Genomic DNA, 72,089 nt, shown 5'->3' on the forward strand with positions numbered 1-72,089 from the left:
ATTCACTTTGTTATATGGCAGAAACTAACACACCATTGTAAAGCAATTATACTCCAATAAAGATGTTTAAGGAAAAAAAGTGGTATGCTATCATACAATTAGAAATATATTTCTAAAGTACTGTGTAATAATATTTTAATTGCCAGCTTACAGTAGCGTACTTAATTACACAAATAATTGAATTCACAGAATTTAAATGGGCATAAATTGTGACTTCACTGTAGTCAGTACTCAGTAAGTGTCAAACTTGACTGTCTCCCTTTGATAAAATAATAGAGCATAGAGTTTGGTGGTTAAGAGTGAAGATTCTGCAGCCAGGCTAGCCAGGTTTGAATCAGCTCTACCACTTCCTAGCTGGGTGATCGCAGCCAAGTTATTTAACTTTTCTAGGCCTCAGTTTCCTCATGTGTAAACTGGGAGTAATTACAGTACCTATGCATAGGGTTGTGAGGATTAAATGGGGTGATACATGTACAGTGGCATGTAGTAAGTGCTTAATGTTACATGCTCACCAGCACTGAAAAAGCCCATAAATCAAACACTTTCTCTGTGACACTGAATCAAAGGCTTAGGTTAAAGGGTACCCTAACATCATTTCAGATTACTTTTTTCAGCTTTGCTTTTTTATTTATTTAACTCTATTTTACTCTTTCATTCTTCTTCCTCAGTGTAGAAAATATAGAAAGTAAAGTACAAAACAGTGGGGACAGAGGGTATATAATTCTACTGCCAAACTATCTCTGCTTACATTTTGCTGTATTTCCATCCAGTCTTTTCTATTTGTCTTTCCATAGCTAATTTTATATTTTATTTTCTCATTTTCTTCTTAGTAATAGAGGTTATCTCCCATGTCAATAAAGTTTGTGATATTTAGTGAGTTTGTGAATTTAGATTGTGAGTTACTTAGGGGAAGGGACACTGTTGTCATCTTTGACATCTATCCGGTGCCTTGGCTTTGCATGTAATAGTAGTTTACTGATTTGATTTGGACAGTTTTCGGCTGTGATTCATAAAGAGCAGCATGGTTATTCCTAGTGACCAAATACATTAATGAACCCTACATTTATTGAGAACTGTTTCTGGTTAAGGTTACCTTCTAAACTTCTGAGACCTTGTTCTCAAGAAATTTATAGTCACATAAGCATATAAATAAAAGAATTTTTAGAAAATCAGAGAGAATTATTCAGTTCCTTTTTTTCCCTCTTATTCTTAGGGTAAGAATTTAGAATCCATCTTTTCATTGGATTCCACATTTGGAGCAGAGTGAAATTATTTTTTAAGTTTTATAACAGACTGCACAAAGAGAGTCAAAGATTTGATCAAACTTAAACTATAAAAAGAACAATGCAACTTCAAGCTCAAAAATTCTTTTTATTTACAGAGTGACTAAAGAAAAATATGCTAATTACATTTTATTTGTCTTTCTCAGGCTGTCTTGATTGACATGGAGGAAGGGGTAGTAAATGAAATTCTTCAGGGACCATTGAGAGATGTATTTGATAGTAAGCAGCTCATCACTGATATTTCTGGCTCAGGGAATAATTGGTGAGAATATGCTGGATGTAAAAATTAAATGTCATCTGAAAAAAATGAGGAATCTTTCCTTTATTCTGATAGGTCCTGCTGACATGAAAGTAAGATACTTGCCATACCTAACTCTAGGCCTTTCAGCCCATCATCTTTTCCTTGATACATGATGGTGTTCACAATGCTTGGAAGCCATCTGTATCCTAGTTGTTTCTCTTTTTTTTGAAAAAGATGAATCATGAAAAATTGATTTACTAAATTTCTCGTAATTTGATTCTTGCATAACTGCTAAGTAGTGACAAAAGTTGTATTTTTTTTGATATGTAGTTCCACATTTATATATTCTATAGAATTCTTCACTTGTCCATAAAGATACAAATGAAAGATTGTTCACTGAAACATTGTTTTTAACATCAGATAATACTCAACAGGGGCTTGTTTAAATCAATTATAGTATATCCATACAATGGAAAATCATGCAACTCTTATAAAATGTAACAAATCTGTGGGCTTCCCTGGTGGCACAGTGGTTGAGAGTCCGCCTGGCGATGCAGGGGACACGGGTTCGCGCCCCGGTCCGGGAAGGTCCCACATGCCGCGGAGTGGCTGGGCCCGTGAGCCATGGCCGCTGAGCCTGCGCGTCCGGAGCAACGGGAGAGGCCACAACAGTGAGAGGCCCGCATACTGAAAAAACAAAACAAAACAAAACAAAAAATGTAACAAATCTGTATGGAAATTTTCTAACATTTTAAAAATCAGAAGTATTAAGGCACGGAACAATGTGGCTAGCATACTAATTTGTATATGAAAACCCTTACCTTTTTCTTTTTAACATCTTTATTGGAATATAATTGCTTTACATTGTTGTGTTTCTGCCGTATAACAAAGTGAATCAGCTATACGTATACATATATCCCCATATCTCCTCCCTCTTGTGTCTCCCTCCCATCCTCCCTATCCCACCCCTCTAGTTGGTCACAAAGCACCAAGCTGATCTCCCTGTGCTATGCAGCTGCTTCCCACTAGCTGGCTGTTTTACATTTGGTAGTGTATGTATGTCCATGCCACTCTCTCACTTCGTCCCAGCTTACCCTTCCCCCTCCCCGTGTCCTCAAGTCCATTCTCTATGTCTGCGTCTTTATTCCCGTCCTGCCGCTAGGTTCCTCAGAACCTTTTTTTTTGTTTTTTAGATTCCATATATATGTGTTAGCATACGGTATTTGTTTTTCTCTTTCTGACTTACTTCACTCTGTATGACAGACTCTCGGTCCATCCACCTCACTACAAATAACTCAATTTCGTTTCTTTTTATAGCTGAGTAATATTCCATTGTATATATGTGCCACATCTTCTTTATCCATTCATCTGTTGATGGACACTTAGGTTGCTTCCATGTCCTAGCTATTGTAAATAGTGCTGCAGTGAACATTGTGGTACGTGAGGCTTTTTGAATTATGGTTTTCTCAGGGTATATGCCCAGTAGTGGGATTGCTGGGTCACATGGTGGTTCTATTTTAGTTTTTTAAGGAACCTCCATACTGTTCTTCATAGTGGCTGTATCAAATTAAAAGTTGTAAGTATTTTTATAAACTGTTCTCTTACCTATAGTATTTGACTCTGTCAAAGTTTTCCCATCAGTCAGATTTAATAGAATTGATAGAGATGCAAGCCAGACCAGTGTCCCAGCATTCAAGGTCAGTCTGAGGCTATATTTGGCCCTTAAATATATAATGGTCTCTTCTCCTTAATGGGAAAAAAGCTCCAACAGTGATCATTTTAAAGTTTACATTGACACTGGTTTTGCTGTTTTTTAAAAAGTAGGTAGGTTCTTGTTTGCCAATCTAATATTTGTTATTTAAATTATTTGCAGTTAGTCCCTCAGGTTTATAATGTGTAATATTGTGTAATTTTACTAAAGCATGAATTTGAGTCTTGTGTTCTGGGAGACTTATTTGGGGAGAACCAGTCACTAAAATAAGTGAGTCCACCTAACCATCCAACCAGCTTTCTCTAATTGTCGTATAACTTATTCTGCAACTTTTGAGTTACACCTGACTACATGTTGTGTGGAAATCATTCTTACATTTCAATTCATCATAATAATACTTGCAAATTTGGGCAACCAAAAAGGCTTGCAGAGCCTCATGAATATCAGTTTTCTACTGTGTGGCATTTCATCTAGTAATAACATGATATGACCAATATTTTTTTCATGTTTTAAACCAAAGTAGGTCAGTTTAAAATTTTTTATTTTTATGTCTTTCTAGTTGACCACATTCTGCTTTTTAATACATGAAAGACAGTGCAATCAGTTTACTTTCAATGAAGATGAGAAAAAACTAACTAAAAACTTGTTTTGTTGTAATTATACCTTAAGAGCAGATAAATTTTAAAAACCATAGTTTAGGGCTTCCCTGGTGGCACAGTGGTGGAGAGTCCGCCTGCCAATGCAGGGGACACAGGTTTGTGCCCTGGTCCGGGAAGATCCCACGTGCCGCAGAGCGGCTGGGCCCGTGAGCCATGGCCACTGAGCCTGCACGTCTGGAGCCTGTGCTCCGCAACGGGAGAGGCCACAGCTGTGAGAGGCCCGTGTACTGCAAAAAAAAAAAAAAACATTTTAATATCCATTGATAATGAACTATTTTATCAGGATATTTGAGGATTATAGGTATATATATTTGTTAAATTATCTTCCTATATCCTTGAGATATCATAATATGATTTATTGATGTTAAACAGGAATAGAATTTACTTACTACAGTAAAAATACTTTTTGAAGCTTATCTATAGTCTTTTCATTTAGTTCAGAAATAATAAAATCTTGAAATAATAAATGCAAGGATTTTTTTTAATCTATATTCTTTTTTTCCAGGGCTGTGGGTCACAAAGTGTTTGGCAGTCTTTATCAGGAACAGATTTTAGAGAAACTCAGAAAGTCAGCAGAGCACTGTGATTGTTTGCAGTGTTTTTTTATAATACATTCCATGGGAGGAGGTAAAATTATTTATTCATTTGTCTATAACAATGTGAAAATGCAAGTGAGAATTCATGTTGCCAACATGTCTTGTTTTCAGACCTTTGCTTAATAAATACAGAACTATTAAGAATTAAGAGTATGAATGTATGTACATAACAGCTTTTTATCTTAAATTTTTGTCAAATTGTGTCACTCTGACCATTTTTTAAAATTTAAACCCTTTTAAACAGTCAGTAGAAATGAATCTGAAAAAATTTTTTCTTTTATCTTTAGTAGAAGGTAGATTTCAATATAAGCTTTTTGGGAATGCTGCCTTTCTCCTAAGAGCTTGCTTGTGCAGTATCATATGCTGACTAGAACTAAGTATTTGTGGCATATTCATAGATACGTTTGCAAAAGAATATCAGTACCCTTTCTTTAACCACCTTCAATACTTTCTTGTGTCCAATAAGAGAAATAAGTAAAAGAAATCCTCTTAGTCAACTCCCTTAAATCATTCCTTACATGGTAATTAATCACCTTGACCTAGAATAAATGATCTGCATTGCTTTCTTTCCCAGGGAAGCCTGTACCTTGCAAGTGAAGTATTTTGCTCCCCTGTTCCATGAAGTAGAAACATATCATAATTTGATAATTTCAAAAGAGAATTAGCCTATTTTAAAAGAAAACTTTGCCATGCTTTTTTCCTCCAAGCTGAGATTGCATTTTTATAGTCAGCAGGTTATGTACAGTTGACTTTCTTATACATATCTGTTATTCATTATGATAGCATTTGAAAATTAAAGTTAAAATTGCTATGAAACCATGCCTTTAGAAGACCATCATAATCATTAATTAAGAAACTAATTTTCAGGGCCTCCCTGGTGGCGCAGTGGTTGAGAGTCCGCCTGCCAGTGCAGGGGACGCGGGTTCGTGCCCCAGTCCGGGAAGATCCCACATGCCGTGGAACTGGTAGGCCCGTGAGCCATGGCCGCTGAGCCTGCGCTCTGCAACGGGAGAGGCCACAACAAGTGAGAGGCCACGTACCGCTAAAAAAAAAAAAAAAAAAAAAAAAAAGAAACTAATTTTCTTTATACTGGTATAATTAACCTGCAGATTTTGAGTAAGTTTTCGAAAAAAACCAATTTGATTTATAGTTCATTATGGTGCTTTTTATATATCCCTCCATTACTCAGAATCTCAGTAGACTGTACTTTATTCATAATGCACTGAAAATGGCAAAAATACTTTAAATAATAATGAAGGCTAAAAATGAAGTCTTTTCCCACATCTAATCCCTAATCTCTCTCCTCACAGATAATCAAGTTTGCCAGTGTCTGTCCTTCCAGATATTTCCTGTGCCCATTGTGTGTGTTTTTACATAAACAAGATCATGAAATACATACTATCCTGTAATGTTTTCACTTTAAATCTTTCCTGAACATCTTTCATCAGCTCTGTCCAATTGTGAGAATATGTAATAATTTTTAAAGTCAGTTCCTCATTGATGGATGTCGAGTTATTTATGGTTTTTAGCTACTACATAAAATTCCCAGCGAACATCTGGTACCTATATCTTTGTTCATTTGTGCCACAATAGCTGTAGGCAGTATTCCTAGAAATGAAAGTGGAACCAAAGAAAATGTACATTTTAAGTTTGGGTTGATATTACTAAATAACCTTCCTACATTATTGCATCAATCCGTATGATTAGCAGCAATTTATAAGAGTTTATTTCTGGGCTTCCCTGGTGGCACAGTGGTTGGGAGTCCGCCTGCCAATGCAGGGGACGTGGGTTTGTGCCCCGGTCCCGGAGGATCCCACGTGCCGCGGAGCGGCTGGGCCTGCGCGTCCAGAACCTGTGCTCCGCAACGGGAGAGGCCACAGCGGTGAGGGGCCTGCGTACCGCAAAAAAAAAAAAAAGTTTATTTCCCGACACTGTCACCAACGCTGAGTATTATGAGACAAAATCTGTCTAATACAATATGTTCAAAATTATATTGCTTTAATTTGCATTTTTTAATTAGAGAAAAGGTTGAGCATCTTTACATCTTTTTGCCATTTGATTTATTTTGAGTTACAATTTATATCCTTTGCTCATTTTTCCATTGCATTATTCATATTTTTTTGTTGTTGATTTGTGACCCTCTTTATTAAAGAAATTTAGTCCTCCATCATGTTTGAAGATTTTTTCTCAGTTTGCCTTTTTATTTTGTTTGTTTTTATATATACATAGAGAGAGGGGAGTTTTGTTTATTTTTAATGGAATCAAAACTATCTTCTATAATGGCTCTGGTTTTTTATAATACTTAGAAAGTCCTCATTAAAGATTAACCCAAAAAATCTCCCTCGTTTTTTTTTTTTTTTTTTTTTTTTTTGCGTTACGCGGGCCTCTCACCGTTGCAGCCTCTCCCGTTGCGGAGCGCAGGCTCAGCGGCCATGGCTCACGGGCCTAGCCGCTCCGCTGCATGTGGGATCTTCCCGGACCGGAGCACAAACCCGTCATCATAGCCTTTTAATATTTATCCAAATGGGGTTAGAGCATTATTGGCTTATAAACGTTTTCTCATCTGGACAGCAAGAAATACGTTTTATATTACAAACCAACACACACACAAACATACCCAAACTAAAACAAAAGATTATTTACCCACACTATATGTGACATACTAATATTTCTGCGTTTCATTTAAGAAGAGAAAATACTGGTCCTAACCTTATAAATTAGTTTCATAGCCCACTGATGGTTTACAAGCCATAGTTTGAAAAGCACCAGGGTAAAGGATTCCAGTTTTCTCTCTTTCAGTTCTTAAAAATATCTGAATTTATATATATGTAACTGTGTGTCAGAAAATTACCTTAATGAAATTCTTAGAGTTTCTGCTTTTAGATAGATAGTAAAAAGGTTTCCTCTTTGAAACTTTTGTAAATTCAAGTTGCATTTTTTACTCTTCAGTCAGTTCTTTTGACATCATAGAGATATAACTTGAATGTAAAAAAGTGTAAAATATAGAAAGGCCTCTCATCATCACAGTCAGACCCAGAGGTTGAATTCATGACTTTAAGTCTCACTACCTATATTGTCTTCATTTCTTTATCTGAAATTAATTAGTTAATATATAATCACAGGAATAAGTTGAAAATTGTATGTCTTTAATACATAGGTTTTTAACACAAAAACAGAATTCCGTTATATTCTGAACCATTTATGCTGTTTTCTTTTTGAAATCTTAATCTTCAGGAACAGGATCTGGACTTGGCACATTTCTTTTAAAGGTGCTTGAGGATGAATTCCCAGAAGTATACAGATTCGTGACTTCAATTTATCCTTCTGGTGAAGATGATGTCATAACCTCGCCTTATAATAGCATGTTGGCAATGAAGGAACTTAACGAGCATGCAGACTGTGTGTTGCCCATTGACAACCAAGTAAGAAATGGCATTGTAATATGTATACATTCAATCCTGTGTTATGCTTATGTGTGTACGTGAAACAGTCTCTTCACTTTTCAGCCTTCCCATCTAAGAGAAAAAATAAGTTTAAATTGCTTTTTTTTGTCTTTTTCTTCCTGGTAGAATGTCATTTATATCCTCTCTTCTTAATCGCTTCTCTCCCAATATTTTTCCCTTAAAAGTCTTTATTTGACATCATTAGCAAAATTGACCTCATGGTGAATTCTGGAAAGTTGGGTACAGCTATAAAGCCAAAGAGTCTGGTTACTTCAAGTGCTGGAGCTTTTAAAAAGCGGCAGGAGAAACCATTTGATGCAATGAACAACATTGTGGCAAATTTGCTGCTCAACCTAACAAGGTAATCCGTTTGACAGTGTACTTAAGGGCAGTTAAAAAATTTCCCTTGCTTTTGATAATGTTTTGCAGTAGCATTTTTTAGTTATTCTGAGTTGTAGAAGCTTTTTTAAAAACTTTATTTAAAATAAAGATTTTAGTTTGTCTAGTGTTTTCAGATCTTGGAGTAATAGGCCAGAATTTTATTTTCTCTGACTCCAGAGGAGCATATTTTTTTCCCCAGGTACGTTCCATGGAATATTAACAGATGTTAAATGGTAAAGGGTTTTGAAGGAGATACACTTGAGAAACACTTGGTTAGACAAAAACAAACTTGGTTGTTTTTTTTTTTTGCTGCGAAATGTCTTAACCTTTTAAACCAGCTAATCTATACCTCTTTATTAGCTGGTCCAAAATATTTCTTCGACTTTGATCTAAAAAATTGCTTTGGCATTATTATATTCCAAATTGTAGAGCATGTAAGCAAATCCCAGGAGAATTTAGTAAGGTTTATAGAATAAATAACTGTTGAACTGTATGTATTTAATTCAATCTAAAGTCTGTTTTAAGTAAGATTTTTATGTAGGTAATTAGCAACTGTAGAGTAGTTACACTTCAGATAATCCTGAAATAAGAATTGCTGTAGATGTTATGTTATATTTTGATTATCTTTATACACGATGTTCATGATACTAAATTTCACTAATACAGAAAAAAAGAGCATATATTCTCTAATGGAGTACAGCATACGAAAAGATGTAGGAAAGTGCCTGCTGACTAAATCAAGCTACATTAAGTTAAATATTTTTCATGCTTTAATGTTAATTTTTTAGCTCTGCAAGGTTTGAAGGATCCCTTAATATGGACCTTAATGAAATCAGCATGAATTTAGTTCCTTTTCCTCAACTGCATTATCTTGTGTCAAGCCTAACACCTCTGTATACACTGGCAGATGTTAACATTCCTTCTCGAAGGTAAGATGTAGTAACTTTATTCCAATTACTTGAGGGCTCAAATTACTTTAAAAACAAACACATTTTTAAGAGAAAAGTTTATAATAACTAGTTATTTCTTCATACCATTTTCTTTGTGAGAATTATATAAAATATAGGTGATGACAGCCATTTTTCCATTAAGTGAATGGTTCCTTGTTTAGAAGTCATTGTTTAAAAATGTCAGTATTAAACTATTTGAAATTAAATCTAATAACTAAATTTTTAAGCTTATGAAAATTAATAAAGATATAATTTTTATTGAAAAAGATTTAAAGGCTTTGAAGTCTGATGTACTTAAATATGAATGCTAATTCTATCATTTACTAGCTACAGAACCTTGGGCAGGTGACGAACTTTTAGTTTTTCTCATCTTTAAAAATGAGAGTCAGAGTACCTACCTCATAAGCTTGTTGGTATATTAAATAAGAGTATCTTTTAAAGCTCTTACCCCAGTCTAGCACCATAGAGGGTTTACAGATATTACTCTATTATAGCTATTATGTATCACTTCCAGGACACCTTGTTTTATAACTGTGTCATTTTTAAGCATAAAACTTACATCAATTTACTTAACAAAAATGTAGTTGAAACATACTCTTATCATATACAGTGATGATGAGCTTGAACAGGTCACACTGACATTCACAGTTGACTGAGGGAAAAGGTCTTGTCAAACTCTGCTAGAGGAAATTATGTAAATGATAAAGTAAAAACTAGATTACAGATCTTTTTAATAGTTTAAATTTTGGCAACATAATTCTATACTGTGGGAATGTCACAGTAATACTGATTAACTCCTATTTGAGCAAGTAACAAGTAACTGACTATGCCAACTAATAGGTGCGGTCTCTTTGTGGGATGCTGATGAGCTTAACAAGTTAAGTGACTTGCATAGTTTATTGAACATGGAAATCAATCATTAAATGACTGCTTTTATTATCAGCCCAGCATATTAAAAATGAGTATATTTAGTAAAAGGTACACCTTTAATGTGAACACATAGAATGTAACTTGGTGCTAAACTATTTACTGTACAGTAGTGATTATCCAGACATTTAAAGTTACTCCTTAAAAAAATAAAGACATGTAATTTCTAATTAAATTCAGCATAATTCTGCTTGGTGTGTGTGTGTGTGTGTGTATACATTTTTTTTTTCTTTTTGGTTGTGCTGGGTCTTAGTTGTGGCAGGTGGGCTCCTTAGTTGCAGCTTACCAGCTCCTTAGTTGTGGCATGCAAACTCTTAGTTGCAGCATGCATATGGCATTTAGTTCCCCGAACAGGGATTGAAACCAGGCCCCCTGCATTGGATGCGCGGAGTCTTAAGCACGGTGCCGCCAGGGAAGTCCCGTGCTTGGTATATTTTGATAAAAATAATAGTGTCAACATTTAAAATGTTTATTTATATATTTATAGCTTGTTGCAGGTTTGTTCTGTAAGGAAACTTAAGAATGTTAGACTCTTAAGGAACTTATCACAGTGTTCTTTCTAGCTTTGTGGGGGTTTTCCTTTTTTATTTTCTTTTTGCTTCTACTGTACTATAGGTATTTCAAAGGCTGCCATATCCACATATGGACACGTTTATCCTTGAGCAAATAGTAAATTGTTTTTAAATTGTACTATTAAAAGGCACAGTTTTAAGACTAATTTCTTATTAGTAGTTTACAAACAACTGAGAATGGTTTTTGGATGTGCTTCATATTAATAAACGTCATCTAGTCCATTTTTATCCATGAAAATGACAAAGCACATATTAGAGTGTGTATATTAAATTCCTTGTTTGTAATGTAAAGAGAAATATCCCCATAACTATAAATAGCTCCTTGCTAGTTTTTATTTTTTTTTTGACAAAAGAATGAGTGTGCCTACTTGTTGTATAGTGGTTCTTAACCTTTTCTGGGTTTCCTTGACTTCATAAAAATGCCCAAAAACACATCCCCCCCAGAAAAAATCCCCCAAAGCTCACCATCCACTAAGAGAGTCCTCTATCCTTCTTACTGTAGAAGAATCAGGATAGAATGTAAGCTCCATTAGAGTCGGAAATTGTTGTTGTTGTTCACTGCTGGGTCTCTTGCACCTAGAATAGTGTCTGGCACATAATAGGCGTTTAGTAAATATCTCCTGAATGAATAGGCAGCATAGTGTAATGCATCTAATATGACCCCACACTGGGGTCATATTAAAGGCCTAGGAGCCTGCGTATTATTAGATATATCTTCCTCTCTTTAGAGGAATGATAAAAGAATGAAGTTAAAAGACTTCATTCACTTAAAAGCCTCCCTTTTCAGGAATAGTAGTATAGAGTAGTGTCTTTTTTGGAGAGCCTAACATTGTCCTTTGATAGCTTCCTCATTATTCCTAAGTAATTTATGATATATTTTATAGACAAAGTAATCTTAATGTAGTAGGTTTTTAATTAGTTTTGATAGTTCTGATACTACGAAGTAGATAAGCATACTGAACTAAGTAAAAATGACACAATTTTCAGAAATTAGTACTACATAGAGCTCACTAATGATGTAGTCAATATTTTGTAGCTACCTGAAATCAGGTATATATAAAATATATTGCAGAAGCTTTTTATTCCCCTAAAAAAAAATATTGCGTGATTTTCTCTCATATTTATCCAGATTGCTTTGAGGAAATGATAGCTGAGATTCAGAATGTATTTGTGTGTGAAGTTTATTTACCTGTAGATGACTGTCTTTTCATTTTATAGTTACACATAGAAGAAAGATGTAGTACAGTATTTTGTATAAACAGTGACTGTCTCATTGTTTTAGGTTGGATCAGATGTTTTCAGATGCCTTCAGTAAAGATCACCAGCTAATTCGAGCTGACCCCAAACATAGTCTCTACCTCGCCTGTGCCCTCATGGTTAGAGGAAATGTACAGATTTCTGATCTTCGCAGAAATATTGAAAGGTTCAATTTTATATTTTTCAAGATAATATTATGTGTACTGTTTGTTACAGTGTAGCATGTAGTTAAGAAGCACTGTGAACTTAATTGAACTGTGACTTTGAGCAAGCTACTTAGCCTCTCTGAGCCTATTTTCCTCAAATGTAGAATAAGAATAATAATAGTACAGAGTTGTTATTTATGTTAATTATGTTATGCACATTAAATGATGAGATGTTATTTTCTGAAAATGTTCAGGAAATTTAGCTATTGTTATTGTTTTTATTGCCACCGCTACTACCACTACACTGCTTCTAAGTTTGTTTTACTATTTGACAGTCTTATTTTTTAGGAAAACTGCTCTATTGAATTACAAAGTAAGGAAAATTATAATACCTTCATTTCTTTTCATCCCCAGACTTCTAACGTTAAGGAATGTGTTTCTAGCTTCTTGAATCACCATTACGGCCAATTTAATGTCCCTTAGTTCACTGTTAGACTGTACCATAATACTGCTAGTATTAAAAAATAGGTAACTTACATTATATACTAAGCACTTAGAATGGTACCATTAGTAATGTCCCAGTTTAACTAATGTGAGCTGCCATAATATGGCAGATATTTTAGTACCTTAATTCTTACCTTTGAGTTTTTGCATCTCAGATTAAAACCTTCTCTACGGTTTGTCTCCTGGAATCAAGAAGGCTGGAAGACCAGCCTGTGCTCAGTACCTCCTGTGGGCCATTCCCATTCATTATTAGCTTTAGCAAACAACACATGCGTGAAGCCTACCTTCACAGAACTGAGAGAGAGATTCACGAGGCTCTACAGAAAAAGGGTAATTATCAGTACACCTTTTTAACTACATGTGTTTATTTTGGCTATTTAAGATGTGTGCTCAAGAATTAAAGTAACACAAATCAGGTGTGATCCTGCCTGCTATATCTTATACCTGTGTATTGATTATAACTGAAGAGGAGAGGCTTACTCAGACTCCAAATGAGAAATCTCATGGGTTTATAGGATTTAGATTCTCATTTTTCTTGTAAAGCTGAGTGTGAACTATCATTTTAATATGAATATTTACATTATAGTTGTATTAAATTTCCTGAAAATGGTCAAGATCATTCAGTTTTTTTATTTATAGGCTCATCTTCATCACTATCTACAAATTGAAGGGATGGAGGAAAGCTGTTTCACAGAAGCCCTGTCATCTTTATCAGCACTCATACAGGAGTATAACCAACTGGATGCCACAAAAAGCATGCCTGCAGAGGAGTTACCTAGACTAAGCGTAGCTGTGTGAAAAAGAAACCCCAAAGATACAATTTCTTTTTCTTAATTTCACATTTTTTGTCCCCTTACCTTTCTATTTTAGAATTTTTGTGATTCAGAAAGGCTGATTTGTGTTTTTCATATTGGGAAGTTTTTGTCTTTGGAGTAGTTTCCATTTAATCACAGTTTGTTGATGATCCCACTGTGTGAAATTAGCCAAGTCCTAGTGCCTTGACTTTAAACATCTGTCTTCCAAAAAGTCGTGTTTTCTAAAATTGAGAGAACAGAGTTCTTCAACATTTTATTTTATTTATAGTCTCATATGTAGGCATTTATACAGAGATAATGTCTTCAATAAGTCTTGTACAGATATATTTTTTATATTTATTTATAATTTATGTCTTCACATTCTGTTTAAATTCTCCTAACTCTTTAAAAGTAAATACGGGAGTAGAAGAACACAGTATAAATATTTCTATGTAATACCCACTAACTTCAGGAATAGATTTTATTACATTTCTTCTTTGGGTAACCACTTGTTTGCACTCAAAAGAATCACAATTTACAATTATTTTAACTTGTATTAAATTATTTTTAAATATAATAGTTTTTTTATCAAACCAGTTAATTTTGTAACAATAAATGTCCATGTTTTTAAACCATGCTACTTATCAGTTTTGCTTGTCCCTTTTTTTTTTTTTGGGCCATGCCACATTGCATGTGGGATCTTAGTTCCCCAGCCAGGGATCAGACCTGCACCCCTTGCATTGGGAGTGCGGAGTCTTAACCAACCACTGAACTGCCAAAGAAGGCCCACTTGTTACTATTTATACAAGCAAACAGAACATTACTAAGCTTGATATCCTCTTTGAAACTTTGCAGTAAATGACTAATAGTCTAGTGAAAGTGTTCCAGTTACTATAAATCTCCAGTTTTAGTCTTCAACATTAATTTATCTTTAATCACAATTTATATTTAAAATTCGTAGGTGATTTATCATTTAAGGAAGTAATTTTGAGCAACAATTTATTTTCAAGCCAGAAAAATCTGTTGGGTGCTTGCTTTAATGTTATTTTTTTAATTTCTTTCCTTTTCAGAGTAAGGATACTGCTCTTGGTCTTTATCTTGGAAATTAAGTTTTTTACAGTATTTGGTATAAAAATTTAGATTACAGTTGTCAACAGTGGCCAAAGAAGTTCCATTTTTTTCCTTCCAAAAGAAATCTTAGTAAACTGATATTCAGGATAGGGCAATGGAAATAATAAATATATTTACAGCTTAGTCTTATTCCTAGTTAAGATTTAATCTAGAAAATCTTGCTCACCCTATAATGATTATGTGATTGGAGCCTAGGCTGTATTGTCAAAGTACAGTTTTAAAACTTTAATATGCTTTTTATATAGCTTCAACAGATTATTTTCTAGAATAAAATGTTCTCTTGTAAATTGTATAACGTTTCATTATGGAATATGTAGATGGAACCAAATACTTTTGTATTACATAATTATACACTTTAAGAGCTCAATTTTAAGGTTTTCATATTTTACATATATTTTTAGGAGAACCTTTTTTAAAGCTTCTAATGCCTTAAATACAGTTACCTGAGAATAGCTAGGCATTCTTACTGTTTTAAACCAATAAGGCAGATTTGCCACCCTTTTAAAACCATTTTAAATTTTGATGTGATGACATGATTGACCTTAACTTTTTCCCCATGTGCTTGGCTTTATAGGATCTTGAGCTCAGAAAATATATCTCCTGGATCTCTGCAGTTTCTCTGACATACACAAGATGTAATCCACAGCATCTTCCATTTAAATGACCCTTCATTTGGGCAATCAAATTGAATGGTAATCATTTTAGACTTGTTAGGGACACAGCATCTTTTATCCAAGCATATCCCACAGAAAGTGGGTTTATAACTCTGAGTGCTTGAACATCCGGAAAAGACAAATTTTTCAGCTTTGACGGGTTGGAAAGTAGGTTGGCATGTTTTTCCTTTGGGGATCTGAAAAGATATATAACGTTAAGAAGTCACTCTTTAAACTTGATTACGGTAGTCCAGAAAAGCGATACTTTGTGGACTATTACATAAATACACAGATATAATTATTTTCAGGACATTAATAGTTGCCATTTAGTGACATCCAGCCCTTTCTTTTCTGCCTTTAAAATCCCCTCTCACCAAAGGACCTTGGAAGTCCTCCCTGTGCTTCCTCCATCATATTATAGGACCCACTCCCCAATGTTTTTCTGCTATCTACCCTTGACTAAGTTCCACAATAAATGAAAATTTCTGTTTTATTTAATATTAAGGGCCAAGACTTAAATTCTCTAACATGGCTCAGTTTTAAGTAGATGGATAGATGAACATCTTAATCCCTTTGAAATTGTCAGCTTTCTAATAAATAGGATAGGGAATAACTTAGGGATAAGATTGGTTTTGCAGCATTTCTAAAAATTACTCGAGACAGTCACAGAAGCAGGACCAGCTCTAGTTATACCAAGCAATCTTAGAGTATGTATTATTGTATCATAGTCCTTTGGCAAGTAGTAGCTAAGCAAAGCATTTTGGAAATAGTGTGGTTCCCTCTCCAAGTTGGTGATACATAAGATCAGAACTTCTCTGATGTTCCTAATGTTTTTATAATTATGATGTAGCAACCAAAATCTTTTATCAATTGCTCTGATTCCACTACATAAAATTAATATAGGAAAAAGAAGGTAGAATCTGAAAAGGATCCTCTCTGAAAAAACAATATACATGGTGGGGTGCCCCAACAAATCAGGCTGAACAAGACCCACGCTAGTAAGCTGTTAACCTGTTGATTCTAGATACCCTAACATTACCTCTCTGCTTGGTGAAATTTTTTCCACAAAGTGCAGTTAATAATCTGCTTTCCTCCAAGACAGTTTGACTTTAAGAGTTATAATGAAGTGGTTTTATTAATAAACACTTCCAAAACACACACATACATAGACACACATACTTTTCAGGCGTCTCAGTATTGAATTATCATGAAGTTAAATCTACTTAAACTTTACCTTTACTGTCTTTGATATATTACTGTCACAAGGCTGAATGTAGCACAGTCTTTTCTCATTTCTCATTTCACAGTTGCTGTTTTCATTGGTTACCCTATTAGATATGCCCATCCCACATGTTCTGGAGCAAGGGGTCCACTTTGTTGCTTGCACAAGACATTTTCTTTTCCAAATAAGTGGGAGATTCCTATAAGCTAAAATAAAGGAGGAGGGAGTGCATGTGTATAAATATGTATTCATGTAGGTAGATAATTTTTAATCATTATTTTTAAGCTAATAGTTAATAGATCTGAACTTTATATAAAGTAATTCAGAATAAAATAAGCTCATGGTCTAATTATTCTTTTTCCCACTCCCCAAATTATCTTTCAGTCAAGTGTTACAGTGCAGTATCTTAGGAGGAATAAAAATACTTTATCTTTGAAAAACTGAGTAAAGTACCCATTTGCTTCTTTCTGCGTAGCCCGTCCTCTGAGCACTAAACAGGCTTATGCTTTGATGGATATCTGCCTTTTCCCTGGTTCTTGCCTCACGCTTGATGTTATTTTCAACAGAGGTTGAAACAGACATCAGTAGGATTAGGGAATTCAAGATATTAATCAGAACAAGGTGGTCTTACTGTTAAATTTCGTGATGTTAAAATCTAAAATACAAAAGTTACATTTGAGAATTCAGCTATCCATGAGACCAGTTATTTTCTTCTCCGCTTTTTAAAATCTAGTCTTTTAGAACACTCTCTACGTTACACTGAACTAACCTAAATACGTACACTAAGTCATGAAAGATGCGCAGTCCATTTTCCTCACTCAGCTTAACTACTACATTCCCTGTGGTATCAGGCCTACGGTGTTCCCTCTGTTGTCTAGACATTTCATCTCACTTCGGAGTGCGTGGACGGATCTGTGGGTGAGTGGGTTGGATAGACAGAGCCCCCCTCCACTGCCTGCAGCTTAGGAGAAACAAGGGAGGGGACGGGGTGAATAATGAAGATATAAAGAGTGCATAATAATTCTTCCATCTTCTTGTAAATCCATGGGGAGCTTCCCTCTTGTTCTGCTCATGAATGAATCAGGCACTTGGTTCATTTTAAGCAAACTACTAATTGGTTCATTGTCTCAAAGCATTTCCTTCAGGTTAATATGCATCCTAAAGTGGGTGCTTTGGGAGTAAGGTGGAGATTTGAGTCTGCAATTAACACAGCAAAATTCAGGCTACATTACTTGAAAATGTCAATTTAAAAAGGAACCACCCACCCCCCCTCAAAAAAATGCCTTCTTGATAGGGAAGAGTCACTTTGAAGTATGTGCTATCTTTGAATAAAGTGATACTTTTTGTTACTGTTGTCAGTGTTATTACAGTAGGATCTTGCCATTGCACACAGAACTGAGGGAGAGGAAGCAGAGAAATGGAGATACCTGGAAGGTAGACAACAGTTTAAAGACCTCAGCGCAGGAAGCAGGTTAAAAGCTTGGCATGCATCTGCAATAAACAAAGGTAGGTTAGATTATCATATTACCAAGAACCCCCTTAGAGTTAAGCCAAGAGCTGCATTCAGGAATTGCTTAACATTCATTAAAGGGCAAGAAAACTAGAAGAAATTTTCAAAGTACAAGTTCAGTGTTTGGTGAGCAGTGAGAAAAGCATAGGGGCATTATGTCATTGCATGCTTCCTGCTGACCAAGCAAAAGCTAGATTCCAACTGTAGACTGTCTGGAATTAATTAAGTATATAAATTACTATCACAAATATATCTTAAAGTATGCGTGTGTCATTGTGCTCAACTTTGAAAGCAAACTCCTGTCTGGGCCCGTAAGTACAGTTTCAAAGTTAAGCAGAGGAGAGACATTAAACTGAACATATACTTCCTTTTAAACATATCTAGGCCTATATTTTAATTACCAGGGAACACTTGGGAGATTTTCTCATTTTTTGTAGCAAAGTACGGACCACTAAGAATGACCATCTGACGCCTCCTCCAACCAGGTTCCAAGTGAATCCACTGAAACTGCTCTGACTTCACAAATGAGACCAACTTGACCTAGACCCAAAGGCCTGGCCTTGGGGACAACTGCTGTTCTACGGTGGTCTCACCAGGGAGGTTCACGCATGGGTTCTAAGAACTTAACCCTGAGTCACCAAGATCCAATGCAGAAAATCAACTGTTCTTGTACATTTGTTAAAAAAAAAAATTTGGCTTATATTTTCAAAACTTTTAGAGCATTAGCAGTATCACGCGGTTAGCTGAAAACCGCGGATGGTGAATGCCGATTTGCTGTAACCTGTTAAAGTTTTATGAATTGGCATAATTGGAATCCCAGAGGATGTTCCTTTAAGAATTCGTTTTTACAGATCTAAGACTCATTTCTCTGATTATAGTTGCTTTTATTAACTATCCACATAAGTGAATTTAGGAGTCTTTAGCATACATAAGTATTCCATATTTCCATGGCACCTTTCATTTACTAAGCTCCAAATTTCAAGAAAAAGGCATTCTTAATTTCTGGATGAAAGCACAGATGTGAATAATAACCAGGCATCAATATTGCCCCTTTTTGAGTCCTTCCTCACCTGTGCTTCATTTGCTGGCATTTTTGAAACTCCTGTCCCCCAAAAACCCTGGCACCTAAATAAGATGCTAGCTTAGAGCAGACCAAACTATAAGGTTTGTGAATATACTGAGGCCAACTGTAAATGGCCAGGTGCTCCAGATGAGTAATAAGGATTCTCATTACAAGTTTCTGACTACACACATACCTGGGTAACCTACTTAAAAATGCCTGTGTGCACATTTATTTAGAGAAGTTGGTCATTGTTAAGCTTCATTTTCAGTGAATGAAAGGGTAATTTTATATTAGTTTTTTCTGTTTTTAGAAACGTTTACAAGTCAACGTACCCTCAAATATTTTTGATCATAGCCTTCCATTTCTGCTTTTACCATATGGAAAAGTTGCCTTTGGAAATTTTTGGAACTGGATGGTTCATACTTCTTGCCCATAATAGAACAATACAGATAAAAGTTTTTCCAGGCCAGGGAACATGTGGATAATATTTGGTCAGTTTGCCTGAGATGAGGTTAAATGGAAATAAGTAGAGGTAGTTAGAAGAGTTTTCCTGACCTAGCAGAGCTTTCAAAAACTGGAATATTTGGAGAGTTCCCTAGTGATCTAGTGGTTAGGATTCAGTGATCTCTCTGACGTCGCGTGGGTTCAATCCCTGGTCAGGGAACTGAAATCCCATGAGCTGCGTGGCCAAAAAAAAAAAAGGAAAAAATCGAAAACATTATAAAGTTCCCTTTACAGATACTCAGAGCATACCTGCCTGAGGTAGAGACCGAGTATGATGGCACACTCAAACTAAATCTCACACTGATCACCAATCAGTAAGTACCTACTTAGTTCCTATGGTACGTAAAAGGAACATGAAAGAAAACCAGGCGAAGTCATACATGAGAGACAGTTGTACTTATCAGTACCTGGCATTGTTTTGTAGCTTGTTGACAGCTGCTGTTGTGATGACCTCAGGCCACATTTTGACTGATCAGTCTTCTTTCCACCTTTAGCCCTAGAGCAGTGCCTGTCAGCCGGCTTTGGTATGAACAGAGGTGTGCATCCAATGGCCCCACTCACACAGAGGCAGCTAAACAGGGGATTGGGCTGAAACACTTGGCCATTATGATAATGTACCCTGTTGAACTCACATCCCACAGCTACAAGGTCTGAAAAGAGAAAAGAGCAAAATCACCAAAGAAGCCATAACTGATAGTCTAGACTTCCAGTTATAAACCATAGAGGAAATTGCTATCTCCTTTATGAAATATAGTTCTCAATTTTTTAGGCCACATCTGAAACCTCCTTCACAGAACATCTGTAAAAAGTGAAAATGAGGGCTTCCCTGGTGGCGCAGTGGTTGAGAGTCCGCCTGCCGATGCAGGGGACATGGGTTCGTGCCCCGGTCCGGGAAGATCCCACATGCCGCGGAGCGGCTAGGCCAGTGAGCCATGGCCGCTGAGCCTGCGCGTCCAGAGCCTGTGCTCCGCAACGGGAGAGGCCACAGCATTGAGAGGCCCGCGTACCGCAAAAAAGAAAAGTGAAAATGAGACATTTTCATTATATCGTAGATTATCAGCCCTGAGTAGTCACCTTCAAAATTAAGACCCTGTTCCCTGTTCTTGAGTAAAGTTAATAAAAAATCACTATGAGTATAGCACTGGGATAATGACTGTAAACCTCAGAGCTGGGTTGATGGCTGGTGAGACAGACATCCCCAGATGCCCAACAACAGGCTGGGATATATTCCTAGGGAGTTAGGATAAGTGAATGGGTGAAGAAATCATAATTTGTTTACAGTACTGCACAGTAGCTGATGACCTTTCACAGAACTGGAAGGTCAAAACCTTTTCAGAATACTAAGATGTGACTGACTGCACTGTGTTGACATTTGTGCTGATAGTGCAAAAGCAGCAGTGGCTAAAACTGCTGCCGGCACTTCAGCGTGAATCAAACTCTACAGGTTCGTCACTATTTTTCCTTGCCATACACTTGTACATAAATGTACTGTTTTTTAAAGTTCTTAGTTCTACCTAAGAATGTCCTTGATGACACAGTAAAAATTACTAATTTTATTAAATCTGAGTGATCAAATATACATGTCTTTTTAATATTCTGTGTGACAAAACAGGAAGTTACATAGAGCCTTTCTCTAGATATTGTACCAAAGTACAATAGTTATCGCGAGGAAAAGCACCTATGTTATTGTTTGGGTTGTGGGCCGAAGTAACCACTTTTTTAGTGGTAATTTCCCCTGAAGAAATGATTGACAGATACCTCATGGTTATTCAGACTTGGGTATTTGGCAGACATTTTCTTGAAAATCAATGAAACGGGCCTGTCACTTCAAGGAAAACAACTGACAGTACTTGTTGCCAGTGACAGAATTTAAGCTTTTGAGCAAAAATTAGAATTTTGGAAAACTTGTGTACACCACTGAGATCTTTATAGCTACCCAATATGTAGACTTTTCTGATAATTTTGGTACTAACTAATGTGATATTTTAAAATATCCATATAACCCATTGCTCCAAACTGGTATTTTCCAAATAACCAATGCATGGTATTACAAAATTATACTTGAGGAAAAGCCCCATTCCAAGTGGGCCTTTGAATAGAGGAAAGTATTTTAATGTCACAGAGTCTGAAAAGTTCACTGATTTGGTTTCCGATTCCACACGATTAGCAGTGATGCAGCTAATTTTTAAGAAACTCCACTTCTCAAGTTTTAATATAATATGAAAAAAGAATATTCACAATTATCTGAAAAGTCTGTTAAAATATTCCTTCCTTTTCCAACAACGTATCTGTGTGAGGCTGGAATCCCTTCATATATCCCAAACTAAAACAACATATAGCAATATATTGAATGCAGAAGCAGATGTAAGAATCTATCTTCTGTTAGAGAGATTTGCAAAAATGTAAAACAATTCCACTTCCACTCTTCTCTAATTTCTTTGTTTTTAAAGTAAAATTTTTTCACAAAGAATATATTATTCTTATTAATTTGCAATGGGTTTGTTATTTTTAAATGTATCAGTAAATATTTTTAAATTTCTAATCCATTAAATACCAAGAGGTAACTCACATAAACAAAAGCTCTTTGGGTCCTCATTAATTTCTAAGACTAAAGGGATCCTCAGACCAAAAAAAAGTTTAAAAAACATTGTTCTATAATGATGAATCAGCACATTCTCTGTAAAGTTATATCTTAAGCCTTTATAGATCATTCGGTCTCTGTTGCAACTACTAGACCCTGCTATTGTAAAGCAGCCACAGACTATATGTAACTGAACTGGTGTGGCTGTTCTCTGATAAAACATTATTTACAGAAACAGACTGTGGAGCGGATTTGGTCCCTGAGCCATAGTTTGTGACCCCAGTTATAGACCGTCCCCACCCCCATCCTCATGGCTGTGCTCTGTTACAATACTCATCACATTGTACATAAAATTACTTGTGGAAAGATCCGTCTGACACAATAAACTTTGACTCCGCGAGGGCAGGACCTGTATCTCTTTTTTCCCTGTTGTGTCCCCACCTGCTGGTCACAGTGTCTAGCTCAGTAGTGAATGCTCACTAAGTGTTAGGTTAATGAAATACCTTGCCTGGCACTGTTTGGGAGAAAGGGGTATCCTGAATGCCAGAGTCTGATAGATCACGTTTTTCCTGTTGAATTTCCGTAAGTAATAGCTAACATTTTTGAGAATTTACTACATACCAGATATTGTGTTAGGTGTTTTGGGTTTTGTGTCTTCATTTCATTTGATCCTCCTAACAACTCTATAAAATAGGAAGTACATATAACTGAGGCACAGAGAGGTTAAGCAACTTGATCAAGGTCACTCAGCAGACAGAACTCAGAATTTGAACCCAGACCCTATATTCTTAACCAATATACAATAGTCAAGTGCTGACAGGGGCATCAGGCTATCAACTTGAACTGTTCCACACATTCAGTCCAACTCCAGACATGTGTTCTCATTCCATACTTACAACCAAACTTCTGCTAGTAGTTTTCCTTCCCACTTAGACTTTTCTACAGTGTAACTTAACCACCCAGCTGACATGAGTATTTCTCTTCCCTTAGAAATTTTTTTTTAATCCTCAATAAATCAGTATCCTGAATGATTGTCAAGGCATAGGTTTAGATGGTTCAAGCAGTCTCCGGAGCTGAGGCCCATAAAGCTGAGGATCCTGTTGTGATGTGGGGTGCCCCTACCTTCTTTTTTACAAATGTGCCTCAGTAAAAAGTACAGTAACTTGGGCTTCTCTGGTGATGCACTGGTTAAGAATCCATCTGCCAAAGCAGGCGACATGGGTTCGAGCCCTGGTCCGGGAAGATCCCACAAGCTGTGGAGCAACTAAGCCCATGCGCCACAGCCACTGAGCCTGCCCGCTAGAGCCTGCGAGCTCTAGGCCATGCTCCGCAGCAAGAGAAGCCACCGCAGTGAGAAGCCCGCGCACCACGACGAAGAGTAGCCCCCGCTCGCTGCAACTAGAGAAAGCCCGTGTGCAGCAACGAAGACCCAACGCAGCCAAAAATAAAATAAAATAAATTTTAAAAGTACAGTAACTTGACGGTTAGTTGGAAAGGCCGAGATTAAAGCTGTATGTCTGAATACTAGATATACATCCTTACATTTTAAAAAAGATTATTTTTTAGTCACAGAAAAGGTTGAATTCAGATTGCTTCTGACAGTAGTAACGAAAGCTGTCATTTGTGGCACTTTAATGAGTCAGGCCGTTTACATAATTTCTCCTATTTTTATCATTAAAAGCAATTACCTGAGAAGAACTGCAAGATCATTTCAATGCAATAAAAGTAACAGGTTTCTGAATGTGTGTGTAACATCTGCTCATTTCACATGGTGTCCAAGATGAGAAGGCTAGTCTCACTGGTGCATGGACACTAAACCCACCTCTTATTTAGTCACATTCAGCTGATTATTCCAAAGTAACAATTGCAGGCAAAAATCCTGTCTAGACTCCACATTCGCCAGCCAGTGCAGAAGGAAACACTTACATGCACACACTCCAGTCTCGTACGTAGGCCCGTCTGCTGAGTAGTCACAGTACAGCCCTTTGTGGGGGTCGCAGAGGTCAGCTTCGTTGCAGGTGTCCCCTGGTTGCCTGGCACAGATTTTACAGCATCCACAGCCATCCCTCACCAGGCTCACTCCAGGAGGGCAGCTGGGCTTCTGGTGAGCGCACTGACAGGGCCAGTGACAAAACTGTTGACGATGGTGCACTTCTGCTACCTCACCAGGCCTTCCTTCGGGCGCTGTGTCTAACAGCCCAGTGCCCTGGGCCCTGCAGTAGAACTTCATTTGACAACAAAGGTGATGTTAGAAATAGCTCCTCAAACTAATTTCAGAGGTTTTCTGGAAATAGATTTCCCCCAGAGTACGAGAATACAGTGTGGTGAATTGTAACAATAATAGTATCTCTCAGTATTTGACATGATCACTTGCTCCTTAAACTTTTCTGCACTCAGCTTCCAACACATGACTCTTTCTCCTCCTTTCTCACTGATGGCTCCTTCTCAGTCTCCTCTGCTAGCTTCTTCTCATCATCTTCATCTCTAAACACTGAAACCCCCTGTGGGTAAAGACCTCTGAAGTAACTTCCTTCACTGCATCTCACATCTCCACCCAGGCCTCTCTTCTGAACTCAAACTGCCTACTTAATAGATCTCCACTTAGATATTTGACAGGCATAGCAAACTTCACATGACCAAAAACAAACTCCCAATTCTCCCCTCCAATCTACTCTTCCTTACAAGGAAAGGAGAGAGGGAGGTGTGTCAGAGAAGATGTGATGCTAGAAGCAGAGGTAACACGATGCTGCTGCTGAAGGGGGGCGTCACAAGCCAAGGAATGCAGGCAGCTTATAAAGGCTGGAAAAGGCAAAGGACAGGCTCTCCCCTAGACTCCCCCGAAGGAACACAGCCCTGCCTTGATTTTAGCTCTGTTTCCAGACTACAGATGCCAGAACTGTAAGATAATATATCTGTGCTGTTTGAAGACCTTAGCAATTTATTCAGTAGCAATAGGAAACAATATACCCCATTTTACAAGGGAGGACTATGGGGCTCTGATTGCTTAACCTACTCCAGGTCACATATCAAGTAAGTGGAAGAAGAGGGACTTACGCCACGCAGGCAGCTTCCAGAGCCTGAGCTCTCAATCCTTACCTTCCTCCCTTCCCCAGGCCAGATCTTGCCACCAACCAGCTTTGATATTGAACAGATCACTGAATCTCTGCATCTGTTTTTCCTCTCTAGCCCAGACTCTCCCCCTGAGCTCACAACTAACTCATTCATCTCTTCGGGGTATATCCCACTTTGATGTCCCACAAGCACCTCACTTTCTCCCTCCCCACAAGAAACTGCTCTCAGCTAGTGCCCATTTTAGTGAATGGTGGCATCATCCCCTGAGTTCCCCAAGCCAGGAAGCTGAGATCAACCTCACCTGTTCCATCTCCTTCATCCCTCACACCCGAAGGTCAGCGACCTGCAGGGAAGTCCAAGCTCCTGAGCACAACGTTCAGGGCCCTCCTCGTCTCTTGCGTTCCTTAGATTCCTTAGCTTCTAGCGAGTGAAAGTGCCTGCCGTTCCCTGCATATCTGAGGCTGTTCCTTCCACCTGTAACCTTCTTCACCTGCCCCCACTCCTTCCCTGAGTTACCACCTTCTCCAGAAGACTTTCTATAACCTCTCCATGCTCCCTTTTACCTGTCGGTGTACTAAAGTTAGTGTATAAGTGCCTGTCTTCTCCACTCACCCTACAGCTACCCAACCACAGGGACCTGAGGTTCCCTTGCTGGTGTACAAGTGGCACTTAGCACAGTGCCTGGCAAGTAATTTCTGTAATTAACTCTCAATTTTTATCTGATGGAACTGAAGGCAGTTGGACTGATTCAGACATCCTAAACCTCTTTCCAACTCAAAAACCCTACATTTAAGGGACACCAAGTGGGGAAAGCGGTTGGGGGGGATGAATTGGGGGATTGGGATTGACATATATACACTAATATGTATAAAACAGATAGCTAATATAAAAAAAGAAAAAGTTTGGACAATGAAAAAGAAAGTCAGAATCAGAAAAAAAACCAAAAACAACCCTACATTTAAAAGTATCTGTTTGAAATTCCACCATTAAATCTTAAGCCTTTTGTTTTTGCGCAGGCTCAGCGGCCATGGCTCATGAGCCCAGCCGCTCCGCGGCATGTGGGATCCTCCCGGACCGGGGCATGAACCCGTGTCTCCTGCATCGGCAGGAGGACTCTCAACCACTGCGCCACCAGGGAAGCCCAGCCTCTTTTCTTACCACTGATGAGACATGTATTCCCCAGAGTAACACTTTCAGCTACTATTTGAGTTGAATATACCATGTGAGAATAGACTTTGAGGATACAGTGCTGGGCTTCTGAAGGACGAGGAGGAACAATGGAAATCCCGAATGTAGAGGGGCAGAATATCAAGGCTACACATAGCGAGCGCCTGCTTCGCATTCTTGCCCAGGTTCAGACGTGGTTACCAGGGACCCTTTGCCGGGTTCGGTGGCCTCTCAGCTGGGCTCATGTTCATGAACTTTCCATCCTCCCCTCTCTAACGTGTTGGACTCTCAATTCTTGGCTTTCATTACACCAGCCCCACACCCCTGCCCAGTTCTACCCCTACCTCTGGACATACTTTCTCAATCTCCTTTGCAGGCTCCTGTTACGCTGCATTTGACTTAGATCTAAGCTCACTGGTGTTTCGTGACCTTAATGTATTGCTGTTCTCACCCTGCACACTGTCTCTTGACCATCTCATCAACACCCTTGCCGTCATTTTCGACCCTATGCAGCTTCAGATATAAATTTCCATCCAGGACTGCCCCGCTGAGTGCAGACCCATATAGCTGGCTGCCTACTGGACGTCTCCACTAGAACGTCCGACAGGAAAAACTCACGTCCCAAACTCAACATTGCCCCACCCACCCGAGACAGCTTCTCCATACCCTGGAGATAGGAAGCTAGGAGTCGTCCAGGTCACCTTCCTCTCCCTCACCTCCCATAGTCATTTAACAACTAATCCTGCTTATCATCCTTATAGCCCTAAAACTAGTCACTCTTCCCTCATTTTCACTGCTACCAAGTACTACTGCAGTTCCTAACTGGTCTCCCTCCCTCAAGAATGACTTCAACAAATCTACCACGTCACTGCTTTAAGGAGCTCTTAAAAAACATACCTGTCGGTCCCCAGCATCTCCACACACAAACAAAACAAAACAAAACAAAAAACACTGTATCTAGTTCTGTAAAAAATGCCATTGGTAATTTGACAGGGATTGCATTGAATCTGTAGATTGCTTTGGGTAGTATAGTCATTTTCACAATATTGACTCTTCCAATCCAAGAACATGGTATATCTCTCCATCTGTTGGTATCATCTTTAATTTCTTTCATCAGTGTCTTATAGTTTTCTGCATACAGATCTTTTGTCTCCCTAGGTAGGTTTATTCCTAGGTATTTTATTCTTTTTGTTGCAATGGTAAAGGGGAGTGTTTCCTTAGTTTCTCTTTCAGATTTTTCATCATTAGTGTATAGGAATGCAAGAGATTTCTGTGCATTAATTTTGCATCCTGCAACTTTACCAAATTCATTGATTAGCTCTAGTAGTTTTCTGGTGGCATTTTTATGATTCTCTATGTATAGTATCATGTCATCTGCAAACAATGACAGTTTTACTTCTTCTTTTCTAATTTGCATTCCTTTTATTTCTTTTTCTTCTCTGATTGCCATGGCTAGGACTTCCAAAACTATGTTGAATAATAGTGGTGAGAGTGGACATCCTTGTCTTGTTCCTGATCTTACAGGAAATCCTTTCAGTATTTCACCATTGCGAATGATATTTGCTGTGAGTTTGTTGTAAATGGCCTTTATTATGTTGAGGTAGGTTCTCTCTATGCCCACTTTCTGGAGAGTTTTTATCATAAATGGGTGTTGAATTTTGTCGAAAGCCTTTTCTGCATCTATTGAGATGATCATATGGTGTCTATTCTTCAGTTTGTTACTATGGTGTATCACATTGATTGATTTGTGTATATTGAAGAATCCTTGCATCCCTGGTATAAATCCCACTCGATCATTGTGTATGATCCTTTTAATGTGTTGTTGGATTCTGTTTGCTAGTATTTTGTTGAGGATTTTTGCATCTATATTCATCAATGATATTGGTCTGTAATTTTCATTTTTGTAGTATCTTTGTCTGGTTTTGGTATCAGGGTGATGGTGGCCTCATAGAATGAGTTTGGGAGTGTTCCTTCCTCTTCAGTTTTTTGGAAGAGCTTGAGAAGGATGGGAGTTACCTCTTCTTTAAATGTTTGATAGAATTCACAAATAAAATTTGTATGGACACACAAAAGATCCCAAATAGCCAAAGCAGTCTTGAGGGAAAAAAAAAAAGAGCTGGAAGAATCAGACTCCCTAACTTCACACTGTACTACAAAGCTACAGTAATCAATACAATATGGTACTGGCACAAAAACAGAAAGATAGATCAATGGAACAGGATAGAAAGCCCAGAGATAAACCCACGCACATATGGTCAACTAATTGATGACAAAGGAGGCAAGGATATACAATGGAGAAAAGACAGTCTCTTCAATAAGTGGTGCTAAGAAAACTGGACAGCTACATGTAAAAGAATGAAATTAGAACACTCCCTAACACCATACACAAAAATAAACTCAAAATGGATTAGAGACCTAAATGTAAGACTGGACACTATAAAACTCTCAGAGGAAAACATATGAAGAACACTCTTTGACATAAATCACAGCAAGATCTTTTTTGATCCACCTCCTACAGTAATGGAAATAAAAACAAAAATAAACAAATGGGACCTAATGAAACTTCAAACCTTTTGCAAAGCAAAGGAAACTACAAACAAGACGAAAAGACAACCCTCAGAATGGGAGAAAATATTTGCAAACGAATCAATGCACAAAGAATTAACCTTGATCACTTCCGGGAAGATGGCGGAAGAGTAAGACACGGAGATCATCTTCCTCCCCACAGATACACCAGAAATACATCTACACGTGGAACAACTCCTACAGAACACCTACTGAATGCTGGCAGAAGACATCAGACCTCTCAAAAGGCAAGAAACCCCCCACGTACCTGGGTAGGGAAAAAGAAAAAAGAATAAACAGAGACAAAAACATAGGGACGGGACCTGCACCAGTGGGAGGGAGCTGTGAAGGAGGTAAGGTTTCCACACACTAGGAAGCCCCTTCGCGGGTGGAGACTGCAGGTGGCGGAGGGGGAAGCTTCGGAGCCGCGGAGGAGAGCACAGCAACAGGGGTGCGTGGGGCAAAGCGGAGAGATTCCCGCACAGAGGATCAGTGCTGACCGGCACTCACCAGCCCGAGAGGCTTGTCTGCTCCCCCGCCGGGGCGGGCGGGGCTGGGAGCTGAGGCTCAGGCTTCGGTCGGATCCCAGGGAGAGGACTGGGGTTGGCGGCATGAACACAGCCTGCAGGTGGTTAGCGCACCACGGCTGGCCCGGAGGGAGTCCGGGGAAAAGTCGGGACCTGCCGAAGAGGCAAGAGACTTTTTCTTACCTCTTTGTTTCCTGGTGCGCGAGGTGAGGGGATTAAGAGCGCTGCTTAAAGGAGTTCCACAGACGGGCGCGAGCCGCGGCTAAAAGCGCGGACCCCCAGAGACAGGCATGAGACACTAAGGCTGCTGCTGCCACCACCAAGAAGCCTGTGTGCGAGCACAGGTCACTATCCACACCCCTCTTCCGGGGAGCCTGTGCAGCCTGCCACTGCCAGGGTCCCGGGATGCAGGGACAACTCCCCCGGGAGAACGCACTGCGTGCCTCAGGCTGGTGCAACGTCACTACGGCCTCTGCCGCCGCAGGCTCGCCCCGCACTCCGTGCCCCTCCCTCCTCCCAGCCTGAGTGAGCCAGAGCCCCCGCATCAGCGGCTCCTTTAACCCCGTCCTGTCTGAGCGAAGAACAGACGCCCTCCGGCGACCTACACGCAGAGGCGGGGCCAAATCCAAAGCTGAGCCCTTGGGAGCTGTGAGAACAAAGAAAAGAAAGGGAAATCTCTCCTAGCAGCCTCAGAAGCAGCGGATTAAAGCTCCACAATCAACTTGATGTACCCTGCATCTGTGGAATACATGAATAGACAACGAATCATCCCAAATTAAGGAGGTGGACTTTGAGAGCAAGATTTATGATTTTTTCCCCTTTTCCTCTGTTTGTGAGTGTATATGCATATGCTTCTCTGTGAGATTTTGTCTGTATAGCTTTGCTTCCACCATTTGTCCCAGAGTTCTATCCGTCCGTTCTTTTGTGTTTTTCTCCTAATAATTTTTTAAATAACTTTATTATATTTTATCTTACTATATTTTATTTTACTTTATCTTTTTTTTCTTCCTTCCCTTCCTTCCTTCCTCCCTCCCTCCCTCCTTCCTTCCTTGCTTTCTTTCTTTCTACTAACTCTTTCTACTTTTTCTCCCTTTTCTTCTGAGCCGTGTGGATGAAAGGCTCTTGGTGCTGCAATCAGGAGTTAGTGCTGTACCTCTGAGGTGGGAGAGCCAAATTCAGGACACTGGTCCACAAGAGACCTCCCAGCTCCACATAATATCAAACGGTGAAAATCTCCCAGAGAACTCCATCTCAACACCAGCACCCAGCTTCACTCAACGACCAGCAAGCTACAGTGCGGGACATCCTATGCCAAACAACTAGCAAGACAGGAACACAACCCCCACCCATTAGCAGAGAGGATGTCCCAAATCATAATAAGTCCACAGACACCCCAAAACACACCACCAGACGTGGACCTGCCCACCAGAAAGACAAGATCCAGCCTCATCCACCAGAACACAGGCACTAGTCTCCTCCACCAGGAAGCCTACACAACCCACTGAACCAACTTTAGCCACTGGTGACAGACACGAAAAACAATGGGAACTATGAACCTGCAGCCTGCAAAAAAGAGACCCCAAACACAGTAAGATAAGCAAAATGAGAAGACAGAAAAACACACAGCAGATGAAGGAGCAAGACAAAAACCCACCAGACCTAACAAATGAAGAGGAAATAGGCAGTCTACCTGAAAAACAATTCAGAATAATGATAGTAAAGATAATCCAAAATCTTGGAAATAGAATAGAGAAAATGCAAGAAACATTTAACAAGGACCTAGAAGAACTAAAGATGAAACAAACAATGATGAACAACACAATAAATGAAATGAAAAATACTCTAGAAGGGATCAATAGCAAAATAACTGAGGCAGAATAATGGATAAGTGACCTGGAGGATAAAATAGTGGAAATAACTACTGCAGAGCAGAATAAAGAAAAAAGAATAAAAAGAACTGAGGACAGTCTCAGAGACCTCTGGGACAACATTAAATGCACCAACATTCGAATTATAGGGGTTCCAGAAGAAGAAGAGAAAAAGAAAGGGACTGAGAAAATATTTGAAGAGATTATAGTTGAAAACTTCCCTAATATGGGAAAGGAAATAGTTAATCAAGTCCAGGAAGCACAGAGTGTCCCATACAGGATAAATCCAAGGAGAAATATGCCAAGACACATATTAATCAAACTGTGAAAAATTAAATACAAAGAAAGCATATCAAAAGCAGCATGGGAAAAACAACAAATAACACACAAGGGAATCCCCATAAGGTTAACAGCTAACCTTTCAGCAGAAACTCTGCAAGCCAGAAGGGACTGGCAGGACATATTTAAACTGATGAAGGAGAAAAACCTGCAACCAAGATTACTCTACCCAGCAAGGATCTCCTTCAGATTTGATGGAGAAATTAAAACCTTTACAGACAAGCAAAAGCTGAGAGAGTTCAGCACCACCAAACCAGCTCTACAACAACTGCTAAAGGAACTTCTCTAGGCAAGAAACACAAGAGAAGGAAAAGACCTACAATAACGAACCCAAAACAATTAAGAAAAGGGTAATAGGAACATACATATCGATAATTACCTTAAATGTAAATGGACTAAACGCTTCCACCAAAAGACATATACTGGCTGAATGGATACAAAAACAAGACCCATATATTTGCTGTCTACAAGAGACCCACTTCAGACCTAGAGACACATACAGACTGAAAGTAAGGGGATGGAAAAAGATATTTCATGAAAATGGAAACCAAAAGAAAGCTGGAGTAGCAATTCTCATATCAGATAAAATAGACTTTAAAATAAAGACTATTAGAAGAGACAAAGAAGGACACTACATAATGATCAAGGGATTGATCCAAGAAGAAGATATAACAATTGTAAGTATTTATGCACCCAACATAGGAGCACCTCAATACATAAGGCAAATACTAACAGCCATAAAAGGGGAAATTGACAGTAACACATTCATAGTAGGGGACTTTAACACCCCATTTTCACCAAAGGACAGATCATCCAAAATGAAAATAAATAAGGAAACACAAGCTTTAAATGATACATTAAACAAGATGGACTTAATTGATATTTATAGGACATTCCATCCAAAAACAACAGAATACACATTTTTCTCTAGTGCTCATGGAACATTCTCCAGGATAGCTCATATCTTGGGTCACAAATCAAGCCTTGGTAAATTTAAGAAAATTGAAATTGTATCAAGTATCTTTTCTGACCACAATGCTATGAGACTAGATATCAATTACAGGAAAAGATCCATAAAAAATACAAACACATGGAGGCTAAACAATACACTACTTAATAACGAAGTGATCACTGAAGAAATCAAAGCAGAAATAAAAAAATACCTAGAAACAAATGACAATGGAGACACGACAACCCAAAATCTATGGGATGCAGCAAAAGCAGTTCTAAGAGGCAAGTTTATAGCAATACAATCCGACCTTAAGAAACAGGAAACATCTCGAATAAACAACGTAACCTTGCACCTAAAGCAATTAGAGAAAGAAGAACAAAAAAAACCCCAAAGTTAGCAGAAGGAAAGAAATCATAAAAATCAGATCAGAAATAAATGAAAAAGAAATGAAGGAAATGATAGCAAAGATCAATAAAACTAAAAGCTGGTTCCAAGAGAAGATAAACAAAATTGATAAACCATTAGCCAGACTCATCAAGAAAAAAAGGAAGAAGACTCAAATCAATAGAATTAGAAATGAAAAAGGAGAAGTAACAACTGACACTACAGAAATACAAAGGATCGTGAGAGATTACTCCAGGCAACTATATGCCAACAAAATGGACAACCTGGAAGCAGTGGACAAGTTCTTAGAAAAGCACAACCTGCCAAGACTGAATCAGGAAGAAATAGAAAATATGAACAGACCAATCACAAGCACTGAAATTGAAACTGTGATTAAAAATCTTCCAACAAACAAAAGCCCAGGACCAGATGGCTACACAGGCGAATTCTATCAAACATCTAGAGAAGAGCTAACATCTATCCTTCTCAAACTCTTCCAAACTATAGCAGAAGGAGGAACACTCCCAAACTCATTCTACGAGGTCACCATCACCCTGATACCAAAACCAGACAAGGATGTCACAAAGAAAGAAAACTACAGGCCAATATCACTGATGAACATAGATGCAAAAATCCTGAACAAAATACTAGCAAACAGAATCCGACAGCACATTAAATGGATCATACACCATGATCAAGTGGGGTTTATTCCAGGAATGCAAGGATTCTTCAATATATGCAAATCAATCAACGTGATACACCACATTAAAAAACTGAAGGAGAAAAACCATATGATCATCTCAATAGACGCAGAGAAAGCTTTCGACAAAATTCAACACCCATTTATGATAAAAACCCTGCAGAAAGTAGGCATAGAGGGAACTGTCCTCAACATAATAAAGGCCATATATGACAAACCCACAGCCAACATCGTCCTCAATGGTGAAAAACTGAAACCTTTTCCACTAAGATCAGGAACAAGACAAGGTTGTGCACTCTCACCACTCTTATTCAACACAGTTTTGGAAGCTTTAGCCACAGCAATCAGAGAAGAAAGGGAAATAAAAGGAATCCAAATCAGAAAAGAAGAAGTAAAGCTGTCACTATTTGCAGATGACATGATACTATACATAGAGAACCCTAAAGATGCTACCAGAAAACTACTAGAGCTAATCAATGAATTTGGTAAAGTAGCAGGATACAAAATTAATGCACAGAAATCTCTTGCATTCCTATACACTAATGATGAAAAATCTGAAAGTGAAATCAACAAAACACTCCCATTTACCACTGCAACAAAAAGAATAAAATATCTAGGAATGAACCTTCCCAAGGAGACAAAAGACCTGTTTGCAGAAAATTATGAGACACTGATGAAAGAAATTAACGATGATACAAATAGATGGAGAGATATACCATGTTCTTGGATTGGAAGAATCAACATTGTGAAAATGACTCTACTACCCAAAGCAATCTACAGATTCAATGCAATCCCTATCAAACTACCGCTGGCATTTTTCACAGAACTAGAACAAAAACTTTCACAATTTGTATGGAAACACAAAAGACTCCGAATAGCCAAAGCAATCTTGAGAATGAAAAACGGAGCTGGAGGAATCAGGCTCCCTGACTTCAGACTATACTACAAAGCTACAGTAATCAAGACAGTATGGTACTGGCACAAAAACAGAAAGATAGATCAATGGAACAGGATAGAAAGCCCAGAGATAAACCCACGCACATATGAATGATCACCTTATCTTTGATAAAGGAGGCAGGAATGTACAGTGGAGAAAGGACAGCCTCTTCCATAAGTAGTGCTGGGAAAACTGGACAGGTACATGTAAAAGTATGAGATTAGTTCACTCCCTAACACCATACACAAAAATAAGCTCAAAATGGATTAAAGAGCTAAATGTAAGGCCAGAAACTATCAAACTCTTAGAGGAAAACATAGGCAGAACACTCTATGACATAAATCACAGCAAGATCCTTTTTGACCCACCTCCTAGAGAAATGGAAATAAAAACAAAAATAAACAAATGGGACCTAATGAAACTTCAAAGCTTTTGCACAGCAACGGAAACCAGAAACAGGACCAAAAGACAACCCTCAGAATGGGAGAAAATATTTGCAAATGAAGCAACGGACAAAGGATTAATCTCCAAAATTTATAAGCAGCTCATACAGCTTAATAACAAAAAAACAAACAACCCCATCCAAAAATGGGCAGAAGACCTAAATAGACATTTCTCCAAAGAAGACATACAGGTGGCCAAGAAGCACATGAAAAGCTGCTGAACATCACTAATTATTAGAGAAATGCAAATCAAAACTACCATGAGGTATCACCTCACACCAGTTAGAATGGGCATCATCAGAAAATCAACAACCAACAAATGCTGGAGAGGGTGTGGAGAAAAGGGAACCCTCTTGCACTGTTGGTGGAAATGTAAATTGATACAGCCACTATGGAGAACAGTATGGAGGTTCCTTAAAAAACTAAAAATAGAATTACCATATGACCCAGCAATCCCACTACTGGACATATACCCAGAGAAAACCATAATTCAAAAAGACACATGCACCCCAGTGTTCATTGCAACACTATTCACAATAGCCAGGTCATGGAAGCAACCTAAATGCCCATTGACAGACAAATGGATAAAGAAGGTGTGGTACATATATACAATGGAATATTAGCCATAAAAAGGAACGAAATTGGGTCATTTATAGAGACATGGTTGGATCTAGAGACTGTCATACAGAGTGAAGTAAGTCGGGAAGAGAAAAACAAATATCGTATATTAATGCATATATGTGGAACCTAGAAACATGGTACAGATGAACCTGTTTGCAGGGCAGAAATTGAGACACATGTAGAGAACAAACGTATGGACAACAAGGGGGGAAAGTGGTGGCGGCGGTGGAGGTGGTGGTGTGATGGATTGGGAGATTGGGATTGACATGTATAAACTAATATGTATAAAATGGATAACTAATAAGAACCTGCTGTATAAAAAAATAAAAAAATTTTTAAGTTTAAAAAAACCACTGTATCTGATTTTACTCCTCATCTCCTTGAAGCCCATCCAGTGGCTCCCCACTGTCAACAGTATATGGTCCAAACTTCTGAGCATGGTATCTAAACCCTCTGTGTGCTGGTCCTCGCCTTCCTCTCTAGCGGTAGCACTCAATGCACTCTGCTCCTATGCCATGCACCTGACAAGAGGCACCAGGTCAGTTTCTCCTCCTCTGAGGTCTCCTCCTCTAAGGTCAGGCTTTTCCTCACATTGCTCCCTCTAATGAAGTGCCCGCTCCCCAAACTTCCCACCTGGGGACACCTGTTTATCTCTCCAGTCTGGAAGCATTTCTATATGATCTCCGAGGTCAAAAGGTAACACGGTTGAAAACTAAGGATAAAGAGAAAATCTTGGAATCAGCCTGAGAAAGGGGGAGTATTACACACAGGAGAATAACAATAAGTATGAGATCTGACTTCTCATCAAAAGAAGGAAACCAAGATGCTCTTCAATAGGTGAGTGGATAAACTGTGATACATCCAGACAGTGGAACATTATTCAGTGCTAAAAGGAAATGAGCTATCAAGCCTTGAAAAGACATGCATATCACTAAGTGAAAGAAGCCCATCTGAAAAGGCTACATACTGTATGGTTCCAACTATATGACATTCTGGAAAGGGCAAAACTATGGAGACAGTAAAAAGATCAGTGGTTGCCAGGGGTTGGGGGAAGGGATAAATAGGTGGAGCACAGAGGATCTTTAAGGCAGCGAAAATACTCTGTACGATATTGTCATAGTGGATACATGTCATTATACATCTGTCCAAACTCAGAAGGTACAACACCAAGAGTGAACCGTAATGTAAGTGATGGACTCTGGATGGTTATGATGTGCCAGTGTGCTTCATCAGTTGTGTACCACTTTTGTGGGGGACACAGATAATCCGGGTGGAGGGGAGGCAGTGCACAGGAAATCTCTGTACTTTCCTCTCAAACTTGCTGTGACCCTAAAACTACGCCAAAAAACCTATGTCTTTAAAAAAAGAGGTGGAGAAGGAGAACAAGGCCCCCAGACAGAATGTTGAAAGAAAAAAAACTGTCAACCTGAGGTTCTTTCTCCAGTGGAATTATCTTTTTAAAATGAGGGTAAAATTAAATACATTTCCAGATACACAAAAGCTGAGAGAAATTGTTGCTAGCATACCTGTCTCACAAGAAATACTAAAGGAAGCTCTTCAGTCTGAAGGGAAAATTACAATAGATAGTACTTTAGAAATACAGGAAGAAATCAAGGGTCCCAGAAATGGCAAATATGTGGGTAAATGTAAAAAACTGTATATAATTTTTTCTTCAGACATTTTGATTGTTTTCAAAATCAAAAGCTCAAGACCACAAAAGAATCATCAGAATAATACAACAGAAACAATGAGGGGTCTTGACCACAGAGCTGAGCTTTAGTATAACTCTGGGATTTAGATAACTTGCATTTATTTGATCTTTGAGCCTCAATCCTCCTCTGTAAAACAGGGCTAATAATGTCCACTTTGCAAGGTTATTTTGAGGATTAAGATAATGACTAAAGTGCATAGCACAGGGCATGGCACATAGTAGATTTTCTATAAATGGTAGGTATTATCAGACCCTTAACTTTGCCATTAAGCATAATATTTTCTTGTTGCTCTCTACATAACCCCTTTTTGTGTTTGTTTCTTACTTTGCGCGCATCTCTCTCTGTTGGAATATTTGCTGTTTAGGGAGATGCTGTAGTTCTCAGTCAACAAAAATGACAGGGTTTTTCTCAAGAGCAGTGGAATAGGCAATAGGCAGCCCCATCTCACCCCTACTGGAGAAAAGCACCCCTCCACATAATGGTACCACTGACATTCTTGTTATGACCCTTTTAAAATCTTCAATCTCTCCACATATAACAATTTTCAACCCCTTGTTTTCTAAAATACATCTACTACTTACTGCCTCAATCAAATTAACTCACAGACACATCCCTGTATTCTAAATAACCACGTTTCAAAAGCTCTGTCTTCTGGGCTAGCGAAAACCTCCACCATGTAAATAAATCCATAAATAAGTCACCCTGTTTTAATGGTCTTAATAAAAAACACTAAAGCAAAGAATTGCTCATATTAAATTAAACTTCCCTTTGGTCTGCTGTGTGAACTACTTAAAAATCTCCTGGACTGATTCCTTTTCATGAAAAGTGAAAAACTCATGGGTTAAGAAAAAAGAAATAGAATGTTTTAAAAATATAAATGTTTGCTCCGAAAAGCTCCTTTCCTACAAGGACAGGCTTAGCTGAAGAAAGCCATTAGGATCACTTTTTCCAGCGGCTCTGTGCCTTCTGCCCGGGCTGGCGCCCGCAGAGGACCACAGCCACCCCACCCACTGGGCTGCCGCTCCCCAAGTGCGTGTGCCAGCAGACTCCAGTAAAAAATACACCGTATGAAAATCTGGGAGCTGTTCAAACATATCGGAAGCAGGATTAAGTGCCCTTCCCCGAAAGGGAGAAATGTTTTTCACTCTTTCCCGAAGCTAATGAACCAAAACAGGACTCGATTTGGAGAGGAAAATGGCTCCCTATTCGTCTGCAAGTATTTCCACAAGAAATGCATCCCTCCTCTTCCCCCATCTTCTCTTCCTTTTTATCTCTGACCTGAGGAAATAGGAGTCGCCGCATCCCCTGGGGGAAGGAGTGGTGGGAGACCCAGGACGTACCTGTGACAGAGCAGCCAGGAGAAGCGTGGAGAGGAGCGGCCCTCGCATGGCCCCGGCCCGGCCGCGCGCAGCCAGAGATGCGAGGCCAGCGCACAAAGCTCCCCTGTCTCTCCAGGAGAAAGGACCCACGCCTCCACCTCTCCCGGCTCCTGACTTCGTGCTCCCGCTCTCAGACTCTGCTTTCGCTTTCCCAGATCCCTTTTACTGCCCTGTTTACTTTCAGGAGACTCTTCTCATATTTACCTTTGCGGTGGCCTGGAGCGCACTCCTCCCGGGACTGAGAAGGGCAGATCAGGGGTGACTTCTGTTTGAGGAGCTGTCCCACCTGCTCTAGAGATCAGAGCCCGCCTTGGGCAAAATGGTGAAGTTAGACGCAGTTACCCGCCTTGCCCTCAGCCTCTCGTCTGGGTTTGCCTCTCCAAGCCCCCTCTGTGCTGCTTGCTTTCCCCAGTCCTCAAGCACAGGGTACCAGCCTGGCCTCTGGCCACAGCACCCCCATCACAGCCTGCTGCGTCTGGGCTTCTCCCTCCACATGGTAACAGGTTCCCACAGGCCTTCCCTCACCCCCCAGCTTCTACTCACAGTTCCCTGTACTTATCTCTGTTACAGCATGTTCCTCATAGCAGGTGGATTAGGTTTGGGGAAAAAAAAATGTAGATTGAACCCAGGTGGACGCCGGCAGTACAGGGCCTGAGAGAAGCCCCTTTCTGTGGCTGCAGCCCCATGATAGATGAGAGTAAAGTTAACCCCAATCTTTTGGGGCTAAGATAAGACAATTACACTAGTGGCAATCATTCATTTAACAAATTAAGATTTTTTTTTAATTTATTACAGATTTTTACCCCCCTCTCCTTCTAATTCTCACCTCCCTGGCATGTGTGGTCACCAGCCCATGTCCTCCTGTGTCCTGTTGTGTGTGACCTTTGCTTACCCAGCTTCTCAACCTTGGTCTTTGTCCATGTGTCTTGACATGCATCTGTGATGGGGCTTCGTCTTCTTGTGGATCCAGTGTCTGGTCCATCTTCCTGCCCCCATCCTAGGGCCGATTTCTATTCCCTTTGACCTGTTACCTATCCTCTCTTTACCTGTTGCCTCTCCTGGGTTCACTGCTCACCTTTGTTTCTACGTATAAGTACACAGTGACTGACGCTCATTCAGTCCCAAGCCCAAGACCTGGGGAAAACCTGGGCTCCCTGCCAACAACGGGGAATCTGGGGTCCTGGGAGAGCCAGGGACTCCATAAAATGTGCAAACATACTCTACACAATTTACAAAGTAGTCAGTTACACCATAATTACATACACACCAAACAACAAGGAATACCAAGCATAGTTATGGTGTCATCTCCTCATCCTTCCTCCCTGAGAAACAGGACAAAACCTATGTAATAGGGAAAAACCTCTGCATTCTATTACAAGTCAATCACTAAAGGGATGTTGCCTATAAGCTAAAATTAACATAATGGCCCATCTCTGGGAACCCTGCCTCCCAGGTAATGAGAGTTAAGCTAAAATACCTTTGTTTAGCTCACAGGAAACATTCTGACCAGGCCCACCTGTGAATGGCTGCAGGAAGGAAGAAACTAACACACCCCCTCCAGAGCTGGATCAGAACCAAGGCTTCACCCCCTCCCCTTTTAGTATAAACGAAGCCTGAATTCTAACTCGGGGAAGATGGTTCTTTGGGACCACCCATCTTCTCCGTCTGCTGGCTTTCTGAATAAAGTCGCCACTCCTTGCCCCAACACCTCGGTCTCTTGATTGATTTGCCCGTCCTGCCATGAGCAGTACAAACATGGACTCAGTAACACCTGAGAACGGCCTAGTGAAGGAAGATGGGTCTGTGTTGGTCCAATCTTATTATTTTTGTCTCTCTGGTTTAACATCATCTGATCTTTGGGTTTCCAGCCTCAGTGATTCATGCACCACACTGGCCATGAGAAAGGATCATTTCTCATTTCCTCGCTGGTCCATCAAAAGCAGAAAAATCTACGCCCAGAATTAACATATTCATCAACTACATCCGTCCTCTTCCAAATGTGATACTGCACCTATCTGTTCAGTGTTTGAACTTAAGGAGATTCATGTTCCTCCCGTGTGCCCTCTGTGAAATGCTGGCAGTAGCAGCCATTCTTTTTTTTTTTTTTTGCGGTATGCGGGCCTCTCACTGTTGTGGCCTCTCCCGTTGTGGAGCACAGGCTCCGGACGCTCAGGCTCAGCAGCCATGGCTCACGGGCCCAGCCGCTCCGTGGCATGTAGGATCTTCCCAGACCGGGGCACGAACCCGCGCCCCTGCATCGGAAGGCGGACTCTCAACCACTGCGCCACCAGGGAAACCCCAGCAGCCATTCTTCTGGAAATGTCTTCCCTCCCTCGGCAGTCTCTCTGCCACAGGGCAGGGGAAGGTGTCATACTCCCCATCCTTGCCTCTTGGTAGGAAAGGAACATCTTAGTTGAGAATGAACTTGCGAATCCTCCTCCAGTGTGCAGGATGGATGGGCTCTGGGTTACTCACTGTGGCTTGTGTTTAGACCTCTCCAGCCATGGGCATGCTCCTCTTTAACTATTTCAAGCCCACTACAGATGGACTGAGTGACTATCATATTTCTAGAGGTTGGGGCTGCCATCTTCTACTTTAGACATCAAGAACCATCACAGTGTGTGTCTTGCTGTGAGCACTTTCCTCCATTATCTCATTTAACAAAATGCCAATCTGCCTGGGAGTTCATTTCACAAGTGTTCAGCTTGAGATGTACATTCAAGTAGACATGTCATTGAGCATAACTAATATTTGCAAGATGTTTCATGATTTACAAGGAAGTTCACATGCATTATCTTTTTTAATTTCACAGCTCAGTGAGGTATGCAAAAGCAGTATTACCATCCTCATTTAGCAGATTAAAAAGTTGAGGTTAAGTGATTGCACTTGGTCCATAAAACACACTTAATCCCAGCCCTCTAGAGCTATGTAATCTACTGAGAGCGAAGATGCTAAACAAATAAACACGCAAAATATCCATGATTGAAAACTGAATAAAGGCTAAAGGCTAATAATAAAGAACAAGAAATTACAAGAGAGAATGATAGGTACGAGCTAATTTAAATCAGGGGGCAGGGAGGACACCTGTAAGGCAGTGACACAAAGAGTTGAGAGAGAGGTACTTCCCTGGTGGCGCAGTGGTTAAGGAGTCGCCTGCCAGTGCAGGGGACACAGGTTCGTTCCCTGGTCCGGGAAGATCCCACACACCGCAGAGCAACTAAGCCCGTGTGCCACAACTACTGAGCCTGCGCTCTAGAGCCCGTGAGCCACAACTCCTGAGCCCACGTGCCACAACTACTGAAGCCCACGCGCCTAGAGCCCGTGCTCCACAACAAGAGAAGCCACCGCAATGAGAAGCCCACGCACTGCAACAAAGAGTAGCCCCTGCTCGCCACAACTAGAGAAAGCCTGTGTGCAGCAACGAAGACCCAACACAACCAAAAATAAATAAATAAAATAAGTAAATTTACTAAAAAAAGGAAAGAGTTGAGAGAGGAAGCCAGCTGAAGAGTCGGGAAGACTCCTGGTCCAGTGGTCTCTCCACTGGCGAAACACACACCTCTGGTGGTGACAAGCTCCATCTGTGAAGAACATGTGCCACTGCCCTTCCTGTAAGATTCCTGAGCTTGTTCTAACAGCAACAGCATCACAACTAGAATAGTCCCTTCTCCTGGGTCATCTGGGCAGGCAGAGATCAGCCTCCACACCTCCGTCAGTGCACCAAGCATGGGATGAGTCTCCCTTTCCTCACCCCGTCCTTCTTTTCCTCGCTTATTGGTTGTGGAGAGGAAGCTATTGTTAGTCCGAGAAAAGAACCGACATTGTTGGTGTAGTCGGGCGCTGAACGTGGGTGTCAGTGAAAGTAGAGCTTTATAATAACCACCGCTGGGCTTCCCTGGTGGCGCAGTGGTTGAGAGTCCGCCTGCCGATGCAGGGGACACGGGTTCGTGCCCCGGTCCGGGAAGATCCCACATGCCGCGGAGCGGCTGGGCCCGTGAGCCACGGCCGCTGAGCCTGCAGGTCCGGAGCCTGTGCTCCGCAACGGGAGAGGCCACAACAGTGAGAGGCCCGCATATCGCAAAAAAAACCCCAAAAAACCAAAAAAATAATAACCGCCGCTAACAATTACCAAGTGCTCAGGGCGCCTCTCATCGTTGTGCCGAGTGCTGTACACGTGTGGACTCAGCTGCCCCTCACAGCATCACTGGCGGGGAGGTACAGTTATCACCATCTTTGAGGAAGCTGAGGCAAGGCCACGTGGATAGCAAGAGGTAGAACCAAGAATGCAAGCATTTAATCCCCTGCTCTGCTGCCCCTCTGCCTGGCCTGTAAATTACATAGAAATCCGCAGGATGATTTATTGAGATAATTAATTTGCACCGCATTTTCAAAGCTTTTTTCCCTTCCTGCTCACCTCTCTAGTTTCAAGAAGTTAGTGAGGCCATTTATATTTCCCTCTCTCCATCCTCCAAGCAGAAGAAGGAAGCTACTGCAATGCTTTCTCTCGTCTTTTAGGGAACTGGATCTCACTGAAGAGGTGATGCTGGGAGAGAAGAGAGGAGTGAGTCTGAGGCAGCCAAAGAAGGAGGAAGCTCGGGAGGCCGGTGGGGAGGGGGGGGCGGTAAGGACTGGACACTCGGGCCACCTCCGCACAAGTTCCCCGAGGACCTCCGTGCACGTACAGAGCCTTCAGTGCCTACGCAGACGTGGACTGTCAGGGTGTGGGCAGGAAGCTCAGCAAGGGAAGACCAGAGGCCTGGCCTCTTCTCCAGGCACCAGCTAGGCCTCCTGGGTTGTTGATCAACCTCCGCTGGCGGCAGTGGTGGAATGGGGAGGAGCCCTCCAATGACGGCTTCGAATAATAAATTTATCTCCAGATGGAGATGGGGGAGGGTGCTTCAGAGCCAGGTTTAATTTAAATTTTAACTTTAATTAAGTTAATCAAATTAAAATTTGAATTTGAAGAAAATGAAGAAACGGATATTTCCTAAACGCCTGGATTTGTGGCTTCATATTCATGCTTGCTACGAATACCATAAGTCTCACAAAATCACCATTCTCCTAGAGTGCATATTCTCCCCTGAAAATTCACAGGCCTCAGAACCAAAACCAATGCCGGGATCCTCTATACCATCTCCTCTGGCTCTCCGTCCGCTCTGCCTGGGCCAGCAACTAGATCTCTAATCAAGGATTCTTCCAAGCGACTTGCTACTGCCGGCCCAACGGTGCTGAAGGGCATTCAAATGGCAGGTGTTCAATAAAAACTTGTTGGTTATTTAAAAGCACTCCTTTTAAAATCGCCCTAAAACTACCAAATCTATGCATGTCTCTATTCTTGCATAATTTATCCACTGCATCCTTAAGTGCCCTTTTAAAACTAATCGTTGCACTTCTCACGTACCTTTTTCCTAAGTGTGTATATTCTGTTAAATGCGCCCCCCCGTTTTTTTTTTTTTGCAAAGCTCAAGCCTCAAGATCCTGACATGAATTTCATGACACATGTCCGGGGAAGCAAGTTTGCTCCCTCTTCTTCCCCCACTAACCTACAAGCCTAGTTCACCAGCACCTGCGCACTCTCTGAGGGGCTGCACCATGCGTGCTAAGGTGCTGCCAATGCCCCAGCCTCAGAGGGCAGGTTGTAAGCGTTGCCAGGCTCTGCTTGGCCTCCTGTCCAGCTTTTAGTGAACCGGGTCCAAGAACGAGCAGCCCCTGACGACCGTAGAATGCCAGGCCTGCCATCTGCGTGGGCCTCATAGCAGAGTCTCCTTGAAAAGAAGCAGGTGCCCTCATTCCAGGGCATCAGAAAGTCAGGCTGCGGCCCAAGAAAAACAAGGCCCGCAAGGTTACCTCAGAGGATCTAACTCACTTTGTCACTTGGCCCTGTTAGACGGGTTTGCAGGGGGAGCCCTGTGTGGGAAAGAGGGCTGAGTTAATCAGATGCAGGAGCTGAGGGGCCTCCTGAGAGGCAGGAAGGGAGAGAAGAGGAGGACGAGGTATTTCCCGTATTTCCAAATGTGGGTGGAGCTCATCTTTCAGGGAAGGAAAATGTGCATAATGTGGTGTTATTCCTGAGCCTAAAAACGATTGCACGTGGGAATCATAATCCAATTAGATGGGCAGGCCCATTGGCTGACTTGGAGCCAGCAGACCCCAGTTCACATTGCAAGTTCTGCTACTTACCAGCTCGCTGACCTTGGACAATATCCTCCACGTCTCCCCACCTCTAGGCTTCTTAACCTTCCAGTCCATCCTCGACACTGCTGCAGATTTATCTTCCTTCAACACAAATTTGACCAAGTCACTCTCCTACTCAGTACCTTTCTTTTACTCCCCCTTGCACCCGGGATAAAATCCACCTCCTGGCCGGCATGGTAGATAGCGCTCTGTGATGCAGCGGCCTTCCCACGGGCCTGTCCCCTCCTCACCCCTGCACTTACACAGCACAGAAATGCTGTGTGTGGGCTGTGCTGTGTGTTCCCCCAGACTCTTGCTTTTGCTTATGAAGTTCTACCAGGAGAAACCCGCCCACAGTTCACCGGTTTGGTGAACCATTCGCATTAGTGACTCTGCTGAGAAGCCTTCCCAACCAGCACCTCTGAACAAAGGTCCTCAAGCCCTTCGTGCACAGCTAACGGCCGTGTAAAACCTGTATTGCAATCATGTGTTTCCATGGAAGGTTGCCAGATTTAGCTAATAAAAAGAATGGTAATAATAATGATAGGATGCCCCATTATTTTTTTAGTATATATGGGACATATTTTATATTAAAAATCTATTCGTTGTTAACATGAACCTCAGATTTAGCTGGACTTACGTTTATATGGATTGTCCCTACTGGACCGAGTCACAAGAGGGTGGAGACTGACAAGACCTCAATATAGCCTTGGTACACACAAAATGACTGGCAGGTGCTTGATAATCTTTATTTACCTTACATGATTGGCACCTGGTGTTTCTAGACTTAAGTTATTCGTTTTACAGGCAAATGAATAAACACGGCATTCATTTTTTTCTTTGCCTTTTAACATTAGGTCGCCTTTTGAAGGCTAAGCGTTGCCCCACGCACAATTCAGACTAGTTTCTGATGTTCAGAACTGCAGTTCTGCAGTTTTCCAGACCCAACCTGCAATGAACACTGATAGACGATAGATGGCGCAATGGACTAACGTACTGGCCTTCCGCCCCGCTGCGGGAGGCGGGTAAGAAAGAAGGCGCAGCGCTGCCGCAGAGCCCTGCGTTATTGATTGCAAAGCTGCCGCAGAGGTGGGAGGATCCCGCCGCCATCTCGCCACGTCAGGTCTCCCGCAGTATCCGGGATGTCCCTTCAAGATGCTTTCCACTCCCTGCCAAGTCCCTTGATGTGGGAGGAGAGAGCTGTCTGTCGCACACATTATTTTTCTCATTCATAGGAAGATTGGACCTCTCCATAGAATTATTTTAATTCACATTGTCACTGTGAAGAGTGGCACCAAAGAATAGCAGCTGTCCTTTCTGAAGACCACCGCCTTTTAAATCGACACCTATGCTTAAATATTACCGAGTGTAATTAAAAGGCAATAAAATCGTGTGGGGATGGGATGAGGGTGTTCATCACTCAATTATAAAACATTCTTTTATAAATAGATGAAACAGTTGAAAATAAATAGATGAAAATACTTGGGATGTAAAATAATTTCGTTATATTGATGTGTGAGCGCGGCTACGTTTTCAGCCCCATTGTAATCGGACACCTACCTGCACATTCTAACTGAAAGGAAGTGCTCTGAAAGTAAACCGTGGGTGGGGTCGCCGTGCAAATCACGGTTGGCATCCCTCACTGCTAACAGTAGAGGGCGATAATCCATTCGGACAAAAAGGAGAACCATGCGCACAAATGATACCTTTACGCAGCCAACATTTTATTGTAACAGGGAACTTAAAATCTATATTCACTCACCAGTCGTTTTATTGACCCAATGCCTCTTCTTACAATATGGGTTTGCTGGTTAGAGTGCTGTATTATTTCCTTTCTTTGCAAACCACACACACATAATGCATCCTCTGTATTGTCTCACTGGGTTTCCTTAGTGAGATGAGAATTTAAAGACAGTACAAAGCATCTTGACTCAAGAATCCTTCTAGATGCTGTACTGATAACCATCAAATATAATTCAGCAACGCTTTTAAAATAGACTTTCCTTCACTGAGTCTTTCCAAAGCATTAAGCTGAATTTTTACTGGTAGCACATCCCTCTTTCTTTGTGTACTGGTGTATCACTAGTTTTAATAATATCTGGTCAAACTGTGTAATTACCGGAAAACCATCAATTGGAATTAACAGGTTAGGAAAGAAGCAAACAACACACCGTGGGCCCACTAAACAGTAGCCTGTGCAGTACCAGCCGCCAGCCCTCAATGAGCTGTGGACATCAGTCAACCTCTTAGCTCAGGCAGCTGTAAAGAACACCATAGCTTGGGTGACTTACAAGCAACAGAAATTTATTTCTCATAGTTTGGGAGACTGAAAGTCTGAGATCAGGGCCATGGTCAGGTTCTGGTGCGGGCGCACTTCCTGGTTGAAAGACAGGAGTCTTCTCACTGTACACTGACATGGAGAAAAGACGGGGAGAGCTCTCTGGGCTCCCTACCACCATCACACTGAAGGCTGGATTCCAACCTATGAATTTTGGGGGAGCACAAACATTCAGTCCATTACAGTCAGTATGCTTCACAAAGAAAATGGATAGTTAATCTGGCCCATCAGTTTCATGGAGGTCATCTTAAAAAGCTTCTGCTTGAATTCAGGAAATAGTCATTGTTTTTCAAAAAAACAAAAACAATAAAAAATACATACTAATCATCTACCACTTAGCCAAATCCACATGCAACGTAATTGAATCAATTGTGAGATCACATGCCATCCTAACTTAAGACCTGGCAGAACAAAACTGAGCTCCTCTCACCCCCAGTGGGGCTGCCAGTTGACGAGGTTCATCCACAAAGGCCTCCCCACAGTGAGTCCGTGTCAAATTTTCAGAGTGTGGAGAGCAACTCTTCAGTCCTGGCTGCCGAAATGCCATCTGTGTCCCCTTCCAGTCACACAGACACTGTCCTTACCAGCCCCTCGGATTTTATGTCCAAACTTAGTATATCCAACTGCAGCAAGCAAGAATTTTAGTCCTGAGACTCAGGTGCACAAGAAACATATATTTTTAGAATCCCTTAAATCAAGTTAAATGTGACTCCAGGTCCCCCTCCCACTGAGTTGATGGGCAGTTGGATCATTTTCATTACTGGGCACCTGCTCTGTCCTGATTTGTATCAGGGTTCCGGGTTCCTGCAGCCCACAGGCCACATTGTCCCAGCCCCTGGGGTTCCTTGGGGTCTAAAGACCTCGCTTGGGGCATGAGAATCATTGGTGAGCTGCAAGGTCCCACCTCTGGGGCCCAACCTCTCTAGCTAGGGACACTCTGGGGACATCCTGCCCTCTTTTCAGCGCACGGACAAGGAATGGCAAGCAGCTCCACCCTCACAAGACCTCTGACCAGTCGTAGGGGGAACTCTCTCCCGCATCACCCAAACTGCCTCCAAAGGTACTCCTCCCACTCTAGGGCAGAATTTACCTTAAACAGGAGCAGCTGTGACCCGCCTTGGCACCAAGGGGCGGTAAAAACAATTTGTGGATTGGCGCTGAATGGAAATGAGTTGTTTTAATGTGGACAAAACAATTTTAAAGATTCAAAGCAGCTTTCATCAAGAATAGCCTGTCTTTTCTGGACAGTTATAAAAAGAGGAGGGATGGATACTTCCCTACGATGGAGAACACGGAGCCTCTGCTGTTGGGCTCTGCAAGCATCTCCACATGCAGACAATTCATCTTGTTAACGAGCATCTCCAGCTCATACATTCCTTCCATCACACCTCTAATTAAGCAAGTGCATTAAATTTTCAGTATCAGCGATAAATGTCCCTCCAGCGCAAGAAATTTCTATTATAGTTGTATACCTTTTCTACTATAGAAAAGAAATAACTCACATTTACATGATTCCAGTGTTGGCTTTGAGTAAACGAATATGGGAGCAACTCAGAAAGGAATCCGAAGGAAGTATAGTGTTGGGAAAGAAGGCTGGAACTCACAGTCCCCTGGGAGCGGAAGGGTCGGTCCTGGTCAGCGAACTTCTGTTAGGGAGCTCATTATTTCAGAAGACGGTCCATGCCATTATGACAACCCTCTGCAGCAGCACTGGAGAGTAGAATGTTCTGCAACGATGGAAAGATCCTATAATACAGAGTTTGCTCTTATAGTGTGCTTGCTACTGGGAGCTTAAAATATGGCTAGTGTAACCAAGAAACTGAATTTTAAATTTACTTAACTTTAGTTAATTTAATTTAAGTTTAAATAGTTGTATGTGGCTAGGGGCTCCCATATTGGACAGCACATCTCTGCGGTCTTTTTCTCTTCTAATCTATGATTTGTACCTCATCTACTTTCGTAAAAGTTCTAAAACAGATTACCAAAAAAATCAAGCGTAGCGTGAAATGGCAAAATTGAAAAAAATTTCATAATAAAAGGAGAAAGTCATTCTGTAAAAGAGAGCCGAAAAATAGTGTTCCCAGACACATGGAATGAGTTAGTCATTGCCTTTGAAAATTAAATTTATTTGTAAATTGCTGGAAAGTAAGGCAAAAATGGAAAGTCACACAGGAGGCAACGTTGAAATGTGTAGTTAACAAGTGTTTGGCTGCCAGCAACCCTTATTTGTTTGGGAACGGTTGCCCTGCCTCTGAAGCCCCCAGCCCTCACCCATTGCATCTACTTGGTTATGGCAGAGCCACTGGAGGTGACTCTACCTCTGGCACCTACTGGCCAATCACAGTTGTCCTCTTGAGAGACTGGACTTGGGACACAGGAGAGTGTGATCTCTCCCTAGGCCAATGGACACAGGTGTGAAACTCGGGGTCTGTGGAGCTGAGGGACAGAAGACGGTGGTCTGGCACCAAGACAGGAGAACACAGTGTGGCGAGGGTCATGGGCACAGGCTCCGGGTTCAACTGCTGTCTTACTTACTAGCTGTGTGACATTGGCCACATGCCCTAACTTCTCCAGGCTTCCACTTCTCTAAAATGGGAGTGATTTTAGTTCAGATTTCACAGAGTTGTTGTACAAATAAATGCAAGGACATAATAAGTGCTTCACGAATATTATTATTAATTATAATAATATTAGGGTCAGAATCCCGACAGCACTCAAGTCACTGGACTGTGTCATTGCCAAAGTCTTAGCAATTACCAGCCCTTGGGCTCCATGAGACACACTGCTCCCCATACTCTTAAAATAATATTCTGTTCTGCATCAGTGGATTCGGACTGGGTTTCTAGTAACTGTATCAAGCAGAGTGTTAACTTGTATGCCATCTTTTGGAATGCTACCTTGTCTTCTTCCCTGTGCAGATGGCCAGGCCGACCTAACCTTCCTCAGACTCTTACCACAGGCAGGGGCATGGATAGGAGAGCTCAGGTAGACACACTTTAAAGTTATGATTTTTAGTGGACACGGGCCATATTTTTGGCTGCCCAGCACCCACACCATTTTATTTGGGAATAAACCTTGCAGAATACGTGTCTTGGAGGGAGATAGGGTCCCACTTCCTACTACAGGAGCTGGAAGTTGCCAAATGATGCTTTTCTCCACCCCTTGGCAGATACAGTGTGGACACATGACCTGGGCTGGGCTAAATGAATGCTTGTGATGGGGACTCTGGAAGGAGTGACACAGATGTGACTTGTCGTTGTCATGGTGACGGTGATGCTGACATCCAGAGCCCTGCTCTGGAGGGGGCGGCACTGATGCCAAAGTGCTGACCCGATTGCTCCTGAGACCTGACCCTCACTGGCTCCCCCTGCCCAGCTTCCCATTTTCCAAGTCTAGTTCTGCAAATTTCCTGTGCATTCTGTGAGCTACCTAGTGTGTTGCCAATGAACTCCTCCTCTGCATAAGCTGGCCAGGAGGGGGCCTTTGGCCTGTAACCAAGAACCTTGCTTTTCCCTTTTACCCCTTTGAGAAATTAAGTGACCAAAAATAAACACAGCTTTCTCCCTGGGCTCTTGCTGCATCACCTTCAACGAATATTCCTGCTCCAGCCCCCAAAATGGGCACGTTTCTATCAACTCTTGCACAATCCCATGGTGATTGGACTGCCACTTGGCCACACTCGGCCTGGTTCTTGTACCACGGCAGAGCACGTGATGGAAGAGGTCCGAACGACTGAGCAGGTACCAGACATGATGCATTGCTTCCAAAGTTACCATTATCAGGTTTGAGGCTGATGTCGTATTCTGGAGAGAGGAAAGTAAGCTGTCTTCAGAATGACTGAATTTATACACAAGTCAAATGTTCATCTTTTATCTTGAATGGATGTGCCAGAACACCTCTAATAACGACCTTCTCCTTTAGATTAATAAATTAGTATTCTCTCTTGATGAAGTGGTGTTTATAGCTTCACCTTCTAACATAGAGTTCTTCCCAGAAACTTGTTGTTCAATAGTCTATCCACATGTGTTCAGCTCTCAGTTCTGTGTAGACAGGAGCATATGTACCCAGAGCCTAGTGCTATTCTCAATGAACACTAGACAATAAATATTTGTTGGAAAAATGAGTAAGGGAGCTAACTCATGAGTGAAGGTGCAAGTAGCACGCAGGAGAAGCGTGAGGCGCCAGCCATTTGCGTTTGCCCTGGAAGGACAGACCTTCCGTGAGCTTGGGAATGGAGAAGGAAAGAGCACAGCTGATGATCCAGAACATCTACTCATCACAGAAATATGAGGCTGTTTTGGTCTGGTTTTCGTCATGAGGAGAACTGACAATTAAATCCTTCTGTGAAGGTAACAAGCACAGCCAGTGGGAGACTTGGGCTCAAGCTATAGGACAGTCATTGACGGGGCAGGGTGCGATCACGTGTGGTGTGAGGCTGGCATGACCCTCCAAAGTGAGCTCACCTCTGTCATGGGAGGGGTGCCACGGAGCGCCCCCTCTTCATTCGTCCGGCTCAGCTCCCCAGGAGCCCCTGGAACAGCAGACTCTTCTGTCCTGGCCCAGATTCATCTGGATGACTTGGCTGATCACTTAGGACCTACATTTCTGATTTTCCCCCATTCTTTAATCCAAAACAAAGAAGGAAAAGAGCCATTTCGGACACCATTTGTCATCTCTGTAAGTCAAACTACATTTCTGTTTTTTTCTGCTTTGACCACATCAGGGGAATGCAGCTGGACAGATTTCCACCAATTCGGGATTGCCTAACTCAAAATATTGACTGACTGGTCTTTGGAAAATTTAATTTGGGGACTCTGAAGCCTCCTCCTTCGAGAGAGGCAGTTGGCCTCCAGGGTAGCAGACCTGAGGTATAGGAGGCCGATGACTACTGACAGGGAGAGACGTGCCTTCAATACTAAGATGAATGAAGACCACACAGGCAGACTCTCTGGATGGCAGGTGCTACATGGAGTGGAGCTGCTGTTCTAGCTCAGCGCCTCTGGGACAAATACAGATCTCCCGGGGATCATGATTCAGGATGTGGGTGGGGCCTGAAATTCTGCCTTTCGGACCAGCCCTCAGGTGGAGTCAGTGCTGGCGGTGTTCAGACCCCATCTGGAGCTGACAATTTCCAGAGCAACTTCTGTTACGGCAGATACACTCAATAAAGGAAACCTAGCATGCAGAAGAAGACAATCTTTTTTTTTTTTTTTTTTTGCAGTATGCGGGCCTCTCACTGCTGTGGCCTCTCCCGTTGTGGAGCACAGGCTCCGGACGCGCAGGCTCAGTGGCCATGGCTCACGGGCCCAGCCGCTCTGTGGCACGTGGGATCTTCCCGGACCGGGTCACGAACCCACGTCCCCTGCATCGGCAGGCAGACTCAACCACTGCGCCACCAGGGAAGCCCAGACATTCTTTTAAACATTTCCATTCCTGTTCCCCTAAAGCAGTGGCTCTCAACTTGAGCTGCAATTAGAATCACTTGGGGGGCTTTAAGTATCCCAGGGCCTAGGCCTCACCTCAGACCAGTGGCATCAGCATCTTGCAGGGTAAGACCCAGGCGTCCAGATGTTTACAAGCTCCCCAGGTGATTCCAGTTGGCAGCTGGAGCTGAGACTAGCTGCCCAGAGAGAGCGTTTGCCCAGGAGTCGTTGGTATGATCTGCCAGCCCTGCCTCTTGCTGCTGCTTCTACTGCTTGGAATGGTGCTATCGTCCACCTGCCTGTGGAGCCTGTTCCTCTCCCCAGATTTGGGAACACAGGTCATGGCCCGTTTGCCATGGAGAGTCCATCTTTCTGGCCTCCAGGCCTACCTGTGCTGTCGGTGCTGACACCCACTCTGCTGTCTGCTGGGCTATGGCTCCCAGAGTCTGTTTTACACAAATACCACGGGGATGCTCATAGATGCTATTTAAAATGGAAAATACATGTATTTTTAAAAATGACAGTAGTTTGGGTTAAATAAAGTCAACCAGATTTATTTACTCTAGGACTTCTCAGATCCTTTACTATTTAATTGGCCAATGTGCTCATCCCTTATCGGAAGACACTAGAGGCACAGTTCTCCCAATTAATTTGACCACGAAAACTTGTTTAAAGCACAAATTCAGGAAACAGGTTTTGGAACATACCGCTCCGGGGTATGATTTAAATTTAAACTTTTCCTGGATACATTTTCTAATATTTTCAATATTGTTTGTTATCATGCACGTATTTTAGTCAACTCACTAGTGTTTTATAGGTAACCACCTAATGCTCTGGGCTATGTCGAGTACTAGGAAATATGAATTTGGTATCTGCTTCACATGAAACAATTCGAGAATAACTGTGCTTAACTGAGTTGTATTGTTAAACTACAATAAAATGTAATTCAATGTAAAACATAAAGGAATAATAAAAGAGTGCAGCTTAAGGCAAGGAGGTCTTCGTGGAAGAAGTGGTACCTTCCTTGAAGAGCTTGAATGAGTCGGATTTAGACAGGTATGAAAGAGAGCAGAAGGAAAGGCATTTACAGTGGAGGGAACAGCATAAGACAAAACCTAAGAGCAGGAATGAGTGGGGTGGGATGTGATATAGGGAGTAGGGTATGGGTGTGAAAGACAGCAAGTGGACAGGCCTGCATACGCTACTGATGGGAATACTGAGGGTATGCAAATAAAAACATTTGCTCGTAAGGTGATATCCAGTTTTCCCAATGAGACGATTTTTAAAAAAAATTACTCGCCAACCTGAATGTATAAACTTGCAAGGATATAGATGAACTAGCCAGTGTCTTCCTGCAATGTTTGTTAATCTGGTACCCTCCTGACGCAGGGCGAGTTCTCTGGAAGCAGATGCTGAGAGGGAGTTTGGGGTGCACAAGGTTTAATAGAGATCAACACCTGTGAAAGGACGAGGGAGGAAGCAGGATTGCGCAGAGGAAGACATGTAACTGAGCTACAGGCCTGACAGCGCTTCCGCCAGCCCTGCCGGGAGCTCAGGAGCCAAGTGTGCTGACTAGAGACATCCTAAGTGATGCCCCAGGGCCAGGCCCTTGTGTCTCTACCTCGTTTGGTTCCAGCACAGGGGCTGCCCCCAAGAGTGAGACCTTGGGCTGGGGAGCTGTCTGCAGCTCAATGGTGCTGATGGTGAGACAGCAAGTTCTTCCCCAAAGACCATCTGGGCAGCACGTCTTTGTGTCTCAGAGACATACGTACAAACACTGCTTTTCTCCATTCTCACTTCTTATAACCCAGTTCTTGAAACACTTCTTATGTATCTTCATATACATCATCATCATTACTTACAGCTATATTTTGAGTTATGCATCACAATTTTCCAGAGCACACCATCTTTACATTCATCTAAGATGCTGGACATACAGCGTGACTTAAATCTGTGTGCAAAGTTGTCACTAAACATTTTATCCAAGCTGCAATTTACCAGTTCCATCCCATTAGGTCATTTTTTTTTTTTAACCTTCTTCTTGTGGTTACATACTCATGATCTCCACAAAGTAACGTCGTCCTGTATTTTTCTAAGTAATCTTTACAAAATAAATCACTTTAAAAATCTTAAAAGTGAGGTCATACTCCTAGAAGTAATTACTAAACCATGTTAAGTTTCTTTGCTTCCTTTTAAAAAAATGATTCTAGCAGGTAGCCTCAATAAACATCCCAAACTTTCACCGATGTTAGTCTAATCCTATGTCCTCTCAGTAGTGTTCCAAATAAAGTAGTTCAGAAAACACCCAAATTTTGGTGCTCTTTACGAAAGTCATCAAACTTTGTAAAGACAAATACAAAGTGACTTTTCTTTTTCTGAAGGATGCTATTGGGGAAGAAATCTTAACTAGTATTTTGGGCATAAATGGTAAGTTTGTCCAGGTGATGTGAGAGCAGGTCACTGAAACTTTGAAGACCAAGAAGAGAAGTTAGATGTGTCAACTGAAAAAATGCACAGCCTAAAAGTTGAGCATTATGTTTTACTCGGTGGTCTTTCTGAGGACCTCAAGCCAGGAAGACAGCTTGTCAGATGGCTCTGAGGGAAGAGGTAAGGGACGAGCCCGGAAATATAGGGGCTTTTGCCTCAAAGACCGGGTAGTCGGAACATCAAAAGATTAATTAATAAAAAGAAAACCAGATATCTCAAGTTAATGATTTAGCGCTTTTCTATGTACGGGAAGATGCAACATGAGGACCTACTATATAGCACAGGGAACTCTACTCAATACTCTGTAATGACCTATATGGGAAAAGAATCTAAAAAAGAGTGGATATATGTACACGTATAACTGATTCACTTTGATGTACACCTGAAACTAACACAAAATAGTACAGCAAATATACTCCAATAAAAATAAAAAAGATGCAAGAGTCTGGGCTCATGGAAATCATTCCTTTGCTATGCACCATAGCTATCTAGGGCCAGCATCCTGGGTCCCCTCAGGGCTCACTGTTGGGGGTGGCTGCAGTGGCTGAGGATTGCAACATCCCTCATTTACTGACATGGCAGGTAACAGTTTTCATTCACAGATGGGATAGCATCTGGTTATGGAGCATGGAAGTGGCCTGATTCACATCATCTCAGGAAACTCTGTACAGCTAAAGAAGTTTTCAAGGTGTGTTTGGGGAAATATTTTGGAAACAAGAAAATCATCTCATAACTGCTATAATCAGAAGCTAAATAGTGTGGACTGTAGTCATGGCACCAGAAGTGGAGGCAGAAGCGGGGAGAAGTGAGTGGAAAAGCATTTCCAAAGAAGAATTAGTAACCTTGGAGGCAGCTGGATATTGGGCCAGTAGGAAAGTGAAGGGTCAAACGTGGCCTTAAGAACTTGAAAAGAATCCTTTAAATACAGTCCTCCCTCTGCATCTATGGGTTCCACGTAGATGAATTCAACCAATCATGGAACAAAATGTGCAGATGTCAGACTCTCCTGCAGATACAGAGGCCAACAGTACTACACCATCTTATACAAGGGACTTGGGCATCTGTGGATTTTGTTATCCACAAGAGGTACTGGAACCAACCCCTCACGGATGCTGAGGGAAAACTATACATAATTGGTGTATCCCTGAGGAATGGTTTTATAACCATTGTATAACTACAGACTCTGGTTGATAGACTCCTGGAAAAAGTTTTAAGCCGCAGCAGGACACAGCGCCTACCTTCATGTTCCCTGTCCACCTGTTCCAACAATTGCTCTTTGTCAAAAAACTAAAACCAGATTTTTTTTCTCTTTTGTCAGCACTGACCACTCACTACGATGGAATCACGATTAGCCAAAGCTGCATTCCAACCTCCGACTTTGCAGGGACCGTTTGCAGGGACCGCAGACTTATCAGATGCCTCCCACTTTAGTACTGCCCTGGGCCAAGTTATTGCCTTTAATCCTGCTACCACTGTGATGAAAGTTTTTACTTGGGAAACACAAGGACTGCCCTTTTTTATTACTTTGATCTTTGCACTGGTAATCATGAGTATTGGTTATCACAGTAAACATGGTAGATGGTCTATAGAAATGTAGGTATTGATTGGCTGGTTAGTTGGTTGGTGGTGTAAAAATCAATAAACAGAAACCTCAATTAAAATAGACCCAAGAGGCCAGAAGGGGGAACTCTCACCCCCTACCACCATAGCAGAGCTCAAAAGGAAGAAGAAAGACCTCCTCTTCTTGCCTGGCAAAAGCTCAGCCAATGAGAGACTGTCACACTCAGCCAATGAAAAACCACTATACTTTGAACTGTCAGTTCCTCTAATGGGCTCTTTGTTTACTGTAAACCCCATTGCCCTCCCCCGCCCCTTCCTTTTCCCTTCTTTCAAAGAGCTCTCCTCTCTTTGCTGTGTGGGGACTAGCTGTGTGGGGACTAACGTGTGGCTCATCGTGGTTGCAGACCCCAATTGCAATTCTTTGCTGACCCCAAATAAACTCATTTTTGCTGGAGAAATAACAGTCTATCTGTTTTAGGTCAACAGTTGGTTGAGGCTCCACATAGATATCTAGACTGCCTCCGAGCTGCTCCCAAGTGTCTACTCAGTGCTCCTCTAACTTCAATGTGCACACAGATCACCTGAGGATCTTATTAACTGCAGATTCCGATCCAGTAGGGCTGAGGCGGGGCCTGAGGGTCTTCAGTTCTAACAAGCTCCCACGATGACCAACCACGTTTATGTAGGAAGGCGGCCGTGAGCCACTGTGGACTGACCTCTCCTGGGAACATGTACACACATATTGTAGATCAGTGAGGCATCCACTGTGGATTCTGAAAAGCCAGGAAGCTCAAGGTAACAGGGCTTCAGGGCAAGTAGGAACATCTGTGAACCTCACCAGACAAGTCCTAATGGCTAGGGTGTGGATACTATACTGACAGCAAGATGCTAGGACTTGGAGAAGCCTGCAGAGCGTTTGTCAGTCAGCTGCTTCTCAGAGGAGGCTGCAGAGGAGGCGCACACATTTCGGCAAGAATGAGGACTATTTTATCTATTTTATTATGGAGAACTCCCTAATTATGCAGTTAGAGAATCATGTGTGGCACATTCCGGGGCCTACACAGCTCTCACAAGGATTCCACTGTTAATTTTAAGAAGAGAAACAGCAATGCAACTTTCTCAACTCCCACGCCATTCACACATTGAATTTGTGTGCCAACTCAAAGCATACCCACTGGAAATGAAAACAGAGTTAAAGCCAGCCCTTAAACTGAAGCTTGTCAAGCTACAGAGCTACACAGGGGGAGGGCTTGGGTTTCTTTCTCCCATTTCCAAACAGATTTTTCTCTCTGCCGTTTCTTAAATTTACATCAGACTTATATTTGTTAAATTGAAAATGCCAGAGCCCAAGTAGCCTAACACAGGGCCCTTCACATAGTAGGCACTTGATCCACGTTTGTTGATTGCCTGACTGGTCTTTTGTACACTTCACAATTGACCTAAGGAAATAACCTCCAATAAGAGCCCCTTATGAACAAACCCACATACTCACACTTTGGATGCTGCCCAAGCAACTCGGTCAATGATGGCCTCTCCCCCTGGAAATAGGAGTGGGCAGCACGGACGGAGCTCTTAGGTTACAAGAGACTGTACAGCAGTGAGACAGCAAATCTGGACCTGATCGCTGGCCGCGCCAGCCAGCTTTGTCCCGGTAGAGCAGCAAACTCTACAGAGCAAGGGCTTTCAAAGTCTCTTGACTGTGACTCTTAGTAAGAAAAATATTTTACACCACATCCCACTGTGCACACACAGGCACACACACAACTGAAACCAGAGCTTTATGAAATCATTGTCATCCCTGCTGTTATATAACGTGCCCTGTTTTTGAGTGATGGTCTCTTCAAATGCATCCTTCAGACAGCTCCTCACATATTTTCATACATGTTTCTTTAACACCAGCAACAAAACTACATGGCAGCTTTTTTCTGATCTCACAATTTGTAAAGTACTATTTTAATAATTCCTTTTTCCTTCATCATTCCCACTCAGTGCATTGCTCCTACGGTTCTTCTCCCTATCAGTGGATCTTATTCTCCTCTTTTAAAACCGAGGAAAGCAATTAGCACGATGATGATAGAGTCTGGAGCCAGGCTCACCTCCACGACTGCGTGGCCTGGCCTGGGGCAAGTTACTGAACCTCTCTGCGTCTCATCTGTAAAATGATGAGAATAACAAGGCTACCTCATAAAGCTGTTTCAAGGATTTAATGTGTTGATACGGAAAAAGCACTTAGATTATTGCAGAGCACAGATTAAGGCACCTGCTACCACAACGGCTATTACTGCTCAAACCCTCTCCTCTGGGAAGAGACACCCGCTGTGAACAGCCTGTGCTTGGCCTTCTCAGCACTTATGCACTGAACCTAGACAGTGTCCTTCCACATCTGTGGGCACAGTCACACTACACCTACCCTGCATTTTTCCATCCTTTGGAGTTAACGTTTTAAGCATGAAAAAAATTTTTTAACATTTCTAAAATGTATTATTTAACTTAAATGCTTTCAGAAGATACTAAATCTACTTGAGGCTTTACTTGATTACAAGTGGCCATCATTAAAAACATCAATTATCACACAAGGCTGGATCACTGAGATACCTTCTGAGCCCATGACAAGTTTCCTTTAGTCAGATGTTCCCATCTTCCATTTGCTCCAAAATGCTGCTCTGAGGCTGGCAGCCCAGAGAAGCATGTTTGTTAAAAGAATGAACAAAATCGTAAGAATAAATAGGTTATGTTTGAAGACCTCCTTAATGAGTAAAGGGCATGTGCTTTGGTGCAAGTGTTCAGGGACATTTATTCTGGCTGATCTGCAGACACTAGCTTTCAACTATGTTCTAGATAATTGCCACTACCCAAAAAGGGCATCTCGATTAGTGAGGTTTTGTTAGACACTGTTCTGGTGGTATTTCATGAGTGAGTGTAGCCTCTTCCCAACCTGATTCTAAGCAGAGTTCAGAGACTATGGTTTTTACTTCATTCATTCATTCACTCATTCTTTCAACCAAAAAGTGCCGAAGTGCCAGGCATTATGCTAGGTGATGGAAAATAATAACAAGCATGTACATGGGACTTTATAGTTGTCAAAGTGCTTTGGGGTAAATTACCTCATTTATCCCTCTAAATAGCTCCATGAAACAAAGTGATCTTATTTCCATCTTACAGGCAAAAAGAAAAGTAAAAGGAAATAATGCAAAGAAAAAGTAAAGGGGTAAGAAGTATTTATTAACTGACCAAAGGTTCTGAACATCCCATCCAGGCTGGTGCTGGCAGGAAAATGACACACCCGAGGGGCATGGACCTTGATCCCTGAACTTATGTGCTGCTTTGCCCAGCCCAGCACTGCATGCAAAGAGTCACAATATAAACACTTTGGAGGAAGGTAATTTTGATGTTGGTAAGATTTCAGGTTACGTCGGGGAAGGGAAAAAGGATGCTAATGAATTCCAGGAGCCAGAAAAAAGGAGGAGATTAACAATGCTTGTCCAAATATGTGTGTGTGTGTAGGGGTGCTAGGGAGGACAGGCAAGACTTAAAGGAAAGTAATGAGCATGAGGTTGATTTCAGTCTGGGGGGAAGGACAGCCCACCACAAAGGACACGGGGCCCAATGAAGGCATTAGAGCACAGAGACTCTAATGGAGTCCAAGGACCCTTTCCAGGATGTTACAAACTGGCCTCAGGAAAAAGGAAACACTCTTCGTGCTTTCACCAAAAACTTGCAGCCAGCAAAGTGGTTCCAGATTTCTGGCAGCCTTTTAAATTAGCTTCAGTCCCAAATTCAAAGAAGAAACTGCCCTAGCTTCCTTTGTTTCTCAAAATTTCCCTTTTCTGTTGCACCAGGCAGCTGAAGATGCTCCTCACTGATGAGCTTGTTGCTGTTCAAAGACGGTGGCTTCACAGATGAATCAATGAGCCAAGTATTTATTGGAGATCAGCCTCGGGCTCACCATGGTGAGGCAGGCTGTGATAAGAACAGATGGACAGTATCGCGGACAGCAGGCTGCCGGCATCAAGTACTGTGTGCTAATTTGCAGCAGTGCGCTTGTGATATACCCTTGTGGGTATATGCACTCAGCAAAAGAGGTTATAAGTGAGTGGGAAGTAGCATCAGATAGGTGGTGCGGGGCCATATCACAAAAAGCCTAAAGAGGAAGGAAGTTAAGTCAGAAGCTTTAACTAAAGTCTGGTGGCACAGTAAGTATCCAAATCTGTTGAATATACCCATGCATGAATGATTTAAAATGAGCGTATTGTCCCAGATCCAGGACACAGTCATCTCCTCTAAAGCACTGGGTCCTGGGTGTCAAATTGTGTCAAAACACTTGTGTGATATTCACAGTTTTGTAGAATTATTCTGAGATTAGAGAAGGACAGAGGGCTACACTTTTCCTGAAGACAGTGACTTTTGACTACCTGAATCTATGATCACTTGGATACAGAGGAAAAGCTGAAAGAGAAGAGTACTTGGCACATAGTGGGCACAGCCTTCTAACTGCTGAATAACAGAGAGATGATGAGTGAAAGAGAAGTCACTGCTATCACCAGATTCTCCTTCTGCTCAAGAACGGCCCCAGGAGAGCAGCCACAGGGAACGTGCAGCCTGGGAAAGGAGCTTCACCATCGCCCCTGCTGCATCCCTGCTCAACAGCCACTTCTGCAAAGGATGGTCCATACCGACCAACCACTGAGTGTTGTTTTTTTTTTAACATCTTTATTGGAGTATAATTGCTTTACAATGGTGTGTTACTTTCTGCTTTATAACGAAATGAATCGGCTATACATATACATATGTTCCCATACCTCCTCCCTCTTGTGTCTCCCTCCCTCCCACCTTCCGCATCCCACTCCTCTAGGTGGTCACAAAGCACAGAGCTGATCTCCCTGTGCTACGTGGCTGCTTCCCACTAGCTATCTATTTTACATTTGGTAGTGTATATATGTCAATGCCACTCTCTCACTTCGTCCCAGCTTACCCTTCCCCCTCCCTGTGTCCTCAAGTCCATTCTCTACATGTGTCTTTATTCCTGTCCTGCCCCTAGGTTCCTCAGAACCTCTTTTTTTTTTTGGTTCCATATATATGTGTTAGCATACGGTATCTGTTTTTCTCCTTCTGACTTACTTCACTCTGTATGACAGACTCTAGGTCCATCCACCTCACTACAAATAACTCAATTTCGTTTCTTTCTATGGCTGAGTAATATTCCATTGTATATATGTGCCACATCTTCTTTATCCATTCATCTGTTTATGGAGACTTAGGTTGCTTCCATGTCCTGGCTATTGTAAATAGAGCTGCAATGAATATCGTGGTACATGACTCTTTTTGAATTATAGTTTTCTCAGGGTATATGCCCAGTAGTGGGATTGCTGGGTCGTATGGTGGTTCTATTTTTAGTTTTTTAAGGAACCTCCATACTGTTCTCCATAGTGGCTGTATCAATTTACATTCCCACCAACAGTGTAGGAGGGTTCCCTTTTCTCCACACCCTCTCCAGCATTTATTGTTTGTAGATTTTTTGATGATGGCCATTCTGACTGGTGTGAGCTGATACCTCGTTGTAGTTTTGGTTTGCATTTCTCTAATGATTAGTGATGTTGAGCATCCTTTCGTGTGTTTGTGGGCAATCTGTATGTCTTCTTTGGAGAAATGTCTATTTAGGTCTTCTGCCCATTTTTGGATTGCCGACCACCGAGTCTTAAGTGCCGTGATTCGTTGTGCCTTCCTGACCCCCCAATCCTTTCAAATATATGTTGCTTATCTTGATAATGTCAAAGACACAGAATGTGTAGAAAACTGTATATTGAGGAGTAAATTAGAAAAGGAAACGAAGAAGGAGCAGCTGGAGAGGCTGGGAAAACTGGGAGGCTTCTGAGAGGCATCCAAAGAATGTTTCTGAATCAGCAGAGAGTGATCGACTAAGTCAAATGCACTGATGAGTCCAGCAACATGAGATCTGAGAGCCCTGGGTTTGGCAACGTGGAGGTCACTATCGATCTCAACAAGGGCAGTTTGAATGCAGAGGTGGGGACAAAAGTCTGATGGGAGAGGTCTCGGGAGAGAATGGAGGAAGCACTGACAACTTTTCAAGATATTTTGCCCTGGGAGGGAATACCCCAAACCATCCTTTTACCTGCCTTAACTTTCAGACCAGCAGAGAGAATGGCCATTGGAACTTCTCTAGCTGGAATTCTAGGATCCGAGGAAGAGAGGATGGATGCTGAAGATTTCACCTGACCGTTTCGTCCAAAGTCTGCCTTGTGAGTCCTTCTTACCACCACAAAGGCTGACTGCATTCTGAAAACTCGCATAGAAGGCCTGTCCCTGAAGTTGAAACCCTTGGTCATTGTGGTCAGATGAACCACACCCTCACTCAAGCCCCGAACATAAGCAGGGATGCCTTGACCCTGAGAGATGTATTGTGCAGCCTCCCTCCCAGGCACTGAAATGTCTTTAAATAACAAGGTTTCTAAGCTGGTGGGAGCAATGCACTGTTGTGCACACACTCTGGAGATGTAGAGCTAATTAACCTTGAACTAGGCAAGTTTCCAAGTCTCTCAGAGAAGTTTATTTATGCCTCATATAACTGAGGGCAATGACGGCAGCCTTTGATTTTGGTTCTACGTTTGAGAAGGTGTGAGGCATTAATGCTAATGGACAGCAACGTGAGTAAATGAGCACCAGCTTGCAAGGAGTTAGTTAAGGAAAATTATAAGATTCTCTCACAAGTTTCTAGAAGACTCCATAGCATACTTTTCATAACTGTGACACCTAAGAGGACACAAGACCAGGCTCCAACAAGGCTGGAGGGGTAATACTAGCTGTCATTTACTGAGCGCTTACTCTGTGACAAGCACTGCCCAAGATGCTCTGTGGGCATTATTGCTTCATCCTCACAAGAGTCTTGTGAAGTAGTTACTTCTGTCAAACTCAATTTAAAGTTGGTGGGAAATGAGGGTGAGTGAAGTCTCATGGTTTCATGCCATTCCCGTGGGAATCACAGGTGAATATGCAAAGCATGACAGTTAGAGCCTGGTCTATGGAGGTAAGATGCCCGCAGTTCACCAAGGAAGATGGAACCAGGGCTTCACGAAGAAACCAACCTGCTTCACTGCCCTGCATCTGAAAATGCTTTGGCAATAGGCAACATCCTTTAAAAGCCTCCATTAGAGAAAGAAAATGAAATGCTTCCTTTGTGAACTGAGACAGAGCCACGAATGGCCTAGAAGGTGTGGAGCAGGGGGGTTGCTCCTTATATAGAAGAAACCTCGTAAATACGGCATTCATTTCTGTACAGAGCAGTCTGCTGTTTATTGAGGGAGGCTGGGGTTTGGTTATCAGCTCAGCTGGACCATGCATGTTAAAGAGGGAAAGAATAAAAGGCAGCTTCCATTTGCTACAGCCCATGTGCCCAGTAGGATTTTTTTTTTTTTTATTATGGTAGTTATTTTAACAAGGTGAAATTTAATACAACACCAGTACTAAATACCACCAAAGTGTAAATGGTGCATGTGAGGCTGAGATTTGGCATATAAAGGCAGTAGCTGTTGGTTTCCAGAGCCTTAATGGGCTACCCAAGGCCAGATCTAGGCAGAAGTTTCAAATAAAAGTGATCTTCAAAAGTTCTTTTGATCGACACCTTCTTCATTTAGGAGACCCCAGACAGCCTCAGGTGACTGCTACCTGCAAGTAATCCCAGCGGCCTAGGCCTCTCCCCCATGGAGGCCCCTATTCCTGCCCCTTCTTGCTCTCGTCAGAATTCATGTCCTGGACTCAATTTTGTGAGCTCCCTCCGAGGTGATCACCAGACTGATTAGAACAGAGGGCTGGTTTTTCGTGGGAGGAAAAGCACTCTTAGGTGCTGTTCAAGCCACTGCCAACTCACCTTCCTTTATCCTGCTTTGGACCCACCTCCGAAACTGGCCGCGCCTTTCCCAGGCTGTGAATTGAGCATGTGAGAGGTGTGCGTGTGCTAAGCAAGAGGTCCAGGGGGAGGATCCATTTATATAAAATGATCTTCACAGATCTGATCATTATTTAATAGAAATTAGTTTCTCAAATCCAAGTGAGATACTAATAAGACAAAAACTACTCTCTGAAAAGGTTGCTTTTTCCTACTCAAACCTTCCCCCACATCACAAAACAAAAAAGCAACTCATATGCACACAGCCCAGCCTTGTAATTCAGTGTCTGTGCTTCGCTACCACACAGAACTAGGTTAGTTTCCTGTTGTTTCTGTTACTTGTTAAAGGATAACTGACTGACATCAGGCGACAACTTTCCTCAACTACAAGACCAAGGCTGTAATAATACGTGCCCCAAAGGGCTTTGTGCAGATCAGATGTGATAGCTCATGTGAAACCCTTAGTACCACACTTGGCTTCTAGTGAACATTCAGAAGATGTTGGCCACAGTACCGTCACTCCTTGAATAATAACAGCTACACTTACTGTGTAGTTTACCCAGTGCCGAACACTGTTCTAAGCAAGAAAGCTTGGAACGTAGGTCAACTCATTTAATTTTCACAGTCCTACAAGGTAGGTACATTGTCCCCATTTGAAAGAGGAGCAAATGAAGGCACAGAGAGATTAAGCGATTTGCCAAAGCAACACAGCATGCAAGTGACGGAGCTACAGCTCAAACCCTAGTAGTCGGGCTCCAGGGTTCGCACTCTTTACTAGGACCACCAAGCTCAGCTGCACCTGATGAGGGCTTCTCGAAGGCACACCAAGTTGAACTCCATCTTATAGCAAAGGAAAGTTGTTTGTGAGGCAAAGAGAAGATTGTGTGTGAACTCTGTCCCCAAAAGGAAAACAGAGTTAGCAATTCAAGAGCCTAGAGGAGACTTCCACTGGGAGAATATCAACTCTACATGGCCAGCTGGAAGTGAGTGGTTCTCAAATCTGCAAGTTAAGGTCCAAGTTTCTAAAAAGTTGTGAAATTTAAGGGGACAATGTTCCTCACCAGAAATGAACACAGGTCACTATGAAGTCAGAGACTAAAGAGATATTCTATAAAAAGTGCTAGTGAAAGAAGGGTGGGGCAGGAGGGGAAAAGGAAACAGAAGGGAGGAGGGAAGGGAGTAATAGTCCTGGAGTCGTAATTCACACGCAGCACAGGATCTGGCAGCGTTTATGGGGACGGCCTTGCCAATAGTACACACAATACACAATGCTCTAAGGACCTGTAGGATGTTTTAATGCTTTCTTGAACGAGATTCACAAAGGGAATTCTTGTTGTTTGACGTCCCTTCAGGTTTATTAGGCCACAATGACCTGTGTGAATTACTGTGTGTGCCACAGGGCAGCATTTAGCATATGTTCCCACTTGTATTTATTAATGCATGAGTCTTGTCTCTCCAGTTTGGATGCTGCTATATGCCTCGTATTTAATTCACTCATTTGATACTAGGGGAAGGAAAGAAGGAGGGGAAAAGAAAACCCTTTGTGGAGATTTGCCTGAAGTTTTCTTTTCAATAACTCTAAAGGAAATTTTCCAACTTGTGATTCTTTTCAAAAAGCATCTCACATTTTAATAAAATCTCTTTAAATTTGCATCAAAAGAGGAGATCTGCACCCAGGGATTCATCAGGATAAAGTCTGGGCTGCTCTACCTTTAGACTGCAGCTCCAGGAGCCAAAACTATTAGCTGCTGACCCTGCGGACGTTTCCTGGCCAAGTGGACAAAACCAAACCCAGGGTCCACTGAGCAAGTAAAAGGCCTCCAAGGTGTTTGCCGTTCCACCTTATATCTGGGAGTAGTTCTCCTGTTGCCATGGAGATAGAAGCCCTTTAGTTGGCGGGAGAACTATTATTTTCAGCGGCTGGCTACATGTTGGGAAGCATTATTATTAGTATTGCTTTTCTTTTCTCTTTTTTTTTTTTTTTTTTTTGCAAATAGCACCTATCATTTCTACCAACAAACTCTGAAAAGTGGTTATAACCACTTAAGAGTAGAAGGGAACAAATAAATTGCATTTCAGCTCCTTTCCTTGCAGTCGTCCCTTTTGAGGGAAAGTAGAAATGATAAAGCAGGAGAATGGGCAATGTGTTCTTAACAGTTGTGAGCTGCAAGCTAACCATCTATGCTGTATCACTGCCATTAGGTACTCTAGAAATTCTGCATTGGGCTGAGCCAAGGCTGCATTAGATCTGTGAATTGCCCTCCACTTGCCTGGTGATCTTAGAGCTGAGAAGGGCTCCATGCCATCTGTATAGGCAACGACTCCAAAGGAGGCTTCCTGCTCCCAGGGCAGCATGGGGCCAAGCTGCTGCCTCCCCAGCCTCTTTTTTGATTTCCTAAAGGAGTTCTTTGACCACACGGATAAATTCTCATTTCAATTCAGGCATATACACCTACAGACTGATCGACAGAGACACCGTGAATTGAATGATAAATAATACATGCAGACAAAGACAACACCAGTGCTTATTTGCAGATGAAAGAACACTAGAAATTATTTCTGATGGAAATATAAAAGATTAAATTCAAGCAGGGAGTGGGAGAGGAAGTATTTTTTTAAAGCTCCTGCAGAAACAACCTCATTGTTTCACTTTCAAAAAGGCACTTTCTGTCTTGAGTTGGGAATTCAGTGGGCACTGGTAACTCAGACCCCAATGAAGATGCCCATCCCCTAAGGATAGAGCCCAAGGGAGCAGAAATGGAATTTAAATCTAAGATAGGGCACCTGCTGGTGGGGCGGTCTGGAATCTATCTCCCTCCTTCTGGTGATTTTCTTTGGGGAACTATGCCTTTTCTACTCCCATTCCATACAGCCAAATGGTATTGTGTCCCACCATCCACAGTGATGGGAACAGAGTTGGGATCCAAGTCCCAGTGAGACCCAGTTGCTGGGCCTGCCACTACTTTCACTGAAGTTTCCAGCCGGGGGGGATGTAAGCCTGGAGCTGCTGGGGCACATGCGGTCAGGAGATCCTGCCTTGAGAACACAGGAGAACTGAGCCGAGAAATGGAGAGATCCAGATTCCTCCCAATCGTGTAGCGTGAGTGCCTGAGTTCAGCCATTCCTGAAGCCAGGCTAACCTCGACATTTCAGTTACATGAGCCAATTAATTCACTTTTGTGTTTAAGTCAGTTTCAACTGGGTTTCTGTCACTTTCAGCCAAGCACTCAGTCATGTGGACTGGTGGTTCCCACTCAGATAGCTTACATCGCTGTGTAATAGAAACAAACCTGAGTTTGAATTTATGAGGAAAGGAGATGGAGAGATTATCACCCTATGCCTAAGCAATCACAAAGCCCAAGTTGGGCAACTTCTCATCTCGCTGGTATGATTCCAGCCTCACCTGTGATACTAAAGCTCCCAAGGGGGACTTGAGTGAGAACTTGTATTGTTAAAACTGAGAGGGTTTGGAGATCCTAACTGAGAATTACTCGTAGTACCCCTAACCTTAAAGTTTGACAGCTTAAATAAGTAAATATTCATAAATATGCATAATATGCATAAACATATATAGATATGGGTGTATGTACAAATATAGACATTACCAACATGAAGGCAATCTTCTTGTGGGTATTAGTAAGAAGGTTTATCCCACTGATGGGCAAAACTTACATAAGTAAATCCAGGCTTATCAAGTGATAACTTAGGGAGTAATTTATTAACTAAGGATTACATAAGATGTCTAGAAAGAATTACGTGGCAGACAAGGCAACTGGGGGGAACACTTCTCAGAAGGAGGGAGCCTGCCCTGGGAAGACACCCCAAAAGAGGTTTCATACAATATGGAAAATGCAGTTTAAAAGGGGCAAATTAAAACAAAATTGAGAATCAACAATGAACGTTATGAGAATATATGTTGTTGGAAACAGGCAAATGAGAAAGCTGTTTTTATAAACTGCTCCAAGCAGGAGAGACGACCGTTTATAAAGAAGAGGAAACCATGAAAAACCTGATATCCTGTATCTCAGGGTTTAGGAAGATCCCCACAGGGAGGAATCTTCCAGTCTATAGGGAGGAGCTGGTGTAGATGATTCCTACCCTCATGCAGATAGTCCAGAAGCCAGGCTCAGAAGATGAGCCGTCTTCTCTTCCCTTTCTACAGACACAGCCTCCAGTCAGGCTCTTTGATTCCTTACCCAGAGCTAATCTACCCAATCCTTTTGACTTTACCTTCAAAATATAGACCATAGCTTATTCTCCCCCTTAGGTCCTGGACACCATCAGCCCTCACATGGGTTACTGTGAGCATCTCCTGGTTGGTCTCCCCGCTTCCACCCTCGCCCTCCTACAGTTGCTTCTATAGACCACAGAGTGAGCCTTTGAAAGCACGAGTCAGATCACGTCACTCCTCGGCTAGAAACCGCTCCATCTCCCCAAGGAAAAGCCAAAGTTTGAAGGGTCAGAACAAAGAATGATTATGACACATTTCAGCCAGATAAAGAAATGAAAGCAAAGGGCAACATTTTGGTTATTTCTAGTTGAAAGTGCAAACCCAACAGAGAATACTAGCATACTGATTTTCAAAGGTTCATAAGGCAAAAGCTATCAAACATTTTAAAATAAAAGGAGAGGAGACTTGAAGCATTACGGGGAAGAAGTGAGAAGCACAGGACTGAAGTCGGACTGTCTGGATTTATAGCCCAACTCTGCCACTTAACTAACTGTGAGATGCTGGACAAATTACTTCACTTCCCTAGGTCTCAGTTTTTTCATCTGTGAGATGAGGGTGCCAACCATACCTACCTTATCAGGTTTTTTGAGGATAAGATAATACATGTAATGTGCTTAAAACCTTGCCTAACATATTGTGAGAATTCAATCGATGCTATTAATAGTTACCATTGTTTGTGTTAAAGAAAAAATTTCAGATAGTCTATTTATGAGAAAGTATCAAAATATCACTACAATCATGCTTGCAAGGGAAAAAGGCCCATAGTATGCCAAGTCAGAGACACTCTAAAGGCAAAGAGAATGGGGCAAATATCATTGTTAGATACAAAAGAAAAAGAACGCCTGGTTAAAGGTCTCTGAAATCTTTTCTGATAACCAGCTGGAGTAAACTGGGTGGGTAAGTAACTAATTTCCTAGACCCAATCTTCATCTCATTAAAATTCAGCAGAAAATTGCATAAGCGTTTCTTTTCTAGGAGGAATTTATAGATTTTTATCACATAGAAAAGTCTGCTCCAGACCAGATTTGGAACAATTTTTCTATTACAGAAGAGAAGTACACTAAAGCATCATACTCTCTCACTGTTTCCTTGGAAGTTTTCTATAAGAGGAGAGTGATGACGAGTCATATTATCATCTCAAAATAACGAGAGTGAGGCCTCACTCCCAAAGTAGACCAAGTTTATGTGTTTAGGTCATATGACATGACAGTAGAAGAGTATAAAAGGCAATCCCATTCATAATAACAATTCAATGATATAATGGAAAGAATATAGTATTTTAGCCAAGCAGATTTATAGTCAAATCCTGGTTTGGTCACGTCACTTAACCTCTCTTAGTCTCACTCTAATTATCTGAAAATAAAGATGATGATCTCTATCTCACAGAGCGATTGTGTGGATAAGGTAAGACAAAATACATCAAGTACCCAATATGCTGATATGTCACATAAACTCAAGATAATATTCATCTTCCCTTTTTCCTGCTCCCCATTCCCCTCTACCTGCAATGCCAACTGTAGCTAGCAATCGTCAACTTTTATGTCAAATACAACCCATTAAGTCTCCAAGCTAGTTGTCACACCCCCGTTTCCTGCATTTATTAGGAATCTCAGGAGGGGAGCAAAGTTAGCAATAATAAGCCTCTCCCATACACTCCAAATGGCCACACTTATCATGAAAACCTAAAGCTCACATCTAGGGTATTATTTTCTACTGGTCCCAATATGTCCAGTCTTCAGAGCTCCAGAACTGTGTGAGACCCCCAGTGAGGCTGGGAGAATGTCCCTCTCCCTCACCGCTGGGCCATGCTTTGTTACTTGAGCTTATGTCCACAGTCTGAGTGGTTCCAACCAAGCACAGCACTCACCTGCTCCTTGGACTCGGGGGGGGGGGACACATGTTACAGTATCTCCTCCATCTCCCTCATCTTCTTTTCTTGCTCCCAGTTACAAAATAAAAATTCCCATGCATTAGATGAGAAGCAAACATGGCGGTGGTCTGTGTTTGCGGGAGAGGATGGAGAAGGGGTCGTTTATTGGAAGCAGTCAGTTCACTATGCTCAGAATAAACCTTTATTGAACATTCTGAATTTGAATGATGTCCAAGGAGGGGAGAAAATATAGACTCAGGCTCTATTATATTCATGGCCATTTGAGAGGAGGAACCTCCTCCTTAAAGCCAGAAAAGTCATGTCTCATTCTCTGTTATATCCTCCATACACTTGCTCATAATGGAACATCAACAGTTACTGAAAGCATGAATAAATTAGTGAATATTTCTCTCTAGCCAACTTAATATATACTCAAAAGATGTGATTTTTTTTTCAAATTTTATAATATATCTTAATATTTATTTAATGAAGTAAACGCTTCATTTCATAAAATAGATGTGACCAGGGGATTGTAAGACAACTGGTACATTTATTCTGTAGGTTGGAATTCTATCATGTGAATTTTTGGAAGATGTGATTCTTGTCAGACCAAAACATTTTTTTTTGAAGACGTACTTTTTAATGTGTATTCTTACACCTTTTGAATTTTTTTTACCATATGCATGGATTACTTTTTTTTAAAATAAATTTATTTATATTTTTAACTTTGGCTGCGTTGGGACTTTGTTACTGCGCACGGGCTTTCTCTAGCTGCAGTGAGCGGGGGGCTATTCTCTGTTGCGGTGTGCGGGCTTCTCATTGCGGTGGCTTCTCATTGCGGAGCAGGGCTCTGGGCATGCGGGCTCAGTAGTTGTGGCTCGTGGGCTTCAGTAGTTGTGGTGCACGGGCTTAGCTGCTCCGCTGCATGTGGGATCCTCCCAGACCAGGGCTCGAACCCGTGTCCCCTGCATTGGCAGGCGGATTCTTAACCACTGCGCCACCAGGAAAGTCCCAGACCAGAACATTTTTGATGAAGTATCAGGGCACTGAAAATGACGGCTTCCTGTGTGAGTGGGAATAATAAAACATGTTCATTAGAACATGTTTTACTAGAGATTGGGCTCAGATCAATCAAATGAGACTCAACGAAGAAAAACAAAGTGGTTCCTATATGAACAAATATGGAGGAAGCAGAGAACTGGGACTGTTGGTCCAGCTAAGCACAAGTCATAAATGGTTTGGAATCCACAGAGGGCCTCACGGCAACAGCAGACCGTGGTGTGTTGGGCTGGGCTGCAGGGATTTTACTCTA

The 72,089-nt window shown here is 41.6% G+C and overlaps 2 protein-coding genes across 3 annotated transcripts in view; one reads left to right on the top strand and one right to left on the bottom strand.

Annotated features, from left to right (window-relative positions):
• TUBE1 (tubulin epsilon 1) overlaps positions 1 to 14,097 on the top strand; it is a 19,730-nt gene extending 5,633 nt beyond the window's left edge. Inside the window, exons 5-12 of one of the 2 annotated variants that reach the window (XM_065888983.1) lie at positions 1,430 to 1,545; positions 4,400 to 4,521; positions 7,725 to 7,912; positions 8,119 to 8,294; positions 9,103 to 9,243; positions 12,046 to 12,186; positions 12,826 to 13,000; positions 13,310 to 13,485. In XM_065888983.1, coding sequence (XP_065745055.1) covers positions 1,430 to 1,545; positions 4,400 to 4,521; positions 7,725 to 7,912; positions 8,119 to 8,294; positions 9,103 to 9,243; positions 12,046 to 12,186; positions 12,826 to 13,000; positions 13,310 to 13,468 — 1,218 coding nt within the window. In that variant the 3' untranslated portion in view covers positions 13,469 to 13,485. Of the gene's footprint in view, positions 1 to 1,429; positions 1,546 to 4,399; positions 4,522 to 7,724; positions 7,913 to 8,118; positions 8,295 to 9,102; positions 9,244 to 12,045; positions 12,187 to 12,825; positions 13,001 to 13,309 lie in introns of both variants that reach the window. The other variant, XM_065888984.1, reaches the window with a different exon arrangement.
• A 1,066-nt stretch (positions 14,098 to 15,163) lies between these two features.
• On the bottom strand, positions 15,164 to 46,078 carry CCN6 (cellular communication network factor 6). The gene is made up of 7 exons (XM_065888642.1): positions 45,970 to 46,078; positions 44,361 to 44,559; positions 43,926 to 44,022; positions 24,055 to 24,352; positions 19,955 to 20,197; positions 16,483 to 16,676; positions 15,164 to 15,445 (listed from the first exon to the last, which is right to left on the bottom strand). Exons 1-7 carry the CDS (start codon positions 46,076 to 46,078, stop codon positions 15,164 to 15,166), a joined length of 1,422 nt encoding a protein of 473 aa, XP_065744714.1.
• Between the last annotated feature and the right edge of the window lie 26,011 nt (positions 46,079 to 72,089).

The sequence above is a fragment of the Phocoena phocoena genome, chromosome 12, assembly GCF_963924675.1.
Source record: "Phocoena phocoena chromosome 12, mPhoPho1.1, whole genome shotgun sequence".
Classification (NCBI taxonomy): Eukaryota; Metazoa; Chordata; class Mammalia; order Artiodactyla; family Phocoenidae; genus Phocoena; species Phocoena phocoena.

Coding starts and splice junctions, on each gene's coding strand:
- CCN6 (XM_065888642.1), bottom strand. CDS start 46,078: ATGGCGGCGGGATCCTCCCACCTCTGCGGCAGCTTTGCAATCAATAAC. Junction 24,353..43,925: donor ACGGAGAGCCAGAGGAGATG/GTATAGAGGATC, acceptor TGTCAAATGAAG/TTCTACTGCAGGGCCCAGGG. Junction 16,677..19,954: donor AAGCTACAAAACAATGCCAG/GTACTGATAAGT, acceptor CCTTTATTTTAG/CTTATAGGAATCTCCCACTT.